Raw genomic sequence first — 68,770 nt, 5'->3', positions numbered from 1 at the left:
TGGACCGACTCTAGTCCTGGGCACAGCACAGGCTCGTGTGTTTCAGATCCACCCCGGGAGCCAGGGGACAGTACAGCGGGTAAGGCACTTGCCTGTCACACAGCAAACCCGGGTCTGATCCCAGCACCGCAGAGGGGCCCCCAAGCACCGCCCCCGGAGTGCTCCCTGGGTACAGAGCCTGGAGCGAGTCTTGAGCACGGCTGGGTGTGACCCCAAAGCCAACAAAAAAAATCCCTGCCAGGGAGTCCGATGGTGCCAGAGTTCAAGCCACAGGGCTACGGAGGCAGAGAGATCGTCCCATGCTGGGGGGACCATTGTGACCGGAATATAAGTGGGTTCCACTGGCTGGGGGGAGGGGTGATCCCCACACCGATTCCTACACATTAATCAAGCCCCCCCCCACACACACACATACTGTCCAGGAGGAGGTGGCTGGACACCAAAGGAGAAGTGACCAGTGGGTGAAGGAGGCTGGCACCGGGGCCGAGGAGAACAATCCCTCTCACTGGCCCCATCGCAGTGTGTCAAGCCAGCCCTCCTCACCATCCCGTGCCTCAGTTTCCCCGAGAGTAAAGCGAGGGCTGCTCCTGCTGGGATTGTCGCTGGCTCTGCTCCTGTTGGTTCCTGGAGGAGTCGAGCTGCCGTCCCGCCTGCCCCACCTCCCTCCACCACTCGGGTGCTCGCAGCAGCCCAAGGAAGGGGAGAGGCAACGGATCAGGCCTGCAGCAAGGCAGGCAAAGCCCCCGGCCCCCTTTCTGCTCTGCCCCCTGGAGGCTAGTGCTCATCCCAAACCAGAGGACTGGGACCCTGCCCCGATCCCTTCGTCTGGCTCCCCCACACCCCTGGCACACCCCTGTATTTCAGTTGAGCCAGTTCTGAGATTGTCAGAAAGGTCACACACACACACACACACACACACACCACACCACACCACACACACACACCGTACAGCACCTTTTGCCCAATGGTGAGACCTGCCTCATTGTGAGTAGCTGCGACTCGGTGATTCCCAGCTTCGTCCACCCTGCTGTGACCCGCACTGCGCCGCTTGCAGTGTGAGCCGCGGGAACAGCGCTGCGACGGGCTTTCGGGTGCCCATCTTTTGCGAGAGGGCAAGCATGCATTTCTTGTGCTGGAGACAGAGTATGGGAGCCAAGGCATTGCCTGGCGGGCTGCGGGCCCCTGTCTGATTCCCCAGACACCCCGCCTTTCAGCACTGCCAGGGGCCACTTCTGAGCACAGAGCGAGCACTAAACCCTGCGCACCCCCGTCTCTGCCCTGCTCGGGAAGTGCAGTGAATGCCTATCCATTTATTCCACTTTACTGGATCATCAGGTTTCACGATTTTCTCTAACATTTATGAACCATTGCAAACGCGCGGAGGAGGAGAAAGCGGAAATCAATGAACCGGGCGCGCCGCCACCTGGATTCCACCAGGGTTACCAAGAACCCTGGGCTCCGCGCGCTTAGGCCACACAGACCTCGGGGCTCCTCGCACCTCATTGGCTAGAATTGCTCCCAGCCCCAGGACTCCACCAATCACTGCCCAGGAGGGAGAATCACGTGGTTGACTTAGACCAATCAAGGCTCACCAGCAGAAGTTGCGGTGAGCGGGCAGCAGGGTCTGGCTGCATCCGCTCCCCGGCGTTCCCCCCTTGAGGTCTCGGGGCAGGGGTGAAGGGGGAGTGGGAAGTCGGAGGGCTGGGGTCATCTCAGAAGGGGGTGCCCGCACCCCCGATTCTGCACCGGGCCCGACATTGCCAGAACCCAGCACGTCCTCCACGGAATGGGTTTGGGCCGTGCTTCTCGGCGGGGGTCAGTAGGGCCATCGGGCCTCCCGCCCGCCTGCCTCAGTTTCCTCGTCTACAAGGAGGGAACAGTAAGGACAGAGAGGGAGAGAGGGGGCGTCGCCCCGGAGCGGCAAACTCGCCCCGCCCGCCGCCCTCGAGGACGCCAGGGCCAGCCAGACTGCGAGAAGCAGGTGTCCAGCAGCAGGTGTCCAGCAGCGCGGCCGCGGCTGGCCCCTGGGGCCCGGCTGCCTGTTGGCGTTGCCGGGGCCTTAAATTCTCTGACGTCCCGGGCGCTCCCCTGCAGAGGCCGGCCCAGGCTGGGCCGCCAGTGTTGGCGTGGTCGTCTGGGCTGAGAACTGTCCTGGGTGGTGCCCAGGGACCCCGCGGGGCGACGACGGGTGCAACCCGGGCCCAGCCCCTGGCGCCTTCTCCCACCGCAGGCATCGACTCCCAGGATCAGGCACATCGGGGGCCTGGCCCGTCGCCTGCAGACTTACACTGATGCACTGCCCACCGCGAAAGCGAGGCCTGACCGAGGTCCAGTGACTGAGGGCGGGCAATGTCCCACCGCGCCGAAGTCATGTGTTGGAGTCCCCCAGGGCGGAAGTGCTTATATAAGCAGTGGGCGGGGCCTTGGGTGGGGCTATATAGCAAGTGGGCGTGTTCATGCAAATGAGACAGGGAGGCAGTGCCGTTTTGATTGGTGGAAAGTTTGGGGGGGGGCATGATTGGTTGACTTTCAATCCGGTGCCTTGGGCTTGCAGGACTGGACATTTCTTCCTGGCCACGAGTGTGTCTGAGCATGCTCCGACGTGCTGGGTGGGGGTGCAGACCCTGGACTTGCCTGGAGCGCCCCTTTCAACAGCCTCCCCACTCTGGGTTTTATATAGACACAGAATGGGTCTATTTTTGTGTTTCCTTTGTATATTATTTACCAGCGTTCATCCATTTACTCATTCATTTGTGTTCTCAAACATTTGGTTTTTATGTGCTGGCTTCTTTCTGCAAGAACTGTTGTTTACTTAAACTGGGGCATGAGCACGGAAACAGATGACATTTAGACAGCCCCTGCACGTGGCCAGGCAGGCGTGGAAACCTCCAGAGCACAGGTCCTGGATCAGGGAAGGTTCTGGAATACGAGGAGGCTGCAGCGCGCCCTGCGAGTAGGAGCAGGAGTTAATAGAGCAGAAGGGAGAGGGTGCCCGTGATGGGTCAGTGTGGGGCTGAGTGGTCAGGCAGGGCTGTGGGGTGGGTGGAGGGGGGTCATGGTGAGAAACGTGGCCTGGATCTGCCCACCGAGGGCCTCCCCCCAGGCCGGGTCCCCTGAGCTAAACTTTTTTTTTTTTTTTTTTTTTGCTTTTTGGGTCACACCCGGCGATGCACAGGGGTCACTCCTGGCTCATGCACTCAGGAATCACCCCTGGCGGTGCTCAGGGGACCATATGGGATGCTGGGATTCGAACCCGGGTCGGCCGCGTGCAAGGCAAACGCCCTACCCGCTGTGCTATCACTCCAGCCCCTAAACTTTTATATATATATATATATATATGATTTTTTAAAATTGTATAAGGTACTTCACAATATTTTGTTACATTTAGTAGTCAAACACCAATCCCATCACCATTACACCTTCCCACCACCGTGTTTCGGGTGTTTGCACCCCAAACCCCAATCCCTGACCCAAGGCAGAACCAAAATAATATAGTTTGTATTGTTTGTCATGGAAACTCCCCTGAGCTGAACTTTGGAGAGTGCTTCCGGCGGGGGGACAGAAGGGACAACGTCTGCAGGGTTCCTCTGGCCGGCAGGTGACCACGGGGGTGTCTGAGGGCGGGGCCAGGGAGTCCAGAGCCCAGATCCTCTGGCGGGAGCAGTCCTGGGTAAGAGGCTCCATCAGGTGAGGGGCCAGCAGGGGGGAGGGGGGCCGGGAGGGGCTGGAGCTCTGGGCGCCCAGACCTGGCTGTGGCCGAGACTGGGGTTTCGCCTGCCCCCCTCCTCGGCTCTGCAGCCCAGATGGGGGCCAGCTGCAGTCCCACGTGACCATGATTAGCCTGATTGGGGGTCGGCTCCTGCGCTTCCAATAAAATCTAATGAGGCATTGTTTGGTTGCAGCGCTGGGGCTTAAAAATACTCAGCGCCAGGGCCAATTTTTGAAATTAGTGTCTCAGCGGGCCAGGATTCAGTAACTCCCCCTGGATGGAGACGAGTGGGGGGGGGGGAGTGTTATTCTTGGCTCGGGGATGGGCAGGGGTGAGGAAAAGGAACAGATGCCGTGGCCAGGTACCTAGTCCCGAGTGCCTCTCCTCGCTGGAGTAGCTCAGGACCCCTCAGGACCCCGCAAGTCAAGGCGAGCCAGCCTTCACCCTCCGTACGTCTGTGGCCAGGGAGCCCGTGCTTGCACCCCTGGGATGGGCTGGGGGCAGGGGGGGCTGGGGGGCCGCACTCTCTACCCAAACCACTTTCCCAGGTTGGATGTTTTGACACCGAGAATGTTTCCTCTGTTTCATTTCATTCCTTCAGTGGAACTGGGGTCTGTCCTGCTGAGCCCCCTTATCCTAGAGTTGATATATCTGAAGACATCAGTTTGTCTGGGGTCATAGAACATTCTGCCTTCTGCCTAGCCTCTCTCTCTCCCTCTCTCCTTTATCCACTTTTATTGTTTTGTTTGTTTGTTTGTTTTTTAATTTGCTTTTGCTTTGGGGGCTACCCCTGGTGGTGCTCAGGAATCACTCCTGGCAGCCTTTGGGGGACCATATGGGTGGCCTGGAATCGAACCCAGGTCAGCTTCGTGCAAGGCAAGTGCCTTCCCTGCTGTGCTATCTTCCAGCCCTCTTGGTCATTTATTTTTTTTACTAGCAAGTCGGGCTGGAGCGATAGCACAGCGGTAGGGCGTTCGCCTTTCATGTGTCTGACTGGTGTTTGATTCCTCCGCCCCTCTCAGAGAGCCCGGCAAGCTACCAAGAGTATCGCGCCCACACAGCAGAGCCTGGCAAGCTCCTCGTGGTATATTGGATATGCCAAAACCAGTGACAAATAAGTCTCCCAATGAGAGACGTTACTGGTGCCCACTCGAACAAATCGATGAGCAACGAGATGACAGTGACAGTGACTAGCAAGCCACTCATTGCTCAGAGCATCGTTTTTCCATCCGTCACATGGGACGGCCACCTGCCATCTACGGCTGTTCTCCACAGACACCTGAGCGTCTGCGGGGGGGGGGGGGACTTCACAGACCCTCTCTAGAGTCTTAGAAAGCTTAGGGATGGTCCCTTCCACGGGAGTAGTGAAGGTGTCCCCAGACTCAGAGCGGAACCTGCTCGATCAGACGGGACAGCAGAGGCTGCGGGGACCCATCAAACACTCCGGGTGCTGCCGAGCGGAGCTGGGGGGCGGGGAGGACAGGGGCACAGCTGGGCACAGCTGCAGCAGGAGCGGGGTCGCAAGCAGTGCCCAGAGCTATGCGGGTGGCAAACGTGGGAGTCAGGACTCCAGGTACCCAGACAAAGGGGGCATGGTCTACCTGGGGCCCAGGAGGACACGTGAGCAGAGAGAGGACAGTCATGCCAGGGACCCCCGGGAGCGAGGGGCCACCCAGCACGCTGGGCGCGGCCAGTCCCCGAAGGCTTCCCGGAGGAAACTTCAGCCTGACATCCAAAGTGATTTCCCACCTGGAGGCCAGGCCAGGCCGTGTGGGGTCCGGATCAAGCCTGCCCGGCTCCCTGTAAGCACCTTCTCCCCCCCTCCCCGCCCTCGTGCTTCATCAAACAAAGGTGACCCGCCCTGATTGTTTTTATTTAAATAATTGCAGACTTAATAAGTTGCAAAACTGGTGTAAAGAGTTTTTGTATACCCTTCACCCAGATCCCTCAAGTTTTGATGTTCGCTTTATCCTACACACACACACACACACACACACACACACACACACACTGTTCTCAACCATTTGCAAATTGATTGTTAGATGTCTGATCCCTGTGCACCTAATACTTGAGTGTTTCCTAAAAGCAAGGACATTTTCACGTTCTCTTACAGAACCACATGCTTTGATCAAAATCAGGAAATTAACCTTAATTCAATATTATTATTCTCTCATCTAGACAGCGTATTTGAATGCCATTATAGCAAGGAAACAAATGTTCTTTTCTGGCCCAGAATCTAATTCAGGATCACACCCTGCCTTGGCTGCCAGCGTCTCCCTGCCCCCGAGACTCCTCCATCTCTCTCTTTTATTCAGAGCGTACCTTACCTGCGAAAGGTACCTCCGGGGGGGATATGGGATTATCTTTATTTTCTTTCTTTTAGGGAGGGGGCACTCCTGGCACTGTACTCAAGGGGTCCCTCTTGGAGATGCTCAGGGGACCCCATGTAGCGATGGGGGGGAACCAAACCAGGACTGGCCATTTGCAAAATAAGCACCTTAATTCCTTACTCTGTTTCCTGCCCCATAGTTGTGTGTGTGAATGTGTGTGTATGTGTGTATATGTGTATGTGTGTGAGCGTGTGTGTATGTATGTGTGTATGTGTGTGAGCGTGTGTGTATGTGTGTATCTGTGTGAGTGTGTGAGTATATATGTGAGTGTGTATGTGTGTGAATATATGTATGTGTGTATGTATGTATGTGTGTGAGTGTGTGTGAGTGTATATGTGTGTATGTGTGTGAGTATATGTATGTGTGTATGTGTGTATGTATATGTGTGTATGTGTGTGAGCATGTGTGTGTGAGTGTGTGTATGTGTGGGTGGGTGTATGTATGTGTCTGTATGTGTGTATGTATGTATGTATGTGTGTGAGGTGTGTGTGAGTATATGTATGTATGTATGTGTGTGAGTGTGTGAGTATATGTATGTATGTGTGTGAGTATGTGTATGTGTGTGTGAGCATGTGTGTGTGTATGTGTGTGCGAGTGTATGTGTCTGTGTGTGAGTGTGTGTGAGTGTGTGTGTTGGTTTGGAGGCCACCCTGGCTCAGGGGCCTCTCCCTGCTCTGGGGGGCGTGGGTGCTGGCACTAACCCCAGGCCTCCCGCCGGCAAACCTGAGTCCAGCCCATTGACCCACCCCCAGGTCCTCCACTTGGTTTCTGTGTGTGTGGACGTGCCGCAGCCCCTTCTCCTGGGACAGTCCCGCCGCTCTCCTCGGACACACGCTTCAGCCGTAGCCCTGGTTTCCCGCACGTGAGTGTTGGGAGTGGAGACCCCCGGGGTGAGCCTGGTGCCCCACCCCGCATGGAGGCGACTGTGGCTCCGCCCCCCGCCCCCAACTCGGAGCTGTGTGGCCTTGAGGAAGTTGCTGTCCTTCCCTGAGCCTCAGGTAACTGCGCCCTAAGGGCTGGGCCAGGCACCCTGTCCTACGCGCAGGTTGGCGGTGGGTGGCTGCAGGGGCCTGGACAGGTGTCCCCAGGGGAGGGCCACTAGGGACAGCCACTGCATGGCACTGTCCACTGGGCTGGCTGGCCCTTTCCGGGGCCGTGCCCACGCCCAGCCTCCCCCTATCCTTGCAGGTGTCTCAGCACCCCCCCACACACCACACACACACCCACACACACACCCACACACACACACACACCCCACACACACATACACACACACACACCCCACACACACATACACACACACCCCCCCACACACACCCCCCACACACCCCCCCCACACACACACCACACACACACACCCACACACACACACACACACACATACACACACACACACACACACCCCCCCACACACACACACCCCACACACACATACACACACACCCCACACACACCCCCCACACACACCACACACACACACACACCCCACACACACCACACACACACACCCCCACACACACACACACATACACACACACCCCCCACACACACACATACACACACATACACACACACATACACACACCCCCCCCCACACACACACCCCACACACACACATACACACACACACACACACACACACACACACACCCTTCTGCTCCCGCCCCATCTCCCTGGCCTTCAGACTCTGCCCTGGTACCTGAGCTGGCCCAGGCCTCAAGGACACAGCAGCCACCGCTGACACCTCCAGGGGCCTCGAGTCCCGCAAGCGTTTCTCCCCCAGGCAGAACCGGCTGGTCCTTAGCCGGCTGCAGAGCAGAGCAGGCCGTGAGTGGCCACACACTTCCGTGTTGAGCTCACTTTCTTTTGGAGCAGGGGGTCACACCCGGCGAGGCACAGGGGTCACTCCTGGCCCTGCACTCAGGAATCTCTCCTGCCAGTGCTCGGGGGACCCTATAGGATGCTGGGAATTGAGCCCGGGCCGGCCGCATGCAAGGCCAACGCCCTCCCTGCTGTGCTATCCAGCCCCTGGACTCACTCTCTTACTTGCTTCTCTGCAGGAGACAGTGCTCAGTGTTGGCAGCAGCGGCTGTGGCCCTGGCCCCGGAGAGCTGGTGGTGGCGGGTGGCCCACAGGGGACCCTCCAGGCAGGCTGGGCGGCGTGAAGCCCTTGGGGGGGCTGTGCTGGGGATTAAGTGGAGCTGGGGTGAGCAGGGGCCCCCAAGGAAGACCTTCTCATCAGCCTGCCCACACCTGCAGCCATCCAGGGAAGGGGGTGCCTTGGGGCACGGTGGGGCTCCGACTCCAGAGAGGGGGTCCATTGGCACCTCGGGGGGGCTCGCCAGGCACCAGCAGGCAGCTCTGAACGGCCGGTCCCCAGGGGGCATCTTGTCCTCAGGCCTGTCAGAGGGACTGGCGAGGGAGGGGTGATGCCCGCCACCACCCTTCCCTGCAAATCAGGGCTGTGAGCGGGGATGGCTAGGGAAAGGCTAACGGGGGCGCGGGGGGGGCGGCGGGGGGGGTCCTGTTCCAACTCAGTCCCTGTGCCCAGCTGTCCAGCAGCGGAGCCGGGAAGCTGGAGCTGGCCGGGCAGATGCTGATGTGGACGAGGCACCCCCTGTTCCCTGCCTGAGACTTAAGGTGGGTCTTCAACATGGGTGCGACCGAGTGTCACTGTCCTCGGATAGTTAAAGGCCAAAGGCTCCTCTCAAGAAACCAAGTGTCTGTGAGCTCCGCGCTGGGAAAATGCAGGCAGAAGGCCAGAGAGCACGGCAGCTCGAGGGCTGTGGGACCAAGGCCGAGCCAGGAGCCCCGGGCCACCTTAACACGGGTGGAGTGGCCAGGAGCCCCCACTGGCAATCTTGGCCCGGGGTCCAGTGCTCAGCTGAGCCCAGGGTGCTGTCCAGGGGTCGTGGGTGCTGGATGGAGCCGGGTTGGGTGCATGCTGGGCGGAGGATCTAGCCAGGGAGAGTTGTCCCCAGCCGTCCCCCCCCCCCGCCGCCCCCTGCAGGGTGGGGGGTGACAGATATCTTTCCTGGGGGACATGGGCAGCACGTGTGTGCCCTGAGGTGGAGCAGGCTCCGGGCACTGTGGGCCAGTTGGTCTGGGGCCAAACCCAGCAGCGCTCAGGGCATATTCCTGCAGCAGTGCTCAGGGATCCCTCCCGGAGGGGCTCAGGGGACCATACTCCGATGGAACCCGGGTCAGGCGCCTGCAAGGCCATGCACTATCCACTGCACTATCTCTCCGCCCCCCCGTACACAGGGGGTGCAGAGCACTGCGGAGCTCAAATACCGTCTTGTGGTTTTCTCTTCTCTCGACCAGGGCTGGGGAGACCCCTCCCTGGCAGTGTACCCTCAGGGCCCCCCAAGAGCTTCCATCTGAAAGGAAACACAGCAGGACAGGGCGCAGCCCTGGGGGCCTGCCTGGAGAGGGTGATGGGGGGGTGTGAGTCTTCCTTTCCCGCTGCCGAGCCCAGAGGTGATCGCCTGATGCCCGGCCTCAGGGGAGGGGTCCCCCAAATGCCTCGGAGCCGAGCTTCTGTGTGGCACAGTCCCAGCTCGGTGTGGCCGCCCTGGCGACCGCCCGCTGATCAGCAGCTGTAGGCAGCAGCCGCCTCTGACTAGAAAGGGGGGCTTAGTCGTTAAGTGGCAGTTCACGGGACGAAGCCTTGCACACAGCCTGGGGGGGGGCGGCGACCCCAATCAGAGCCACACGGCTCCGGTGGGCTCCGGGTGCTGCTGTGCCAGGCTGCTCTCCCCCTCACTCTCGCTCCTGCAGAGACCCCCCCCCGCCAGTCCCTCTGCCCCCCGCCCCCCGCTGGGGGCTGGAGACCAAGCAGGGGGCGTCCAGCGTGACGGGGACGGGCATCCTAGGGGCAGCAGGTCGAGGGCAGCGGCAGCCAGCCGGTGGCTGGGAGAGAGAGAGAGCGCTGCCTTACTCCCGGCCGGCCCTTTCTTCTGAGTGTCCACGGCGGGGGCCACTCAGCACAGGAAGAGAGCCCCCCACGCAGCCACCGGCACAGTTACCTCTCCTACTCAGCGGGGACTGTGAAGAGGTCCAGGACCTTCCCTCCCTCCGCCCCCCTCCCTCCCTCCCTCCCCCTCTCCCTCTCTCCCTTCCTCTCCCTGTCTCTGTCTGTCTCTCTCTCATTTTTCACATTTGATTTTTTGTTTTGGTGTTTGGACTCCCTCAGGCAGTGCTCAGGGCTTACTCCCTGCTCTCCGGAGTCACTCCTGGCAGTGCTCGGGGGAACAGACGGGATGCCAAGGACGGAACCTGGGTCAGCTGCAAGGCCAACGCCCTTCCTGTTGTTCTCTCTCTCTCTCTCTCTCTCTCTCTCTCTCTCTCTCTCTCTCTCTCTCTTTCTCTCTCTCTCTCTTTCTCTCTCTCTCTCTCCCCGACCCCTGGGAAGAAAAGTTTCGCGTGTATCGTGATTGTTCAAAAGGTTCTTGCTCCCACACCCCAACGAACTGAAGGTCTGATATTGTACATATCATAGAACCTTTATTATTTTTCTCTAAATTCTTAGAAACTTACATAATTCCCGTGCTCTAGTTATGACACCATTTATAGACATTTAAAATGCATCTTCATTTATAAATATTTTACATTTGGTCCATAGAACAAGATAATTTTACTAAATAATACTGTAATTTTTTTTAAAACAGACTCTGCATATAGTTTGAATATGTATATATTACATATATTTTTTTAATATAGAGATAGATTTACTTGATGTTCTGAGAATAAATCCTTATTGAAAAAGAAAACCATAGAGGATAATACAATTATCTCCCCCTCCCCACCACCCAGGGAAAATACTAAAAAAAAAAAAAAAAAAAAGAAGTAACACACACCCACACCCCAAACAGTAATTGTACCACATGTAATATTGTGCTATATACGTAGGTCTGGGTGGAAATCGGTTCAGGGATTTCTTGCCCAACGTGTCACTTTAGATTTTGCTTACGAACAGGAAATACGCTGCAGCTGTCTCTGGGAGACTCAGGCTTCGTGTCACACTGAAGGACAAAGAGGAGACCTCCGGCCCTTACTCTAAGGGGGTCACAGGGGACGGGGCGGGAGGTGACACACGGTTCCTCCTACACGCTAGTTTCACAACACAGACGCGGGGGCAGCGTGGGGAGAGTCAGCACTGGGGGCTGAGGCTATGGTACACGGGACTCCCCCACGCGACGGGTCACGGGGACCAGGACGACCGAGCACGCGTGTGGCCGGACTGTACATGGGTGGGCGCAGACAGGAGCGAGGGGCTTCGGGCGCCACCCCGCTGTGCTTGCGGAGCCCCCTTTATTGCGAGGACGGGCGTGGAGGGGAGAGATACGGGGTTGAAGAAAGTCCAGAGTCACAGTTACTCACCAGTTATCAGGGTTAGTCGTCAAACACAGCTTTGTGCTAACTAGCTAAGGAGCTCACGGGCATGACGTACGGTTTGCTACATGGGGTCTGTCTTGCTGGCACACAGGAAACGCCCAGTTACTGGAACTGGCAAGAAGCTCTCTGCCCGGGGGTCGGCTGGGGACGCGCCATCAGGAGTGGTCTTGATCTCGGAAGCACTCGGGGGGCCGAGGGAGGAACCCTAGCTCCTCAGTTAGCGGGCTGGGGGGCGGGGGGGGAGTGGCAGAGAGGAGAGAGCACCCCCCGGGGATGAGGGTGGCAGGGAGCACTGGATCGAGTCTGACCCCAGGCTTCACCCCGGCTCTGCTGGCTCTACGGGGGTCCCAGAGTGGGGACTTCAGAGAAACATCAATTGTGCTTGTGGCAGTTTTCCAAGGAGCCTCCGGAAGGTGCTATGGGAGGGGCTGGGGGGAGGGCCCAGAGACGCCCCCGGTCCCCCTGGGGGGCCCAGCTCAGGCTCCAAGGCCCCCGCCCCCCTCCCCGCCACTCCCACGGCGGGGGCTGGGGAGGGACCCGAGGTCCTGGGCGTTTTCTTAAGCTGCCTCAGGAAGGAGAAGAGGGCAGAGTGGACAGAGAGCTCTGTGGGCTTCCCGCTCCTCGGGACCCAGTGTTCCCTGGAAATGGGATCACCCTGATGCCCTGGGCGTGGGGATGGAGCGGCGCCCGCCCGCGGCGGGCCCTGCAGAGTCCGGTAACAGTCGTGGGCTTCGGCAGTAAAGGAACAGTCATGGAACCCCAGGCCCGGGCCCCGGGGCCCTCGTGGCTGGCGGGGGGAGGACTCTAGGGGAGATCAGACCCAAGGGCCAGGGCTGGGAGAGGTCGCCCCCCCGGGGTGGGGCTGCTGCCACGGGCCCCTCTGCCCCCCGCGGGCGCCCCCCTCCCCTGGCTCTGGGCGCTGACGGTCTCCGGACTCGCCACTCGAGGTAGGTAGAGACAGAGACTGTCGTATCTGCTGACTTCAAGTGGTGGCCGGCGCCAGCCGGGGGGGCGAGCGCGGCCCCTACATGTAGGCCTCCTTGCTGGCCGAGCCGCTGGCCTGGGGCTGCTCGGGGCCGTTCTCGGGGCGCACGATGTCCTCGCTGGGCTGGATCATCACCTGGATGCGCTGGGGACGGCGGGAGAACCGGGGCCCGGTGCAGGGAGGCTGCGTCTCCGCCCTCCCCGCCCCCCCGCCCCCTCTGCGAATGGCCACCCCACCCCTGCCCGCGCCACAGTGCTCAGCACTAAAGCATCCCGTGTATCTTATTCCCAATGGGCTCCCGCCTCCGGCCATGCTGGCTGTGCCTCAGTGTCCCCCGGTATGTGGCACGCAGCACGCGTCCCACACACCCCCACTCCCGCAGCTAAGCCATCTTGTTTGCGCGTCTGTCGCCCTGCCCTGTCTGTGCCCACGGCTGCTGGCCCCGGGGGAGACCCCAGGGTCTCTCTGAACTCAGCAGAGGGTCGTGGGAAACAAAAGGGCTGGCCAGGGCGGGACACTGACTCTGCTGACCTAGTACACAGGCAGTGTGGGTTGCCCAGCCTGGCCTCAGTTTCCCCAGCTGTGAACGGAGGCTAGCCTGGGGCTCCCCCAACCATCCCTCTTCCCCTCCCCGCCCTCACTGCGCTGCCCTGACGGGCCTGGGAGGAAGCCAGGCTGGCACCACGAGACGCAGCCCCCCAGCATGCTGTCTCTCACCCCTGCAAGGCCCCCTCCCCCGGCCCCGCCCGCCACCGTGCCCCACTCCTGGCTGGTCCCCACAGCTAGTTTCACCCAAGGGTGCTCCTATCAGGTGCTGGAAGGTCTCTGCAGGGCCAGTTCTTGTAGCTCTTTCTTGGCTACAGCCAGACTTCGAGACTCCCAGTCCCACCCTCCAGAAAACTCTGGCCTGGCCTTAAACCCCCACACTCATCTCTCTGCCCTCCACCCTACCCTCTAGCCACAAGGATCAGGTTATATACCCCAGGACCTTTGCACATGCTTCCCAGCCTCCTAGGCCTCTCTCTACCTTCCCCCCTTTCAGGGAGCCACCCTCCTTTACCTTTCCAGAGCCAGACAGGGCTAACCACCACGGCCCAGCTGTCCCCCTCACCTGAGCCCCAATGCTCTATTGCCCTTGGATATGGTTTGTCTGCCACCGCGTCTAGACTGGGAGCTTGGAGCAGTCAGGAGCGGGGCAAAGGGTCGAGAAGCACTTACCTGCTTCAGGGAGCCCTTCAAGGTGAGGAACATGTAGGCCATGTAGCCGGGGATGAGGACCATGGAAGACAGCGCCATGAGCCAGCCCACGCCCTGACCCCACTTGGGGAACACGTAGCTCCCCATGGTGAGCGGGGTCATCTGCACAGCACTGAAGATGAACACACCCTGGGGGCGCAGGAGAGGGCATGGGGCGGTCAGTCAGGTGGACAGCCGGGGCCCCTCCCACACCCCGGGCCAAGACATCCACAGTCCTCCACTTCTGCCGGAAGCTGGACCTCTGCAGACTGCCAGTACAACAGGGCACTCTGGAGCATAATAAAACAAGCACCCTCTCTGCGAGGACCAATAGAAAAGGGGCCCTCTCTGCGAGGACCAATAGAAAAAGGATCCTCTCTGCGAGGACCAATAGAAAAGGGGCCCTCTCTGCGAGGACCAATAGAAAAAAGGCCCTCTCTGGGAGGACCAATAGAAAAAAGGCCCTCTCTGGGAGGACCAATAGAAAAGGGGCCCTCTCTGCGAGGACCAATAGAAAAGGGGCCCTCACTGGGAGGACCAATAGAAAAGGGGCCCTCACTGGGAGGACCAATAGAAAAGGGGCCCTCACTGGGAGGACCAATAGGAAAGGGGCTCTCTCTGCGAGGACCAATAGGAAAGGGGCCCTCTCTGCGAGGACCAATAGGAAAGGGGCCCTCTCTGAGAGGACCAATAGGAAAGGGGCCCTCTCTGCGAGGACCAATAGGAAAGGGGCTCTCTCTGCGAGGACCAATAGGAAAGGGGCTCTCTCTGAGAGGACCAATAGAAAAAGGGCACTTGCTCTGGGTGAACCAATAGGAAAGATAACCTGCCGCTGGAAGGACCAATAGAGAAGAGTGCTCCCCTTGGGAGGACCCATGGAAAAGTGTGCCCTTGCTGAGCGGACCGGCAGGAATAAAGTCCCCTTGCTCCAAGTTAGCTTCAGGCTGGCTGCGCAAGAGTTTCATGTCTTCCCAGTCCCCATCATGCCTCCATGGGTGCTCCCGTGCAGGAGTATGTGAAAAGGTCCGCCCCGCGCTCCCAGCCTGGAGCAGTCCCGCCTCAGTTGCCTCTTGCAGGAGGAAAAGGAAAGGGCGGGTACGAAGCCTGTTGCTGTTGTCGAGGTGTCAAGTATCCCCGTTTGAAAGCAGTAACGACCACTGTGCAGCACCGGTCAGGTGCCCCAGGGGATCGCCCAGTGGGGACACAGGAGCACCTATTGTGCAAGGTTTCTGGGGACAGTGTTACCACTGTGGGACACTCGGCCAGGGGCAGACGCGTCATGCTAGAGAACAGGGCCAGGGCCCGGTCCAGCGCGCCCCGCAGAGGTGGCCAGCCCTGTACTCACCGCCACGATGATGGGGGTGAAGAAGGACCAGCAGAGCTTCCACCAGATGCAGGGCCTGGAGCCCACCATCTCCTGGATGTTGTCGTAGAAGCGGTTGACACCTGTGGCATGAGACAGCAGAAGGAGCGGGGAGCTGGGGGGGGGCTGCAGGCAAGTGACCTAAGCTCCCCCACCCCCGGTCCCCATCTGTCACTCCTGCTGGGGGTTCCCGTGAGCTCCATCTGGAGTCCCCAAGCCCTCGCAGTACGGGGGCTGGGGAAAGCCCGGGCTGGGAAAGGAACGGCTCTGCCGCCCAAAGACAGACCGACAGACAGACCCTGGCCCTCCCCCTGCTCCCCCCCAGAGCCCGCTGAGCGGGGGCCTCGCCCCTGGTGTGGTAACAAAGAACCCCAAGTCCTGTCTGGAATCAACACCCACAGGCTGGTATTGGGCACTGGCCCAAAGATAAGCCAAACCACCAAGCAACAGGGTGTGAGCACCACAGCCAGAGGGAGAGAGGGGACAGGGACAGAGGTGGGGTGATCAAGAAGAGGCTGTGAGGGGAAGGGGGGAGGAGAATGTGTCCTTTGTCATCACAGGGCGAGGCCTTTGCGCCCCCGTGACCTTGGGTCTGGACATGGAAGCCCCAAGTCAGCTAATGAAGATGCCCGTGACCTCCACATTTCCTTCCGGGTCAGCAGTCACTGTCCAGGACTGACTGGTCAAGGCAGAGCTTTAAAATTGTTTTGTTTTGTAGTTCTGGTTCCAGTTTTTGGATGGCAGCTCCAGCAAGCCCCTCCCGGGGGACACCCAGGTCCCCTCTGAAAGATGGGGGCCCTGGCTGAGTCGTTTCCCATTTTCAGCAAGTTCATTTCATTCTTCTCCGGGGGTCTTCTAACCAGGGGACCCCGGGGCGAATCTCATAGACTCAGGTCAGGATGACGCAGGTGACCGTGAGGCAGGGCCCGGGCACACGCTGTCCCCATTATGTGGTGACCGATGATAGGAAGTGACCGCGTGAATGAATGACACTCACCGTAAAACCAGGAGATGGAGACGCACTCAAAGAAGACGAGGAAGAGGAGGCTCATGCCGCTGGCGGAGTAGTAGTCGAAGAGCTTGAAGACATAAATGCCCCCCTGCAAGGGGCCGGGGGTGAGGACAGGCCCTGCCCCCAGGCTCTTGGGGAGGGCGGGGCTCAGAGTCTCGAGGGCCAGGGCCAGGGATTGGAGAACTCTACCCCGGATAAACTTCCAGCTCAGCACCCCACAGGCCAGTTCTTTGGAGTTCGTCTACACTGCACAGCGGGGCGCGGATGCAGAAGGCTCTGAGGGGCGGGAGAGGCCACTCTGGGGACTGGGAAGGAGACATCCCTGGAGGGGCCCACCGGGCACACCTGGGTGATGTTGGAGAGGCCGATCAGGTAGGACACGACGCAGACGGCGGCGATGAAGAGCTCCCTGCGCTTCCGGAGGAGTCTGGGGTACTCGTCCACCAGCGCAGTGATGAAGCCCTCCACGGTGCAGAACTTTGGGGGGCAACAGAGGTCAGCCAGCGTCCACCCAGCCCCCACCCCGCGGGACCCAGGCCTGGTTTCGCCTCTGCCTCTCCCCTCGCAGTGTCAGGGACCCTCTGGAGAACAGGGACCCTCTGGAGAACAGGGACCCTCTGGAGAACAGGGGCCTGGGCTGCGCCGTGCCCTGAGGGCTCATGCCAGCTCATGCGGGGGGGGGGGGTCTCCTCTTCCCGCATCTCCTGGCCCCGCGTGGAGTGGGGGTGGTGCCCGCTGGGGTCCCACCTGGCTGTCTATGCCCAGCATCAGCAGCATGGAGAAGAAGAGGATGGCCCAGAGCGGAGAGATGGGCAGCTGGGTCACAGCTTCCGGGTACGCCAGGAACGCCAGCCCGGGGCCTGGGCAGGAGAGAGAGACCCGGAGTGAGGCAGCCAATCCCAGGCCGCGCTGCCCCTCCTCCTGGGAGGGGCCATCCTGCATGGCCTCTCTGGGCCGGGGCCCTCCTTGTGGCACCCCCCGGAGGAGGAGCAGCGATGGGGTGTCAGGGCATTCCCACAACCCTGTGGCTGTCACCGTGTGACAGAGGCGCAGCCCCTGATGACGGATGAGAACAGAGCACTGGCTGGGGGGAGGGGTTGCAATTCGGTGGCAAGCACATCCAAGCTGTAAGTTTTTCCAGAACGGTGTTCTCCAACCCCGGGCCTCGCCAGCCGGCAAGACCCCTCCTGGGCAGAACTGCCCGTCCATGCCACAGGCAGGCAAGGCGCCCGGTGGCTGAAGACCACTGTTCAGAGGGCAAGTGCCGGGTGAATCTAGCTCCAAGCGTCAGAATAGACAGATGCCCCCCCCGCCCGCTAGATCTGCGCTCAGCGTCAAGGCCCCCATCTTCAGAGGAGGCTCAGGAGCCCCAGTGTCCACATCGATCAATGGGGCTATTAAGAGCATCCCTCCGGGGTGCTGGGAGCTCGGAGGACCAGCCCTGGCAGCATCATGCACAGTCCTTCCCAGCACACAGATGCCCACAGCAAGCCAGGCAGGGTGGCGGTGCCCAGTGGCCAGGACCACAGACGTCAGCGGCCAGCGCCCCTCGGCCTCCCCGCGCGGCTGACCTGAGGCCGCCACATCAGCAATGGACCTCTTGGTGACGTGGGCCATGAAGCCCACGATGGAGAAGATGACGAAGCCCGCGAACATGCTGGTGCAAGAGTTGATGCAGCAGACGATGATGGAGTCCCTACAGAGAGGGAGGGGCGGGGTCAGGGGGACTGGCGAGGAGGCCAGCAGGTGGGCGCCCAGGACAGGGCAGTGGCCCCATCCCAGGGAAAGGGGCAGGGCCATATCCGGAAAGGGCGGGGCTTGGAGAGGGGCTGCGTGATGGTGCAGACCTGGGTGGAGGGGCGTGGCCACACGGGGGCATGGTCTAAGAGGGTTGCAGATTAGGGCATAGCATGGAGGGGCGTGGCCCACAGGGGGCGTGGCCTCAGGAGTGGGGTTTGGGCATGGCCATGTAGAGGCGTAACCCGCAGAGGGGCGTGGCCATGTAGAGGCGTAACCCGCAGAGGGGCGTGGCCATGTAGAGGCGGAACACGCAGAGGGGTGTGGCCTCAGAGGCATTGTGCAGGAGGGGCGTGGATTGGGGCGTGGCGCAGGAGGCGAGGCTTGGCTGGGGCGTGGCCTCAGAGGGGCGTGGATTGGGGCGTGGCGCAGGAGGCGAGGCTTGGCTGGGGCGTGGCCTCGGAGGGGAGTGGATTGGGGCGTGGCGCAGGAGGCGAGGCTTGGCTGGGGCGTGGCCTCAGAGGGGCGTGGATTGGGGCGTGGCGCAGGAGGCGAGGCTTGGCTGGGGTGTGGCCTCGGAGGGGAGTGGATTGGGGCGTGGCGCAGGAGGCGAGGCTTGGCTGGGGCGTGGCCTCGGAGGGGCGTGGCCTCGAGGAGGCGTGGCTTCATGGGGCGTGGCGCAGAGCCAGGACTCCCTGGCTGCGCGCTCACCTGTAGACGTTGTTGTGGAAAGAGTTGTAGCTCCCGAGAGCGATCAGCGACCCCAGGCCCAGCCCGTAGGAGAAGAAGATCTGGGTGGCCGCGTCCAACCACACCTTCAGGCAGAATGATGAAGAGTCAGACCACCACGGCGGCCAGAGGCCCGGCTCCGGCCGGCCACACCCTTGTCCGCACAGGCGCGGAGGGCCGGCGGCTGAGCGGACGCCGGGCAGGTGGCCCCGCACCCGGGCTCTCACCTCCGAGTCCGACAGCTTGCGGAAGTTGGGCGTGATGTAGAAGAGGATGCCCTCCCGCGCCCCGGGCAGCGTCACTCCGCGGAAGAACAGGATGATGAGCATGATGTAGGGGTACGTGGCTGAGAAGTAGACCACCTGCGGGGGAGGGGGCGCCGCTCGCAGCCATCCGCGTGCCCGCCGGCCCCTGCCCCGCTTCACCTGGCACACACCTGCATTGGCTCGGGCGTTGGTGCCCGTTCCTGCAGGAAGCCTTCCGGGAATTCTAACCTATTCTGCTTGGCCCCTGCTGGATTCTGAACCAGTGAGTATTGCCTGGCTTTCCCCTTCACCTTCACTTTCCTTCCCTTTTTTGTTTTTAGCTTCCTGTCTAAATTATTCAGTGTTCAGTGGCAGAAAAAAATGTTACAGATATGAACACATGCAAAAGTGCTCCTCGGTTCCTAAGAATGCATGCTACATGGGACACAGCTTGTCTTGTTCATGGCTGTTTCCGCCGTACCTGGAAGCGCCTGTCAACTACAGTAGACAAGAAATGTCAATTCTTCCTAGAGTGGTGACATTTTGCTGCTGCCGGTTAGAGATTTCGTGCTTGCAAGGCCACTGGCTACTGCAAAAGGCCTTCCAAAAACCACCGCTTCCTTTGGTTCTCACAGAAAACAAAACAGTGGATACGCCCCGTTTCACAGAGGTGGAAGCTGAGTCCCAGAGAGGGCCAGTGACTCGGAGAGAGTGGCACAGCCGGGTCCAGGGCTGGGCTGGGACAGGGCTCAGGTCGGGCAGGTGTGCGGGGACAGTGCTCAGTGAGCAGTCCCTGCCCTCCTGTTTGTGACAGTGTCAGACTTGGGGTGTCAGGGGAGCACTGTGTGCCCCGAGAACCTGTCGCCCTGCCGTGGCCTGGCCTACACTTTGCTTTCCACCCCACATTGTCCAGAGGTGGGCCACGTGATGACCTGCGTCTTTCAGGAAAGGAAACAGAGGCAGAAGCGGTGAAGGGACTCACTTGACTCAAGGCTGGACGGGGCTGTGTGGCAGGCGGGCGGGCGCCCTGCGAGCCAGGAGACGCCCCTGAAGACGCAGCGCCCCCCCCGCCCCCACCGTGCGGCCCCCTTACCTTTCCAGTCCAGCCGACACCCTTCCAGATACAGAAATACACCAGGACCCAGGCGATGGCCAGGGTGATGGCCAGGGGCCAGCGGATCTGACCCGGCTTATCCAGCCCATCTGTCATCTGATGCATGTTGCGCCTGGCGGAGGGGAGGGGGCGGGGGCTGCAGAGCCATCCTGCGGGGGGGGGCGACCCCTCTCTCCTTGCCCCCTCCCCCCGGGAAGGACAAGCCCCTGCTCCGGCAGGCCGGCCGCTGACCTTGCAAGGTCTTGGCAGCATCTGTCTGTGCGTGCTGGGCCCTCCCGGCAGCCCCTCGAACCCGGCAGCCCGAGACGCTCTTCCCGCCCCGCCCCTGCTTGCTTGCACCTGCCCCCGAGCCCCAGGCAGGCTCTACCGTCTGTGACTCCGTCCTCCCGGGCCTCCCGGGCCTCGGCGGCCACTGACCCCTGCTCAGGCCTCCCACCAGACGGACGCGAGTCCAGGCGGGGCGTCTCTGCAGTCAGGCTGTGCGACCCAAGGTCACGGCCCGTGACTCGGGCGCCCGCGGCCCTTCCCAACCCTCCAGTGCCTGTCTGTCTGTCTGTCTGTCTGTCCCCCCGCCTGAGGCTGTCCGTGCGCACTCACTCCCAGAACTCCACCACGGCGCTGGTCATGTTGGTGCTGTTGATGACGCTGTAGTTGGAGAAGCAGCGCTCCGTGTTCCAGGGGTTGTCGCACTGCTTCCAGGGCAGCGTCTGTCGGGGCACAGCCGTGAGCGCCCCGCGCCCGTGCCCCGGCCTCCCCCAGCTCCAGGGCGGACTAGAGAGGCGCCCTCTGAGGCTGAGGCTCTCCACCCCCGAGCTGCTCGTCCCCAGCCACCTCCGGGCACGTGGTCGGGTGTGTGTGTGTGTGGGGGGGGGTATCCCTGCCCCAGGGACCCTGTGCTCGCTCACTCAGGCCAGAGCTGACACTCCCCGGCCTCGCTCAGACGCTGTCGACCCCTGGTAACTCCTCCAACCTCACAGACACGCTGCGGTGCGTTTCACCACAAGGCTCAGAGAGGTTCAGTCTCTTTCCCAAAGTTGCACAGCGGGTATGTAGCAGGGTTGGGGTTTAACGTTTTAAAGACATGGCTAGAGGGCTAGAGAGCTCGAGCAGGAGGGAGGGTTTCCAAGTTGAACCCCTGGCACCTCATAGAGCACTTTCAGGAGTGCCTACTAAACACAGGGGCGGTTGCAAGCCCTGAGCACCCCCGGGTGTGGCGCCCAAACCAGGGAACGAGTAAGCTGACGAATATCGGGCATCGGGCGGTGCAGGGCCAGGCCCAGACCCCAGGCGGGCAGGCGCCTCCCGGCTGAGCGCGCCCAGCCCCACCTAGACGTCTCCTGCCTCCCCGGGCGCGGCTCACCGTGGTGAAGGAGTGGTACAGGTAGTAGAGGGCCCAGGAGATGATGACGATGTAGTAGATGTTCAGCCAGAAGGAGAGCACGGCGGCCGCCAGGCCCACTCCTGGGACACGGGGACACGCCGGGTCAGGGCGCCCCGCCAGCCGCCTCCGCGCCAGCTCCCCGCCCGCCTCGGACAGACGGGCGAGAGCCTCTCTCTCTCTCTCACACACACATACACACTCACACTTACACTCACACACCACACATACCCATCACACATACCCACTGACACACACACTACACACACAAACCACACACACACCACACATATCCACCACACACAGAGACACACACACCGAACATACACACCACACGCAGACACACATACACACCACACACTGGCACACACACCCACCACACACACAAACACACACCACACACATAGATACACACCATACCCACACCACACTGACACACACACACCACACTCACACACACACATACCACACACACACCACCCAGACACACACACCACCCACCATACACACACACCCACCATATACACCCATCACGCCACACACAGACACATACCACACAGACATACACCACACACACAGACATACACCACTCACACACACCACACGCATCCACCACCACACACACACCATACACACACGCCGCACACCCACCACACACATACATGCTGACCATACATACACACATATCCCCCACACACATACCACAGACACACACACACACACACACCACGCACACGGGCACAGCCCTGGACACACACAGGAGGCAGCACAGGTGACCCAGCTCTGGTGCCCCTGGGCCACACCCCGCACTCCCCAGCCCCATTGCCCGTTCGGCAGAGTCGCCCCCTCTGGCCAGCTCGGCAGGTGGGGAAGGCAGGACACTCACTCACCCTTGAACATGGGGGCCAGCTTCCACACGCCCAGGCCCCCGATGGACGTGTACTGGCCCAGGGAGCACTCGAGCAGGAAGAGCGGCACCCCCGCGAAGATGAGCGTCAGGAAGTAGGGGATGAGGAAGGCCCCTGCAGGGGGGAGGAGGGAGAGGCTCAGGGGGAGGGGAAGGCCCCTGCAGGGGTGTGGGGAGAGGCTCAAGGGGGAGGAGAAGGCCCCTGCAGGGGTGTGGGGAGAGGCTCAGGGGGAGGGGAAGGCCCCTGCAGGGGTGTGGGGAGAGGCTCAAGGGGGATGGGAAGGCCCCTGCAGGGGTGTGGGGAGAGGCTCAGGGGGAGGGAAAGGTCCCTGCAGGGGGGAGGAGGGAGAGACTCAAGGGGGAGGGGAAGGCCCCTGCAGGGGTGTGGGGAGAGGCTCAGGGGCAGGGGAAGGCCCCTGCAGGGGTGTGGGGAGAGGCTCAGGGGCAGGGGAAGGCCCCTGCAGGGGTGTGGGGAGAGGCTCAGGGGGAGGGGAAGGCCCTGCAGGGGGGAGGAGAGACCCCAGGAGACCTGCAGGGGTCGGAGCCCTGTGGCCTTGGGAGGGGCAGCGCGGCCGGGGGGACCCAGGGGCCCTCTGCCCCGCCCCTGACACCCACCGCCGCCGTTCTTGCCGCAGAGGTAGGGGAAGCGCCAGACGTTGCCCAGCCCGATGGCGTAGCCCACGCAGGACATGAGGAAGTCGAAGCGGCCCTTCCACGTGTCCCGGTCGGGCAGGTCCGTCTTCTGCACCTTCACCACCAGCGTCTTGGGCTTGTCGTTGGCCACCGGCGCCTCGCTGACCTCCGTGGAGATCTGCCCGTCGGCCACCTTGCTGCCGTCGGTCGCCATGGCGCGGTGCTTGGTCCTGGCGGGCGCGCGGGCGAGGTCGGCTCCGGTCCACGTGGACAGCAGCTTTGCAGCGGGCACCTGGGGGCGGGGCCGGTGAGGGGCACGCGGGGCGGCGCCCAGGGGCCCCGCGCGGGCAGGGCCTGGGTGTGGGTGCCCGGCCCTCGGCTCTGCCACCAGACCCGGGACAGACGCTCCGGGCCTGCCTGCGGGCGATGAGCACTGCTGCCTGAGCCTGGGGGCTGCGGTCAGTGAGGGGGGCTGGGGGACACAAGGTCCCCACACCCTGCGGCGCTGAGGCCTGCTGCCTCCCTCCCCTTCCTCCTCCTCCCTCCCTCCCCGTCCTCCCTCTCTCCTTCCCTCTCTCCCTCTCCTCTCCCTTTCTTCCTTCCTCTCCCTGCTCCCCCTCCCCCTCCCTCCCTCTCCTTCTCCCTCCCTCCCTCCCCTTCCCCCTCCTTCCCTCTCTCCTTCCTTCTCTCTCTCCCTCTCCTCTCCCTTCCTTCCTCTCCCACTGCTCCCCCTCCCCCTCCCTCTCTCCCTCCCTCTCTCCCTCTTACATCCTTTGATACCCAAGGGCTCTCCCAGCTCTGCTGGGGGCCCTCTGGGGGTGCTCGGGGGCCATATGGTGCCAGGGATTGAATCCAGGCCTCCCACGGGCAAAGTTAGTGCTCAGGCCATTGAGCAATCGCTCTAGGGTTGCCGAAGTTTCTCAATCTCTGTAGCCGCATCAGCCCCCTCGGCTCCCCCTCTCCCGCCCCCACAGCGATGAGGACACACTCTCTCTCACACACACACACACACACACACACACACGCGCGCACACACACACACACACACACGCGCGCGCACACACACACACACACACACACGCGCGCGCACACACACACACACACACACACACACTCTCCTTCCACCAGTGCCTCCAGCCCAGAGGCCTGTCCAGGCCTTGACTAGCAGCTCCCACCCCAGACCCTCAGCCCCCCGGGGCCTGCCTGGCTCTGCCCGACTGACCATCCCTGCAGGAGAAGTGGAGAGGCGAGAGGTGGCTTGTGCAGGAGCCCCCCCTACCCCCGCGGGTGCACACGGGCTGAGGGTCGAGTCCCCAAGCCCACAAACGGTCCCCCGAGCACCGCTAGGACCCCTCCTGAGCACTGAGGCAGGAACAGCCCCCGAATACCTCAGGGTGTGGCCCCGAAGCTCAGACCCCGAAGGCCTCGGGCGGGCTGACCTCTCTGGTGCTGGTCACCCCCGGGTCCTCCTTCCTCTCACGCAGCGGCCAGTGTCCACATCACCGCGTGTCCCGGCCAGTCCTGGGTCAACCCTGCAGCCCCCCTTTGGCCAGCTGAGAGTCCCCTACTCTGAAGTGCTCTGGCCTCGGCTGCCCCCCACCCCCCACGAAGAGGGCCGGAATCCTGTCTGGGCCCCAGACCCGAGGCCGAACGGCCTTGCTGGACGCTGGAATCATCCCCCTGGCTGGGCGGGCCGGGGGTCTCCGCACAGGGGGGCTGCTCGGCGCCCGGAAGTACCTGATGACCTTCTGTGGGGGTCCGGTCCGGAGAGGCTCCCTCAGACACGGTGGGCGCGAGGCTGCGGGCAGAGAAGGGCAGGGGCCATGAGCGTGGGGGCGTGAGGGGGCGCTGGGGGCATGAGGGGCTGGGAGGAAGCAGGGCGCGGAGCCCCAGGACCACGGGGAGGAGGCGCAGCCTCCCGAACCCGAGCCCAAAGCCAGTTCCCGAGTTCCCTCCTGCTTCCCAGTCAGGACCCGTTTTAAAGCCGCCGGCAGGGGAGTGGGGGCGAGGGGAGTCCACGGGGATCTCCAGGGAGGGGCGGGCCAGAGCCAAGCAGGGGAGAGGGGGAGGAGGGGAGGGTTTGCTCCCCCCCACAGCCGCCCCCACCCTCAAGGCCCCCCTCCCCCACCCCGTTTTCTGAGCCTCTGCCGTCAGGCCGGGAACCATGTCCCGGGGCCTCCCTCCAGCTCAGGAGAACCACGCCAGGTTCAGGGCCGTGAGGCCAGACCCCTGCTTGACCCCTGCAGGGTCACCACGGGTGGGTCCTGACTGCCCCCTGAGCCGGGCACCCTCCGAAGCCCCCGGACTCGGGCAGGGCACCGGGCTCTCAGAGCTGGGCCCAGAGGGGCTGGGCCCCATGCCTGCCGGGGAGTCGGCAACGTGCAGGGGACAGAGGGGACCCAGGACACGGGGGGCTGGGGGGGTGATCACTCATTAGGGGCTCGCCATTAGTACCACACCCACGGGGCCCTGAGCTGGTCTCCAGTGGGTCGGGTGCCAGGCTGGCTCCTAATGCCCCGACGGCCACCAGGCCAGTCACACGAGGCCCCTCCTGGGCATGGGCCGGGGGCCGGGAGCGAGGCCCTCTACCCCCAAAGCTGAGAGGCAGCTGGCTGGCTGAGGAGGAAGAAACCAGAGACGAAACGAGCGGACGGCAAGTCTCGGGGCTCCCGGGGCACCCCCGAGCTGCTGCTGACATCTCGAGCGACGGGGCAGCGGAGAGGGAGGGCGCCGGTCCCCCGAGCACTGCCGGGAGAGTTCCGGAGCCAGAGTCAGGGGTCACGGCACCGAGTGCCGCCAGCCAGCATGTACGTCCTATTTCGCAAACACTGGCCCAGGGGCCACCGTCATTCCGTCCTCTCTGCTCCCCCCCCCCCAGGGCTTGGCCCAGCTCCCTGGAAGCTGGAGGGGGAGAGAGATAAGACTCCTGTCCCCCCCCCAGGGACTAGCTGATCATCACGGAGTGGCACAAGGGCGCCCGACAGCATGGGGGGGCGGGAAGTGGCAGGACGGGCGCAGCCTTAAGCACCCCACCGGGCATTCTAGTCCCCCCGTCACGGGCTCCCTGGACCTCCTCACGCACGCCACACACGGGTGGGGACAGTGTCGGCCATGCGGGACTCCCCCCCACCCAGGGAGGGCAGCGCCGGCCGTTTCCGGGACAAAGCAAAGCGAATTCCTCTCTAGCGAGAACCCACTTCCCGGCCACGGCTCGTCCTGGGCAGGAGCCCGACCTCAGGGTCTCCCCTACAAGGTGGGGGGCCTCCCTGGGCTCCTCTCTCTGGCCGGCGGCCACTCACAGGGGTCCCGCGGGGGGGAGCAGGCCGGGCTCCAGGAGGTGGGGAGGATGGCCACGGTCACCGAGTGTCCTGCCCGTGTGCTGGCGGCCGTGAGCCCTCCTGCCTCTGCCCAGTGGTGCGGGAGGGTTGCTAGGCAGGCCTCCGGCACCTTCCAGCACTTTCCAAAGCCCAGTGGAGAAGAATCATCACCACAAACGCCAGGTCTCTGCTTTCAGCTCCCTTTGTCCCCGCTCTGAAAGGCCCCGCAAGCTGGGAACAGCCCGCGCTGTGTGTGTGTGTGTGTGTGTGTGTGTGTGTGTGTGTGTGTGTTAATCTTAACACCCAAGAATTGCTCTGTGATGAGGGGAAAAAAAAAATCGCCAGCCTCTCTGGGTGGGCTGCAGACCGTGAGAAGCCCGGGACCCGCGCCCGGCCGCCCACGGGGCCCCTCTGTGCTTTTGCTGCTGGCAGGACACCGGGCTCGGGCCGCCGGACACCTGCGGGGTCACCCTCACTCCCTCGCTGTGGCCTCTGCGGTCACTCCGGGGCTGTGGCATGGGGGACGGGCAGCGCGGGGTGAGAGGGGGGCGTCCTGTCCCCCGCGGCAGCTCTGCCCTGGCGGAGGAAGCCCCCCACCGGCCCGCCTGCGGACTTGAGGCACTTTTCCAAGACGGTCCTCCCCGCTGTCCCTCGGGGGGGCTCTGCAGAGCAGGGATCTGGCCGCAGTTCCACAGCTGCCGCCTCCTCTCAGTCCCCACCAAAGAAGGGGGGGTGCTCAGGGGAGCCGAGCGGGGGCGCGCACTCACCCTCCCTCCTGCTCCCTTCACCCAGCCAGGGTTAACGGGAGCAAGAGCACTGTGCTGGGAGCGACGCCCTACTCGCCATGCTGGAGTCCGGGCACGGAGCAACAGAAAGACTGAACTGCACGAGTGGGACAAGGTCCCTGACCAGGGCACGACCCGGAGGAATCTCAGCACGGGGGCGTCCTCCACGGGAAGGGCCATTTGAGTGGGGTTTTGACGGCCGAATAGGTGCTCGACGGGAAATGCACCTCTCCGTTAGAGGGCAGTGCAAAGTCAAGGAGGGGAGTTTGAAGCTGGGCTTCTGCCCGCCAAGGACTCGGGGGTCAGGCCGAGGGGCTTCAGGACCCGATCCACAGGGGTGGGGCCGGAGACCCCGTGATTAGATCCATGTGCACGACGAAGGTTTCCGAGGGCTCTGAGGCCAGAGGGTGGGGAGCGGGTCTGGTTGGCCCCAGCTGCTCAGCGACCTCGTCTGAGAGGCACAGGGACAAACGGGGACAGAGCAAGCAGGAAGAGCAGGCAGGCCAAGCCCTGCGCGAGGGCAGGCGAGAGGGGCTGGAGACTGTCAGCGCCCAAGTGGCAAAATGGGTCACACTCGGCCCTGGGGCTGCTTTGGTTTGGCCCAAACAAAAGTGATTTTCAGTTTGAATTAGGAGCCCAAACGGTGACTCGCCGGGCGCTGGGGTTCACACTGAGGGGACAGCACGTTCAAAGGCCCTGAGGCAGGCAGGCAGGAGTGGGGCCCGTCAGAGCATCCACACGCGCTCAGCAGGACAGGGCCTGAGTGTTCTGGGCCCCAGAGTCCGGCCCGGGAGCTCGGCTTGTATTCGCAGGGGATGGCAAGGTGAAGGGATGGACCCCATCTCCCCCCCTCCATGCTGGTGGGCCCAGAGAGGCCGCAGGAAGTCCGGGGCGGGGAGGGGTGTGGAGAGAGGGACAAAGAGAGGTGTGCATCCAGGTGGGGGGGGGGGTCAGCGGAACGAGGCGGGGTCCCTGCCTGGGCCCAGAGCACGTGCCACTGCGCGGGCCGGCCGGGCGCGGGAGCCCCTCTCAGCCGGGGCCGGGGGCAGGCGGGAGGGGTGCCGGGAGCGGGCCGGCAGCCCGCATCTTCCCATGATGCCATGCACACACCGGCTTTGTCACGCTCCGGTTCTGCAATTAGGGAAATTATAGAGCCCGGCTGCAGACGAGGCGCTTCACCTCGCTTCTCTCTCTTTGTGGAACTCGGCGCCTCAAGGAAGAAAAAAATTTTTCTTTTTTCATATCGGGGTTGGCTTCCTTCCAGGGGAAACGGCGTGCTCCTCGGCGGGCCGCGTGGGGGAGGCGAGGGTTCAGCCACGGGACACAGCGCTCTCTCGGGCGCCTGCCCAGGATCCTCCCGGCCGTGCCGTCAGCTACTCTCGGGACTGTCCGGCGGGGTCCTGCCCGAGCCTCGCCCACCAGCAGCCTGAGACGGCCAAGACAGGGTCTAGAGGGAAGGGGGGGGCTCAGATCCTCAGTGACTCGGGGTCCTGGCCAAAGCGCAGCTTCCCAGGAGCGGGTCACCCGAGAGCTTGTTAGAAATGCAGAAAGGGCCGATGAGATGGTTCAATGGTTAGAACGCACTTGGTCTGCCCATGGCGGAGCCGGGTTCCATCTCCCCAGAGCTCTGCCAGGGGCAAGCTCTGAGCACGCCAGGCGTGACCCCTAAACCCAAAAGAAATGACATGAAGGATTGCAGACCTTGCTGGGGACCACCTCCCCCTACAAAGCGACACTTAACCAGACCCCCAATCATAGGGGGCTTCCTGAGAAGCCCGTTAGGACCCAGGCTGGTCTCAGTGCTTGCGAGCTCTTGGTCCTTCCACCCACAAACCCCGGGGCGTCCCCTTCCTGGGGGGCTGTGAAGGGGAAGAGAAGCCCCCCGGCGCGTACGGCTGGCACACAGGAAGTGCTCAGCAGAGAGGCCGGCCAGGGACGTGCCCTGAAGCTGCGGACTGCGGGGAAGGTGAGAGGCGCCAAGGCCCGGCTGAGCTGGAGGCCCCGCAGGTGACGGAGGGGGCGTGGTCCGGGCGGACGGCGGGGGCTCCGGGGCCCGGGTGAAGGCAGAGGGGCAGCTGCAGAGGGTCTCGGAGCTGCGGCTGCAAAGGCCTGGCCCGGTCGGTGCCAGGAGCACGGCGCAGGCATAGTGGTCAGTGCGGGGTCTGTGCGAATGCGGCCGGGCGCTGCGGGCCCTGGGCCAGCGAGGGTTTAGGCCTGGACGAGGCTAACCGGCCTCCTTCCGGACCCGCGCTGGCCTCCGGCCACACTGGAGGACCTGGCTTATGCCGGCAGCCTACAGAGGGGGAAAATGGCCCAGAGAGGGCCGGTGGCTGCCTCACGTCACACAGCACGTGAGCGCTCTGTTTGGCTCTATGGGCCCGGCATCCCGACTCCCACCTGGAGGGGTTCGGGAAGCATCTGCCAAGTTGCCCCCAGCCCGTTGCTGCACTCGGGGGGGGGCGGCACGGGGACTCTTGCTTCTCTGGGAACCACAGAGAAGCGTCAGTGCTGGGGGCTCTCCCTGGCGCTGTACTCTGAGGTGCTCCCGCCGTGCTCCCCGCAGTGCTCCCCGCCGTGCTCAGGGAACCACACCGAGCCTCCCCAGGCCCACACTCTGCTCCCCAGGCTCTCCGCCCGTCAGAGGGGGCCACAAACCTGCAGCCGGAGCGGACTCAGCAGGCCTGTCCAGGGGGCCACCGCGCCCCTCTGCAGACGGCGGGGCTGAGGCTCTGGGGACCTGCCTGAGCTCTCTGGGCCAGCGCCGGCCAGCGGGCGACCATCCAGGGCCCAGGCCGGGTGAGAGTTCGGAACCGGGAGACGGGCCCTGACCGCCTGCTGTGCGGGGCAGCACCCAGGGGTGGGTGTCAGCACCCCCCCCCCCGCCTCCACACCCTCCCCATCAGTAGCCCCTGGACCCGGGGGTCCGTTTTGGGGGGGACCCTCCAAGAGGAGGATTCGGGAAGAAGCCGGGGACACCCCAGCAACCAGAGGGCTGACTCCGCTCCCGCCCCGAGTCAGGAGGTGCCGCTTCCTGGCTGCCTGCACACGTGAGACGGAGATTCAACTTGTCACCAAGGAAAGGGAGAGAAAGGAGGGCGTGAGGGTGGGACGGGGCAGGGGGGAGGGGCAGGGGGGAGGGGCAGGGGGGAGGGGCAGCGGGCACACACTGGGATGCAGGAGGGGCTGCTCCAGATGCCCAGTGCATGTCAATTTGCTATTTCATCCCCATCTTACTGAAGGGTAAACTGAGGCACGTGACAGTGACGTGCCCGGGGCAGTCTCCCCGAGAGGCTGCATCCGTGTGCCAGAACTGAGGTCGCTGGACACCCACACACTTGTTCCGGTCACTCTATCCTGCTCTCTGGACAGTGCTCAGCGGGATGTAGCAGGGGACCCCCAGGACCAAGCCTGCAGCTCCTTCTAGGGCCACACGGAGGGTCCCCGGGGCACGGGCCAGTGGGTGGGATCCTGGGGGCCAACAGGAGGCCCCCGGGTCTGGACTGAGCCACTCGCCAGCCCCCCAGTCCAGGGCATCAGGCAGCGTCCCTGCGGGGGGCCCGGGCACCCCAGGCCTCCTCCAGGGCCCACGTGGCCTGGGCCGGTGGCACCAGGGACCTCGGTGTCGCAGGCACGGAGATTTCGGGGGCTGTCAGGAGTGAGCCTGGACTCCGAGTCCCACAACTGGATGTGTGTTCTCACCGTGCACGTCCCACCCCGTGCCTCAGTTTCCCCCCCCAGCACATTTGGGTCACACCATCCCTTCCTGTGCTTCAGTTTCCCCCCCTGCACGTTTGGGCCACTCCATCCCTTCCTGTGCCTCAGTTTCCCCCCCTGCATGTTTGGGTCACTCCATCCCTTCCTGTGCCTCAGTTTCCTCCCCATGCCACCGCTTCCACCTGCATGGCGCGGGCCTGGGCTGTGACTGGCAGCCCGAGCCTCCTGCCCACCCACGCCAGCCGGGCTCGCTGTCGTCTACCTTGGCCCCTCGTTACCTGTTCTCTTCCCTGACGGGCCGCCCAGACCCCCAGCCCTGGCTCTGCTGACCCCCAGCACTGCCAAGCCCGAGAGGCTGTGTCTGGGGGGTGAGCACTGAGCCCCCTGGCCGGGGTGGCTGAGGGGCCCGGGAGGCCCCTGACCCCTGCGCCCTGCCGGGTCTCCCCCCCAGATGCGCGTCTGGAGGGCCGAGCTCCAGGGCAGCTGGGCCAGACGCCCCCTCCAGCCCCCGGGCCCCCACTACGCTGACACGCCCACAGGGGCGCAGGGGGTGAAGCGGGCGGCACCTCACGGCCCTGCCCCACGCGGCCCAGGGGCCCTGGGGGCACCAGCAGGGCACGGAGGGGGCGGCCGGCTGGGGTGAGACAGGCAGAGGGCAGGGGGGGGTAAGGCCACCAGGGTGAGAGGCTTCAGGTGCTGACAGATCTCCTGCAGGACAGGGAGGGGGGAGGGGGGAGGGAGGGAAGGAGGGAGGGAGGGAGGGAAGGAGGAAGGGAGGGAAGGGAGAAGGAAGGAAGAAGGAGGAAGAGTGAAGGGGAGGATGTAGGGAGGGAGGTGGGGGAGGGAGGGAGGGAGGGAGGGTCGAGGGGGAGGATGGCAGGGGGGCAGGGACGGGGGGAGGGGAGAGGAGCGTGGGGAGGGTGCCAGGGGGACGGAGGGGGAGGGGCCATGCTGCTCTGTCCTGTGTGCTCCGGGGCTCTATTGGGGTCCACGGAACCTTCCAGAGCAGCCTGCCAGCCTCCTGTCCCTCACTCCTCGTGGGCTCGGCCCGTGGGCCCGGCCGTCCTGAGGGTCCCCTCAAGTGCCGGGACTCGGGGCCACCACGGAGCAGGTGGAGTCTGGGAGGCCACGGGGGGCTTCCCACCTCCGAGCGGGCCGGCAGGAGTCTCTGGGGCGGGAGGGAAGACTGTGAGGACAGGGGGGCAGGAGCCGGGGCTGGGAGCCGCTCAGCACCGGCCTGGGGGACACGGAGCCTCGGCGGACAGGAGGCCGGGGGGGGGGGGCTTGGACCCGCAGACGTGTTCGCAGGGGTGAGGAGTGACGACCCCAGGGCCTGGAAACACCCTGTGGTGGACGCGTGTCCCCTGCGCGGGCCCTCAGAGCGGTCTCCTGCCCCCGCCCTCCGCTCGCTGGCCAGAGCCTCTCACCAGGGCGGGGGGCAGTGACCGCACGCCAGGGCCAGGCCCCGCCCCCGCCACCCACGGTACACGGCGGCACTCGGTGACGGGCCCCGGGCAGAGCGAGGCCCGCAAGGCGGCTCCTGGGGGCGGGCGAGGGGCCCCGAGCTGCCCCGGCCCCTCCCAGGCCCGGGTTCCCCACCACAAGGGGAAGGTCGAGGGGCTTCGGGCTTCCGTCCCCACGGCTGGGAAACAGCAAATCGCGCCGCTCTCGGCCGGCGTTTGGGTTCTTCCGGCTGGGAGCAGGGGAGGGCAGGATTCTCGGAGTGGACGAAGGGTCAGCGTCCAGGGTCCCCGGTCCTCCCCGTCAGAGAGCCGGTTTTGCTGCTGAGACTCTCAGGAACGCTCACCCCGTTAACGATCGGTCCCTCCTGCTTCCCGCTGGACCCCCTAGACTCCTCACACAGGGAGAGAAAGTGCTCGTCAGTTTCACCCACTAAAGCAGCTTTCTTTTTTTTTTTGCTTTTTGTTGGGGTCACACCTGGCGATGCTCAGGGCTCACTCCTGGCTCTGCACTCAGGAACTGCTCCTGGCAGTGCTCAGGGGACCCTATGGAATGCTGGGAATCGAACCCGGGTCATTGGCATGCAAGGCCAACGCCCTCCCCGCTGTGCTGTCGCTCCAGCCCCTGCAGCTTTTCTCACCCCTACGAGCAAGGGACACGGGAAGGACGGCCCTCTCGCTCGCGGGATGCCATGCTCGAGCCACGTGTGGCAGGCAGGAGGGGGCGGGCGCTGAAGATGCGGGCGCAGTCCAGTGTGGCTTCCCGTCGGCTGCTGTGTGACCTTGGGCTGGTCCCCTAACCTCTCTGACACACTGGAGCATGCTCCTCTCTCTTCCTGGGGCTGCCGTGAGAACTGAGGGGGAGACGGTGGGATGAGGTGGGACACCCCAGACTCTTGGCCCCTGGCGGGGACCAGCAGGAGTCACCTGCGCTTGTGCCGTAGTTTGTTCTTTTGGCCGTGAGGGCCAGAGAACACGCCGGATAAAACGCCGGAGAGACCTTGATCCAGTGGCGACCAGGGGACCCCGAGACACCCCCCCCCGTCCTGCCATCACCTCCGAGCCCCCCGCAGGCCACTGTCCCCGTGTCCCCACTGCAGGGCCCCCCCAGACACCCTGTTGCCCAGCGCCCTGGTCAGCGGCACACCAGCCCTGAGCCCACACGCCCCCTCGCTCCGGGGACGAGTCTGCCCGGACAGGCTTGCAGGACCACAAAATGGTCGCTGCGGCCCGAGCCCGCTGCCCTGGCTCCTGAACCGGCGGGCCCGGGGCCAGGGCCCCGTTTCTGCTTCCAGAAAGGACCAGGGTCTGCCGCCAGCATGCAAATGAGGCATTTTGGGGTTTCTCGGGGTGTTAACCCCGCGCTCTCCGACCCCGGGGAGGCCAGCCCCTCGCCCGCACCAGTGCGTGGAGATGGTGGGGGGTGGGGGGGAGAGACTCGCTCCCCAGAACCTTCTGGCCGTGCGGGCCTGTGTGTTCCCCGGGCTGGGAGTTCGCTGGCCCCCCGGTCCAGCCACAGATGCACACCAGCGATGCGGATTCTGGGTGAAGGGGCCATTCATTCGTTCCACTGCGGCTCACTCGCCTGGAACTAAAAGCCTCTTAGTCCTCGTTCCTGTTCTCTCCGGAGCCAGTCCCACCCCCCACCCACCGAAATGCCGCACCGGCTGGGCCAGGCCGGGGAAGGACCGTCTCCTCGGACACTCCTCTTTGACTGGTGATGGCTGTGGCGGGGCTGCCTCTGCCCCGCAGCCCTCCCGGGAGGCAGGTCTGCTAAGGAACACACTGACGGAGGCCCAGAGAGGTGCAGTCACCGGCCCAGCGTCACACAGCCCCGTGGGGGACGGCAGGTGGTGCCCGCAGGCTGATGTCTGTGGCACCCGTGCCAAGCGGCGGCCGTGGTGGGGTGGGGGCGTGGGGGGCTCGCTCCTCCCAGAGGGGCGATGCAGGTGCAAGATCTCCGACACGACACGTAGGCCTGGCTGTGGATCTCGGAGGGGAACGTGGAAACTTCTCCCCCCACCCCCCGACTCCACTGCCCCGGGAGGTGCAGGGCAGAGACGCCCCCGCCCCGCCCCGCCCCCCTCAGCCCCCTTCCCGGGAACACAGGCCCAGACACAGGCCCAGCGCACCCGCTCCCGAATCAGCATTCAGCACGCATCTCCCTGCCTGTGCAACGCCATTATCTCCCGAGGACACGGGCTCTGTTGTCACGGCAACCGGAGTCCTTCCACCAACTCTGGTGAATAATCTCTGGGCTGGCGTGGGGCAACGGAGTAAGCTCGGGCGTAGGGCAGCAGCGCTGGGTCCTAGCACCCTCGGGGCCCAGGCACCCGCCCCGCGGTGCCTCGGTTTACCCACCTGAAGCCCAGCCCAGTCTGAAACGGGTGGGCTTGGTGACCTTCTCTGGCTTCGAGCCCACTCACCCCCACTTCAGCCCCACCGACAGGGGGCTCCTCAGACAGACGGGGGATGGTGTGGTAATCTGGATCCGCAAGATCCAGAAGCTTCCGTGGGGGGCTTCCTACTCCTGCTGAATTGCCCCGGACCCAAGTTCAGAGTGTGGGTGAGTTAGGAGACTCGGCCCTATTCCCGCCTGCCGGCTCCCGACCGTCCCTGTGCCAACAGATTCAGAGAGGGCGACGCAGGTACCCAAGGTCACACAGCACGGGGCCGTCCGGCCGTCCCTGAGGCTGGTGAGTGTGCCCCGCCTGTCCCCTGGCTGGCCTGGCGGATGGTGACCACCCCTCCCTCTTGCCCTGCCCCTCCCCGGGACCTGTCACTGCCAGGACCGCTGAGAGAAGAGGCACAGGGCTGCCGGAGACGCCCCCCAGCCTGAGCCCTGCTCTGGGGGATTAAAGTGGAGACGCTGCCCCCCCAGTCCAGGCCCCAGCTGGGGCACGCGGGGGGCCGCGAGTCTCACTTTCTGAGCCACATCTGGCCCGGGCGGGGCTCGCCCAGGCCCCCGCTGCCCCCGGGGCGGTCCTCACTGCAGAGCCGCTGTCCCGCTGGGCAGGGGCCGGAGACGGGAGCTGGGTCCCGCCTGGCCCCGGGACGGGGCTGTGTGCGGTGGCGGCAGCCGGCCCGCCGCAGTCCTGGGGGGCCAACAGCTCACCCCAGACGCGCGGGGCAATTGCTCGCCACATCTGCTCGTCGTTAGAGGGACTCTGCACCCGCACAGAGCGGCCCTGCTGTCCCCGGTGTGCAGGGGCCCGAGGGGAGGCGGGCACGGCTCCCGCCCCCCTGCCAGGACAGCGGCGGGGGGTCCCGTCCCACTGGGCCCGCATCTCTGTCTGCATCCGGGTCGGGACAGCACGTGGCCCCGGCTCTTCCCGGGTCCGCTGGGTCTGCACCGCCGTCCCCACCCGGCCACCCTGGCAGCCGGGTGCAGCTCCGGGCCCCTGGGCCCCTGCGCGGGGCTTGGCCGCCGGCCGGGCACTGCCAGGCTGAGGCACCTGTCAAGGACACGCACTCGCACGTGCGCACACGCATGCACACACACATACAAACACGCACATACACACTCCCTTGTGTACACACATGTGCACACATCATACACGCATACACACATGTGCACACACATAAACACACACGCACACATGTACACACACATACACACGCACATACACATACACATGCTCCAGGCTGAGCCCCCAGCCCCCTTCTTCCCTTTCTAGACGCAGGCAGCGGGGCCAGGCTCCCAGGGTCCACTCAGAAAGGGGGTCCCCGGGGTCGCGGGGGCTCCTGTGCCTGGTATCGCTTACACGCTCAGGGGCTGGGTTCAAGCCCCGCTGTGCACGCCAGGGAGTGCGTCCCGCCGGGGTTCTGCACGGGAGCGGCACAGGGCTTACCCTTAGGACAGCCCTGCGTGGTGGGCTCAGGACAGTGCGGCCCGCGGGGGTCTCTGTCCCCTCAGCACCCCACAGGGACCTGGTGGTGCTTACAGACCCTCCAGCCTGGGCAGCGGCCGGGGCGGGAGGGATGGGGGTGCCGGGCGGACGGCCCCCCCATCCTTCTCCCGGGCTGCCCAGTGGAGAGCATCGGGCCACAGACCCTCCCCGGCCATCCCAGGAGGCTCCTCAGGCCCATCCTCACCCGAGCCCGCCGGGCCTGACCCCGGGGTACTGGCGAGAATGGGGAGGTGAAAGGTCAGAGTGGCCGGGAGAGACGTTGGCTCCCCGCCCAGACCTGCTCCTGGACCGTCCCTGCTCCAGCTCGGGGGCTGCGCCTGCCGCGCCCAGCCCGGCCCGAGGGTCCCAGGGCGAACTGGGACCCGTGAGATACATCCAGGGGCCAGCACGGAGGGTGTGTGGGGCTGGAGCGACGGGAATAACGCCGGGTTCATGTGGGACTCCAGGGCCGTGACAGCCTTTAGGGGACAAAACCCTCGGTGAAACTACACACATCCATGTGTCCACACGTGTGTGCGCGTGTGTGTACGTGTGTGCACACATGTGTGCTTGCATATGTACATACAAGTATCTATGCACACACGTGTGCTTGTGTGTGCACATGTGTGCTTATGCATGTATGTGTGTCCACACGTGTGTGCATGTATGCGTGATGCACGTGAACATGTATGTGTGTGTGCATATATGTGCACGTGTCTGTGAATGCACACAAGTTCTTATCAGATTCCCCACCACCCTGCTTGGGTCTTTATTTTTTTTTTTTGACACAATGAGTTTGAAAGGGGGGAAAATCCTCTTTTGCTGCAAACAGCCCTTTGCCGGCCCCTGGGCTCCTCACACGGGGTGCAGAGGGTGGCAGCCGCCCCCCAACACTGCCTCCCCCGCCCCCCTGCCGGCTCCTGTGCGTGCCCCAGACCGGCAAGCGCTGTCTGGGTGCCCGGGAGGGGCGAGACTCCGCACTCGGGAGAGGAGCGTCAGGCTCAGGCGCCCGCTCCTCCTGCAGGCAGCGAGGCCAGGCGGCCACCTGCCGGCCGCTCTGACCTTGAAGGGCCCTCGCCCCGAGCGCTGCCCGCACAGGCGGCTGGCAGGTGGGCACCTCGGCCTCCGCCGGCCGCCCCTATGCCTCCGCCCCACCCGGGCGGGCAGCAGCGGGGGCCCCTCTCCCGGCCCGGGGCCCCCTCACGTGGCCTGTTCCACCCAGCGCTCGAACCCCCCCCCGCCCCCGCTCAGACCACCTCAGCCTATCGCCCGGCAAGACCTAGCCGCCTTGTAATTTCCAATTTGTGAGGAATGTAAAAATAGAAGGCCATCCGCCGCGGGGGACGCACATCGAATCGGGTGCCACTTCTGGTCATGTCAGATCGCGGTAAACGGAACTGACGGCTCCGCCGGCCACGGCCCGTGGCTCCCAGAGCACTGGCAGCGTGAGGACACCTGGGCCGGGCGGGGGCGGGGGCGTCACTTCTGAGAATCAGGGACACGCAGCTGGAAGCACAACTCAGAGCCGGGTGCGGGTCTGGGGGGCCGGGAGACGCCACGGCGCGGGGAGGGCGCTGGTCTTGCACGCGGCCGAGCCGGGTTCCATCCCCGGCATCCCATCTGGTCCCCCGGGCCCACCAGGTGTGTTCCCTGAGCACAGAGCCAGGAGTCAGCCCTGAGCACCGACAGGTGTGACACAAAAACAAAGCAAAACTAAGGAGAGGGGGCGTGTGGGCAGGCCCCGTGACGGGCGCTAATCTCACATCTGAGGGACTGTGCGCACAAAGGCAGCTCTCTGCCTCAGTTTCCCTCCTATCAAACGGCCACGCTCCTGCCACCACGGGCCTGGAGGAGTTCACGGCCAGCCGCCAAGCTGAGGCCGGACAGGACGGAACTTCTGAGGGTGCATCTCCTGTGACAAAGACCAAGGCCAGCGTGACGTGCTGCGTGACTCCAGGGGCCCCTGCTCCCTCCTCCTCCCCCTCCTCCTCCCCCTCCTCACCTGTCCAGGCGCTGGTGACAGGCTCCTCAGGGTTAGGGGCCCAGGCACCAACGGCAGGTAAGTAAAGCGCTGGCCGGGCCCTGGCGGGCGGCCAATGACTGCCTGTCGGCGCTGTGGGTTGGAGCGTCCCCGGGCCAACCCTGCGCGTCCCTCCTCCTCCTCCCTCTGTCTAAGACTGAGTCTGCCGAAACATCACAGCTTGCGCTCACACCTCCCCTCTGCGCCAGGCACGTCTGGTCTGTGCCACCACCGCCCACTCACCCTCCCCGCCCGTCCAGAGGTCTCGGGGTGCGCTTGGAGGGAGGGTGCGGAGAGATAGCCCCCCCGGGGGGCCCAGCACGGCGGCAGGCCCCCCCTCCCCGAGCAGATCACCACAGGTCACCACCCCCAGGTGTGACCCAAAAACCAAAAACCTCAAAAGCAGGTGCTGGGTGAAGACCGAGCGCGTGCTTCTGGGGGGCCCTGGTTTGGGGGGCTCCGAACCTCTTCCCGCTTACGGACTCAGGTGCGTCCACCTCCCGATGACCTTCAGAGAAGGGACACAAAGGCCCACTGGGCTCCGTGGGGGAGTGTGTGCAGGGGCGCTGCCAGGGGTCTCCCGCTGCCTCTGTGACCGGACGCCGCTCAAGGTCACCGTCCTCTGCCCACGGCACTCGGGGCCCAGGCGGCCCTGGCCAGCCCCAAGGGACAAACGATCCTGAAGCTCTCGAACCCTCCCCGTCGGGGAGAGAGAGACCCAGGGCAACGCTGCCTTTCGAGTCGGGGCTGCGTCCAAGGGGAAGGCAGAGACGCGCAGGGACCGCGGGCAGGGTGCCCGCTCGCAAGGACAGACCCGGGCGTGGGGTGCAGGTGGCGGGGCCCGTGTCCACTGCGCCTGGCACGTGGCCTGCACCCCACCAGCGTCGGGGGGGCTGTGAAAGCCCGTCTGACTTCCGAGTGACGTGGGAAACGTCACGGCCCCTGCCCAGCCCAGGACGGCGTCCAACGGGGCGGCTGGAGCCCCCCAGGTCTGCAGCAAATGCCACGCCATCCCCAGCACACACGGGGAGGGCGGAGGGCGGCCAGGGCCCGGGCACCCGCCGGCCCCCCAGCCCCTCGCTCTCTGGGAGGCGTGTCCGCCTGGACATCACGAGGGCAGGCGTGCCGCGGCGCTGGCCCTGCTGCCTCCTCGACCTTGGGCAAGGACCCGTCCCCTCCGCCCCGCCGTCCACAGCCCCGAACCAGGACCCGAATGTCACCCGTGGTCCAGGGGGATGGTCGAGGGGATCGGGCAGCGCACACAGGAAGTCGCTGGTGCTCCCTTCCCTCCTCCCACAGGGGCGAGGACTTGCCCAAGGTCACCTGGCCTTGAAAGTGGCAGTGGGCAGCCAGGAGCCGATGCCTGGGGCTCACTCGGAGCGTTTTCACCTGGGTCTGCGGCAGGGCAAGCATGCCCGCCCCTCGCAGATGGACAGGCCAGCGCCGGCCGGGGCCCCAAGCAGGAGAGTCGGGGCCGGACGGAAACAGATTCTGAACGTTCGTGGCTCTGGGTGCGGGGCACGTGGACTCAGGGACAGACAGCGCCAGCTTCCCTGGCCATCGCGTCCAGTTTCCTTGTCCCTGGCCGCCGCTAGAGGAACATTCCAGCCCCATCCTGAGCTCCGGGAGGCCCCCCGGGCTCACCCAGCGTCCCGCCCTGGGCGCCAGCGGTCCCACGAAGGGGAGTGACCGTCCCTCTTCCCCACTCGCTTGCTCTCGCCCCCACGGAGGCGGCCTCTCCCCCGATCGCCCCGCTGCCCAGATGCCCCGGCCGGCCGGACAAGCCTGGCTGTGTCCACTCTGCCCCGGGCAGGCTGCTCGCCCGCGAGGCCAGCCCCGGAGCCAGCGCTCGGCTGCGGGGAGAGAAGGCGTCCTTTGTTCAGTGCCTGACGATTTATTTCTGAGGCTCAGCCATTTTGCCGGGTCTGCTCGGAAGGGGTGGGGGGGGACGGTCCCTGGGGCTGAGGGCAGGGAGAGGCCCCCCTCTCTGCGAGGGGGGGGGAGGGAACCGGGGTTCAGAGGGGGAGCGGGGCAGGAAGGCTGCACCCAGAGGGAGGGAGAGCGCAGGCAAAATGCCTGGAGCTCCCGCTGGCCTCCTTTGTTCTGGAATTTGGTGGGGGGGGCCCTTCCCCAGCCCCGGTCCCGTGAATCACTGTCCCCAAGTTCCCAGAGGAGTCCCCAGCCTCCCCTCCCACAGGTACCCACAGCGCCTGTCACAGAGAAGGGAAGGACGGGCGACCCCAAGTGCAGTGTCGGGCTGAAACAGTCTCAGGGACCAGGAAGGGGGGGGCGGGGGGCACCAAAGCCAGCTCCCCTGGGTGCTCGGCCCCTCCCCCGGCCCCCGGCCCACCCGCTGCCCACAGTCCTGCACGCAGCCTCGGGCACCTTCGCGCTGTTGTTTCTTGTTCTGTTTTTTTTTTTTAATTGGATTTTCTTTTGGGGGGTTCACGTCTATCTTGAGGTTAGCTCCGGGTCTCACTGGTGGGGGGGCAGGTCGGAGACCTGGGCAGGGGTCTGTGGGTGCGAGCCCTGAGAACACACGGAGAGGGTCATTTCGGGGGGGGGGCGTCCCCCTGAACAGGATGGCCCCTTCCCCGCTCCCCAGACCAGGAGACAGGAGCCCCCTTTTTTTGGGGGGACCCCAGATTCCTTGGGGGAAGTAGGGAGGGGGAGAGGGCAGACACCTTGTGCGCTTACTGCGAGCTTCGTCCGGGCCAGCGTTCCCACAAGCAGGGTCGGTGGGAGGGGGAGTCCCACCCCCCAGCAGCCCTGGGAGAAGGACCCGCGCACCGAGGGCGCCGCCGACCCGTGCAGCGAGGCGCGCACCGCCGCACACGCAGGTCGCCCCCTGTCCCGGGGGTCCCCGCCGCCCGCACACGCCGGTCGCCCCCTGTCCCGGGGGGTCCCCGCCGCCCGCCCCGGGGCGCGGACGCGGCTCCTGGACGGCTCCGCCGAGTCCGCGAGCCCCCACGCGGGGGGCACGCGCCCAGGGCTCGCGCGTCCCGGGGTCCCCGCGCGCCCCGGGGGGACGGCCAGGGCGCACGTCGACGGCGGCCCCGGCGCGGCGGCGGGCGCGGGGCGCGGGGCCGGAGCGTCGGGGGGTCGCCCCCGCCCCGCCCCCGCCCGGCCGGGGGCGCTCGGGCCGCGCGCCCACCCCCGCCCCGCGCCCCGACGCCGGGCGCCGACCCTACCTGCGGCTCCGGGCGCTCGGGCCGGCCGCTCCGCCGCGCCGCTCCCGCAGCCTCCGCTCGCTCGGGCTTCCGAGGGCGGCGCGCGAGCGGGCAGGGGCCGCGGGCAGCGCGGGAGGCGGCGCGGCGGGGCGGGCCGAGCGGGGCCGCCCTCGGGGAGGGGCTTCGTGCGCCCCGCCTCGCCCGGCCCCCGCCGCGCTCCCCCGGCCGGCCCGCGCCGCCGCCCGCCGCCCGCGCGCCTGGCGCCCACCTCCCCGCTCCCCTCTCCCCTCTCCCCTACCTGGATCCCCTTTCCCTCCATCCCCTCTCCCGCCCCAGATCCCCTCTCCCACCCCCCACCTGGCTCCCCTCTCCCCCCATCCCCTCTCCTCTACCTGGATCCTCTCTCCCCTCCCCATCCCCTCTCCCCTCCCGGTGTCCCCTCTCCCCTGCCTGACCTCCTCTCCCCTATCCGGATCCTTCCCCAGCTCCCCTCTCCCCTACCGGCCTTCCTCGCCACTCCTGGGATCCCCTCTCACCTCCCCTTTCGGCTCCTCTCTCCTCTCCTCTGCTCCCTGCCCTGGCCGGTGCAGGCCCTTTCCGACACAGGCTCTCCTCTCTGGCAGCGGATCTTTCCGATCTCTTGATCTCTCTGTGCCCCGCTTCTTTCCTCCCTGGAAGTCCTTCTGGGAGACCCCCAGAGCGAGGGCTTGGGCCGCAGGGGGCTGCCCTAGCTGGGGAGAAGCCGGGCCTGTGCCCAAGGAGGGCGCTAGCCCCTGTGGGTGGTGTGGATGGACAGCAGGACAGCGTCCCAACTGAGGCTTGAGGGGCTGCCCAGACCCTAGCCCCCCCTCCGCCCCCTCCCTTCCCCTCCCTCTCCCCCCACCTCTCTCTGAAGGCCTGGTCAAGCCCCAGGACTCACCAAATCCAGACACCCCAGTGCTTGCTCCTCTCTGTTTCCTGGGGGAGAGGAGAGGAGAGCCCCCCCAGCCCAGGGCACCTCCCCCCCCCCGTCCTCCCCAGATCCCTGGGCCGAGTGTCATGCCCACCCCCTCACCCATGAGTCTGGGGTCGGGATCTCCCGGCCTCTCGGCTCTCTGCTGTCTGCCCAGCGCAGGGTGGACAGTGGCCACTCCCTGGCCAGCTGCATCCTTGACTCCGGAGACACACTGGTGGATGCAGGCAGGCCCGGGGCCGGTCCAGAGGGGAGACGGATTCTCATCAAGCAGGACGCGTCTTGGGGGCACCTGCCACTGGGCAGGGCTGGCACAATGTCCCCCCCTGGGTAAGCACCATCCAGGCTGGCCACCAACGGATGGACGGAGGGATGGACGAGCAGACAGATGGACGGGCGGACAGACAGATGAGTGGGAGCTGCTGGGCTTGGGGCAAGAGCAGGAGGGCAGCGCCTTGGGGAGTGAGTCTCCCGGGCCGGGCCTGCGTTTTCTTCCACCTCGAGGTCTGGGGGAGCCCAACTCCCCCGCTTCCCATGGTGGGGTGGGGGTCCCCCGTTCCAGGGCTGGCCTGGGCATGCAGCGCCCTGAGCTGACGGGGGGGGGGAGACATGTGACAGTGACAGGTCCCCCCATGGGGCTTAGGGCTAAACTCACCTGGAGCACATCCCACCACGCAGGGCCCGGCCACACGCGGTCCCCCCACGCCTCGTCCCAAAGCGTGTCTGAGCCGCAGACCCCCAGCCTGTTCTTGACCCCGTGAACAAGGGCCCCGCTGACTTCCGTGGGTGTCGCTGAAGTCCCAGGAGTTCCCAGAGTGGGGGTTGGGCTGAGGCCGCAGGGATACGTGCGGGGCTAGGGGCCCCCATGCCCCGACAGTGCCCCGAGGGTGTCACCAGCCCTGCCTGGGGGGCAGCGCCCTGAGCCCCCCCTGTGCCCTCGCCCTCGAAGCCCTGACCCTGCGCCCTGTGCTTCATGTGGGCGCTTTGTTCAAACACCAAAACTAAAAGTCACTTTTTGGGGCCAGAGCAACAGCACAGCGGGGAGGGGGCTTGTCTTCCATGCGGCCGACCCGGGTTCGATTCCCAGTGCCCCAGAGGGTCCCCTGAGCCCAGCTAGAGTCAGCCCTGAGCACAGAGCCAGGAGTCAGCCCTGAGCACAGAGCCAGGAGTCAACCCTGAGTATGGCCTGGAAGGTCCCCTACACTAAAAAAAAAAAAAAAAGGAAAAAAAATTACTGTAAACCCCTAAAATAAGAAAATTAAAAAGAAAGAAAGAAAATAAATAAAAATCCAGTGTAACCCTGAGGTGACAAAGACGGCAGATCCTCAGGCCCTTTCTGCGTCTGGAACAGTCAGGGGCGGGGTGGGGTGAGGAAGACCTGAGGCCTAGAACCTTCCTGAAGGCCTTCTTCATCTTCCCTATCACAAGCCCTTCGCACCCGAGAAATGTTTCTGTAGCCCTGGCGAGACAGGCTTATGGACTAGGCAAATATTTACTGACAACCAAAATAAAAAAATTTTTTTTTATGGGCTATGCCCAGCAGTGCTCAGGGCTGACTCCTGGCTCTGTGCTCAGGGCTGACTCCTGGCTCTGTGCTCAGAGATCACTCCTGCCCAGGCTGTGGTACCTGGGATTGAACCCGGGTTGGCTGCATGCAGGACAAGCACCCACCCTGCTGTGCTAGCTCTCTGGCCCCAAGAAACTTTTTTTATTTAAATTCTTTATTGAATCACCATGTGAAAAGTTACAAAGCTATCAGGCTTAAGTCTCAGTCATACAGTGATCAAACCCCCATCCCTTCACCAGTGCACATGTCCCACCACCGAGAACCCCAGGATACCCCCCCCCGTCCCACCCCACCCCCCGCCTGTGTGGCTGATGATTTTCACTCTACTTTCTCTTTACTTTGATTACATTCAATATTTCAACAGAAAACTCGCTATTATTATTTGGAATTTCCCCCCAACAATCAGACCTGCCGAAAAGGCATCATTTGATAATTTGTTTTCCACTGCTGAGAATGGAGAGCACATGAGGCTTTGGATTTCTGGTATTTTAGTAATTAAGTCCAGAGAGATTTCTGCCAGAGGTCGCATCACTGCAAGCTCGTACCTCTGTTTAGTGGGCCTTGTAAGATGGTGGTTGCCACGCGCCTCTGGGGAAAGGAAAGGCCGAGAGAGCAAAACCCTTCCCCTCCCGGGGCGGCATGGGGCCGTAGCTTGGTTCACAGTCTAGAGGCATTTCTGCAAGAAGCCACTGAAGAAACTTATTTTTAAAACTAACGTGGTGATAACTGAGACTAAAATGTGATAGCTTTGTAACTTTCCACATGGTGATTCAATAAAAGAATAAATTAATAAAAAATAAATAAAATAGGGCCGGAGCGATAGCACAGCGGGTAGGGCGTTTACCTTGCATGCGGCTGACCCGGGTTCGATCCCCGGCATCCCATATGGTTTCCCCAAGCACCGCCAGGAGTAATTCCTGAGTGCAAAGCCAGGAGTAACCCCTGAGCATCGCTGGGTGTGACCCAAAAAGCAAAAAATAATAATAATAAAAATAAAAATAAAAAAATAAAATAAAATAAAACTAACTTGGTGAGAGTGATGTGACCCCATGTGGGGGTTGCGACCCATGGTTTAGGCAGCTCAGGTCTCTGTCGGAAGTCACCAAACATCCTTCAAAAAGAGCAGGTAAGGGGCTGGCTGGAGCGATAGCACAGCAGGGAGGGCATTTGCCTTGCATGCAGCCGACCCAGGTTCAATCCCCAGCACCCCGTGTGGTCCCCCAAGCACCGCCAGGAGTAATTCCCGAGTGCAGAGCCAGGTTAAGCCCTGAGCATCACTGGGTGAGACCCAAAAAGAAAAAAAAAAGAGCAGATAATAACTGCCCCAAAATTTTGCAGGGTCTGTGGTTTCTGTCATGTAAAAGGGGTGGCATGGGCCCATCAGCCTAACCATGTGCTAATAAAACTTTATTCGCAGAAACCTCAGTGCACCCAGGAACCCCACTGTGTGTTGGACCAGGGAAGAATGTTCCCTCGGGTCAAATGTCAACCGCTGTGTGCCAGGAGGGGGCTCTTGAGGGGCCTGGACATGGCATGAAGCCCCCAGGCCCATGACAGGAGGGAGGAGGCCAGCTCCTGCAGTCCCCGATGGGGTGCTCGCACCCGGGTGCTCACAGCAGGGGGGCCCTGGTGATGGGAGTTTTCCGCTTCCGAGGAAGCGCCTCTCAGCCTCTCCGCATCCTGGACTGGGCTCTGGCTTCTTCTTCTTCTTCTTCTTCTTCTTCGAGTGCTCTCGCTGCTGGCACCCTTTCCCGCCGGCCCTGTCTCAGTCGGGGGCACTGGGTTGGCATTAGTGGTGGCGGGGGCAAGGGCGGCTTCACGCATATCTGAATTCCTCCAGTGGGGCATGACTGTCGACACAGGAGAGAGCACTGTGGCGAGGGGGCACGTGGCCGCTGGGATGTAAGCATCTTGGGGGTGGGGTGCTGGCCGTGCCTCTGGGCCGGGCTGTCCTGGCGCCCCCAGCCCGCAGCCCCCGGCCTCGGGGGGCCCTGCCTCTGTGCGGTGAGCAGTGAGGCCCGGCTCAGACCCCCGCTCAGGTTCACGCGAGCCATCCCGTGGTCACAGCTCAGCGTCCAGCCGGGCTTCCACCCGCCACACTGTGTGTGCAGTGGACACGCTAGCGACCCTCCCGCCCCCGCCCCCACCCCGGGGCTCCCGGGCACCGTCCTGCCCCTTCGCTTCCCTCTGGAGGGAGGCCTCCCCCGAGGTTCTTCGGGCTGCAGGAGAAGGAGGGTGTTGTCAGCTGGCAGGTGGGGGCCAGCTTCGCGGCCCGGAGGTGGGGCTGGGGGCACCCCCGCCCCCGTTCGTGCTGCGGCCCTGTGGCCACCTTGCTCTGCTCTCCCCAGGAAGCTTCAGGGTTCCCGAGAAAACCGCACTTTGGTCCTCTCCCTCGGGCCGGCGCATCAGTGCCCGCCCCGAGGCCTTCCCCCGTCCTTGGCTGGTCCCCGGTGGCAGGCTTCATCCCCCTGGGAGCCTGGCAGCGCCAGGAATAAGGCCTGGGCACTGCCGGCGGGAGTGGGGGGGCCACATCCAAACACAAGAGAACAAAACCAAACCAAAAAAAAGCAGGAGCTTATCCAGGGAAGCCCAGGGCTCCTCGAGGTGGAACTGACTGAGAAGGGCCCTCTGGAAGGGGAGCACTGTGGAGAGAGGCTTTCGCTCCCGCCTGTCTGGCTCTCGGGGGCACCAGAGCCCTGGGTGTGGAGCCCCTTCCAGAGATCTCCCTGAGAGAGAGACCTCTGTGGGCAGGACTGTGCAGGGGAGATCAGGCAGAAAAATCAGCTATTCCCCCCCCACACACACACACACACTCACACATACTCACGCACACACACACTCACACTCACACTCTCATATATACTCCTATAAATTCACACATGCATACATACATGCACACACACATACTCACATGCACACACATACACATACACACACACTCACACATACTCACGCGCACACACACACTCACACTCTCATATATACTCCTATAAATTCACACATGCATACATACATGCACACACACATACTCATATGCACACACATATACATACATCACACACATACCGGCACACTTACACATACTCATAACACACTATTTCACATACTCATCCACACTCACATACAAACACACACTCATACACATGCATATACACACATTCATATACACACATACATGCACATACACACGTACTTACACTATCTCACATACTCATACACACACACACACTCACACACTCGCAAGCATGCACACATACACACATATACAACATGCCTGGACAGGGCAGCTGCCAGGTGGTCAGCTGGTGCTTAAGTCTGGTGGAGAAAGCCCTCGGGCCCAAGGTTGGCGGAGCCCTCGGGAAGGTTAGGCTCAGGGCCACGGTGCCCACCATGTCTCCCTGCCGGGGAAGCAGTGTGCCCGGCGGGCAGTGCTCTGTCCAGCCCCTTCCCTGATGCCCAGTGGGCAGTGCTCTGTCCAGGCCCCTTCCCTGGTGCCCGGTGGGCAGTGCTCTGTCCAGCCCCTTCCCTGGTGCCCGGTGGACAGTGCTCTGTCCAGACCCTTCCCTGGAGGTCGGTGGGCAGTGCTCTGTCCAGCCCCTTCCCTGGAGCCCGGTGGGCAGTGCTCTGTCCAGCCCCTTCCCTGGTGCCCGGTGGGCAGTGCTCTGTCCAGCCCCTTCCCTGGTGCCCGGTGGGCAGTGCTCTGTCCAGCCCCTTCCCTGCTGCCCGGTGGGCAGTGCTCTGTCCAGCCCCTTCCCTGGTGCCCGGTGGACAGTGCTCTGTCCAGCCCCTTCCCTGGAGGTCGGTGGGCAGTGCTCTGTCCAGCCCCTTCCCTGCTGCCCGGTGGGCAGTGCTCTGGCTGGGCCCCTTCTTTGTTTCTGGCACTTCTGCTCCTGGAGCACTTCTGCACTGAGGGAGAGGCTGGCCGTTTGGTTTCCCACTTGTTCCAGTTTCTTCCTCTGACACACGGGGACATCCATGCAACCAGGCCGGGCGGCAGAAGTCCGTGGCACGAGCCCAGCCCGCATCTCTCTCTCTCTCTCTTCCTCTCTCTCTCTCCCTCTCTCTCCCTCCCTCTCTCTCTCTCCCTCTCTCTCCCTCCCTCTCTCTCCCTCCCTCTCTCTCTCTCTCTCTCTCTCTCTCTCTCTCTCTCGCTCTCGCTCTCGCTCTCTCTGCCCGAGCAGCGCCTGCTCCACTTCCATGATCTGCCACAGGGCAGCTGATCGCACCATCATTACCGATGGGAATAATGGATTCAGCACTTCTATTCCAAACGGAAGCGATTGATACTCCCAGAATAGCCCCACGAGAGGGGAAGCCCATTGCAAAACGCTCCTTCGGAGACAATCTGCAATCAGGGGAGCAGGCGCGGGGCCAGCGAGCCGGTCTGTGCCAGTTCTCTGGGAAGGGGAGGGCCCGCGGGCGGCCAGTGGCACAGAGGCTGACCTCTCCCGGACGGGGGGACCCCGCCAAGCCCCGGGATCGAGCAGCGCCCGACGTTGGCAGGATCGCCAGGACCGTGGCATGGCGGAGACACCGTCCCCCGCCCCGCACCCACACGCCTCCCTTCCTTCCCGTGACCCCCTTTCCTCTCCTTCACTCTCCCCTTCTTTCCTTTGTTCTGTCTACCTTCATTTCTCCTCTCTGAGAGTCAGCCTGGCCCGGGTGGGAGAGGGATGGGGTCTCTCGCGAGGCACGTGTCCGATCTGGGTTACATGCCCAGCAACACGTGGACGGGAGCACCTCCACGCACGGCCCGTGTCTGAGCTGCACCGTGACCTCCGTCCCGCACTGTTGGCCACGGATCACCAGTGGGACCCCCAGGTCTCTGGAACACCCCAGGGAAGTCGTCCCCCCAATTATTATGAATCCTGTGAGACTCTGATATTTGCTTTGTGCAAACTAGGACGGCACTTAATGCTGGTTCTGTTCCATCTTGCCACAAAACTACAGATGCCTCCTCCCTGTCCGGGGCCACTGCCACCTGGACTTCCAGATTTTTCCTGGCACTTGACGCACGTTCATGGACCCAGGAAACACTTAGCAGCCATGTCTTTGTGAGTGTCTGTGTGTGTCTGTGTGTGTCTGTGTGTGTGTTTATCTTTACGTGTCTGTGTGTCTGTGCCTGTGTATCTGAGTGTGTGTCTGTGTGTTTGTGTGTATCTCTGTGTGTCTGTGTATCTGTGTCCTGTGTGTCTGAGTGTGTGTATCTGTGTGTGTGTCTGTGTGTGTCTGTGTCTGTGCCTGTGTGTCCGTTGTGTGTGTGTCTGTGTGTGTCTGTGTCTGTGCCTGTGTGTCCGTTGTGTGTGTTTGTGTGTATGTTCACTTCCTCCAAACAGTATCCTTGTTTTAATTGTTTGCTTCGGAGCCTCACCCGGTGGTACTCGGGCTCCTTCCTGGCTCTGAGCTCCAGGACCACTCCTGGTGGGTTTGGGGCATCATATGGGATGCCAGGAATTGAACCCGAGTTAGCTACAAGCAAGGAACACACCCTCCCCGCTGTACTATTGCTCCAGCCCCTCATTCTGACCTTTAAGGATCTTTTTTTTTTATTTTTTATTATTATTATTATTTTTTGCTTTTTGGGTCACACCTGGTGATGCACAGGGGTTAATCCTGGCTCTGCACTAAGGAATTACCCCTGGCGGTGCTCAGGGGACCATATGGGATGCGGGAATCGAACCCGGGTCGGCCGCGTGCAAGGCAAATGCCCTACCTGCTGTGCTATCACTCCAGCCCCCTGAAACTTCTCTTTTAAAAGGTCCTTAAAGGGGCTGGAGCGATAGCACAGTGGGTAGGGCATTTGCCTTGCACGCGGCCGACCCGGGTTCCATTCCCAGCATCCCATATGGTCCCCTGAGCACCGCCAGGGGTAATTTCTGAGTGCAGAGCCAGGAGTAACCCCTGTGTATCGCCAGGTGTGACCCAAAAAGAAAAAAAAATAAAAGAGAAGTTTCAGGTTAGAGTCAGAGGGAAGGTACCTGTTTCCATCTGTCCCCCCGTGTATCCCACCACTGCACACCCCCACTGTCCATCCGCCCAGTGCAGACAGACACCCAGATCCAGGGGCTCACCAGACCCAGCTACTGTCCACGGTCCACAGGCAGGGCCATCAGTGCAAGCCATCCCACGGGCGTGGACTATGCAGGCTGCCACGGCCCCGCCGTAGGGGCATACAGTGACATACAGTGACATACAGTGACATACAGCAGCATACAGCGGCATACAGCGACATACAGCGACATACAGCGACATACAGCGACATACAGCGGCATACAGTGACATACAGTGACATACAGTGGCATACAGCGGCATACAGCGACATACAGTGGCATACAGCGGCATACAGCGGCATACAGCGGCATACAGTGACATACAGCGCCATACAGCGGCATACAGTGGCATACAGCGGCATACAGTGGCATACAGTGACATACAGCGCCATACAGCGGCATACAGTGGCATACAGCGGCATACAGTGGCATAGAGTGGCATACAGTGACATACAGCGGCATACAGTGGCATAGAGTGGCATACAGTGACATACAGCGGCATACGGTGACATACAGCGGCATACAGTGGCATAGAGCGGCATACAGTGACATACAGTGACATACAGTGACATACAGAGGCATACAGTGACATACAGGTGCCGTGGTGCCGCCAAGCTCTCGATGCTTTGCTCGATGCTCCGCCTGCTCATCCCAGGGCCTCTCCCCACCCCAGAACTCCAGAGATTTTCACTGTCTCTATAGTCTCGCCTTTTCCAGAGCATCATCAGGTCAAAATCCCCCTGCATGGTCTCCTCCCTTTTTCTTTTTTTTTGCTTTTTGGGTCACACCCGGCAGTACTCAGGGGTTCCTCCTGGCTCTGCACTCAGGAATCACTCCTGGCAGTGCTCAGGGGACCCTATGGGATGCTGGGAATGGAACCCGGGTCGGCCGCGTGTAGGGCAAACGCTCTCCCCGCTGTGCTCTCGCTCCAGCCCCTGCGTGGTCCCTTTAGAGCTTGACACCTCCCTCTCCACTTTCCACCCCGAGGGGGCCTTTGCACACTCCACAGCCCACGTCCTCACCCACGGCACCGCTCCACGGTCCGGAGGGACCCGTTTATTCAACACAACACCGCGGGTGCGTTCCGTGTTGCGTGAGAACAGTCTCACCAGACCCTATGTCAGCTTCCTCTCAGTCTGCGCTTCATTTTGCATTAAATTGGGCGGTGGGTGGCTGGTCTGTGTCCCCGTCTGGGGCCGGGCGCCTGAGTCTGGCTCTGCTCTGCTGGTTCGGAAACTTGTCTTTTTTTTTTTTTTTATCACCATGTGGAAAGTTACAGAGTTCTCAGGTTTATGTCTCAGTTATACTGTATTCAAACACCATCCCTTCACCAGTGCTCATATTCCACCACCAAAATCCCCGGTATACCCCCCGCCCCCCACCCCAACTGTATAACTGATGAATTTCACTTAATTTTCTCTTCACCTTGATTACGTTCCATATTTCAACACAAAACTCACTATTGTTGTGGGAGTTATACCCCCAAACAAGATAACCCTATTAAGGAAGCATTTGATAATTAGTTTTCCATTAAAAGATTGTATGTTTTCAGGTTTTAGAAAAGGTTGCGCGGCCGCTAATGCAGCCGCGCGGCTCGGATGTGTCCCAGTCCCGAATCCCGGAGCCGTGTTAGTTGCTGCTCAGTGTCACCAGGGCTCCATCTGGAGAAGGTGTGCTGGTTGCACCTCCTCCTTCCGGCTCCCCGGTGTTGTTGGCCCCAATTCAGGTCTGGAGCATTTTCCGGGCTGCGTTGCTCACCAGAATGCCTGCCGCTTCTCTGTTCCGAACCTTGTCTTCTCACCACTGGTTTCCTTCGCTTCTCTGCCAAAGTTTGGCCAACAGCAAACATCCGTACACCTGTACAGGGGACCCCCGGCTGTGTGCGGGGCCACGGGAGTCCCACCCGCAAGTGCAGGCTGGATGGTTTCGACATCTCAGCCCTCTCTCCCTCGCTGCTTGGGCCCACAGGGGGAGGCCCCTGGGGAGCATTCAGCAGCGGGCACGAAACTCGGGGCCTCACCTGCCAGGCAGATGGTCCCGCTGCGGTTAGCAGGGGGTTGACTATTTCCGGGCTCCCTGCTGGACCCCACCAGTCTCTCTGTCCATTGTTTTTTTTTTTTTTAAGCGGAAACATTAGGAGCAGAAGTGGAAAACTCAAAGCAGGACCTCCGTGTGACCCACCCAGCAGTCATAAGTCACAGAGTCACAACAAGAACAGAACCCCAGGGCCGGGCCCACGGGGCTGCTTGGTTGGGGGCAGGACGGGGTCAAAGAGACAATTAGGGAAGATGGAGAGATAGCACAGCGGGTAGGGCGTTTGCCTTGCACGCGGCCGACCCGGGTTCAAATCCCAGCATCCCATATGGTCCCCTGAGCATGGCCAGTGGTAATTCCTGAGTGCAGAGCCAGGAGTAACCCCTGTGCATTGCCGGGTGTGACCCAAAAAGCAAAAAAAAAAAAAAAAAAAAGAGACAATTAGGACCTGTCTCGAGGGAACAGGAAGCAAAGTCCCATAACCACAGTCTTCGTGGGCAACCCTTGTGTGTGTCAGATGGAGAATGTTCCCAGGGCCAGAGAGATCGTACAGCGGGTAGAGCATCGTCACGGCAGACCCGGGTTCAACGCCCATCATCCCACAGGGTCCCTCAGCACCGCCTAGAGTCATTCCCGAGTGCAGAGCCAGCAGAGACCCCCGAGCAGCGCCGAGTGTGGCCCCCAAACAAACAGAAACCCGAGAATGTTTCCACAGAGGGGCTGGCCCGCGGCGAGGGCAGCTGCTCTGCGTGCAGCTGTCGGGCGTCCGATCCTCGGCGCCCCGTTACGGCCCCCCGAGCACCTCCAGGAGTGGTTCCCGACCAGGGTTAGATCCATGGCACCCCGTATGGTCCCTCGGGCGGCCCCGAGTGAGCCCTGAGCACTGATGCAGGAGGAAGCCACGAGGGCTCGGAGACCTCTTGGCGGTGGCAGAGAACTGGGCTCTGGACGGGGCACGGATGGGGACTCCCGCGGGGCGGCCGCTGCTGTGGCCTGCAGGGGAGGGCCTGGTCTCACCCACCTGGGCCAGGTGGCTCGGACACGTGACCCGGCCTGGCCAATCAGCGCGGACGCTGGGACTCCGGCTGCGAGGGGCGAGCTGGCTCCGGGAGGCGGGAAGTCAAAGCCGGCAGGGCAGCGCCTTGGTGTGGGCCGGGTCCTGGTGACCCCGAGGGCCGGGGGCGGTCGCCCACCGCCCGTGTAGCTGCAGGTGCAGCCCCGCCTGTTTCTCGCACCTCCACCTTTGCCGTGGCCCGTGTTCAAGGCTCTGGGACGGGGAGGTGCTGGGCCAAGGGTCCCTCTCGCCCGTGGCCAGGCTGAGGCTGCTGCTGACTCCTGCACGGTCCCGGCCCCTGTCCCCCTGCACGGCTGGACGTGGGCCTGCCCCGACCCCCACCCTGTCCTCTCCGAGGCTCAGACCCAGTTCTTCCCGCAGGTCCATTTCCCTTACGGAGGCCCAGCCGGGGATACTGGACTCCAAAATAGTAGCCCAGGTCCAGCCAGCCCGCGGCTCCCCCAGAGGTGCTCAGGGGGGCGGAGGCTGACTTGGAGGGTCCCTGGGGGGCCCCCGGCCAAACCCCACAGATGCAGCCAGGCCCAGAGAAAGACCCCGAGGAAAACGGTTTCTCTGCACTGCCAGTGAGGCCAGGTGGGTTTGGGGACCCGCCTCCTGTCTTAAAGGGGCCGTGGGGACTTAGGTACCCAGACAAAGATAGGGGCTGGCCACCCAGGGAGGGGGGTGGGCCTCCGAGAAGGTTCTCTGGAGACAGTGACCTGAAACAATGTCAACACAGAAATGTTCCAGAAACCCTTCGCTACCTCTCTGCTACCCAGCCCTGTTGGGATATGGGCCAGAGTTCACACACCAACATGCTGCAGCCCCTCTGACCTCAGGGCCTTGGCACATGCTGTGTTCTCAGCCAGGAGACCCGCCCCGCACAACTCTGCCAGTTGCTTTCCTCTCATCTGTCACTCCCAGCATCTTTGTCACCGCCTCCAAGAAGCCTCCCCTGACCACCACTCCTAAAGGGGCTGCTCAGTCTTTGTTGTTCCCCTTCCACCCTCCTTCTCTTTCTGGCATTACTGTCCATCTCTGAGGGACACCCTGGGCGGGGGAGGGCCATGCTCATCTGGGGCGAGTGACTGGGGTCTCAGCTGTTGGAAGGAGGCAGCTCTTGTTGGACATAGGTGGGGGGACAGCGAGTCCATTGAGGGGGTCACAAACCCTGTGGGGTGAGAGGCAGCATAGGGCTGGGTGGGGCCGTGGTGACATGGCTGGGGGGGGCAGAGCAGCAAGGAAGGTGAGAGGAGGAGGCTGAGGGCTTGTGGGCTCAGAGCCGGGAGGAGGGGGAAGGAGAGGGGAGGGGGAGGAGAAGAAGGGGGGGAGGAGAGGGAGCACGGACCACAGACTCCTGCAGGAGAGGAGGTGCTGGGTGACCGGCCGGGCAGTTGGCCGTCTGGGCCCCCCTGGGGGACACGGGGACAGTGGGCAGGGGCGCAGGAAGCCGGCCCAGGGCCTGGAGGCTGCATGGGGGACTCTCCTCTGCTCGCTGGCACCTCACGGTCCCGAGTGTGGCCCCACGCGCTGATGGGGGACGGCAGAGGAAGGCAGCATCAGGGAGGAGGGGTGCGCGGGGCGGGGCAGTGTTCCCCTTCGGAAGGTGGGGAGCTGGACTCTCTGTCCCACTGTGTCGCCGAGCTTCACATCTAGGGCCGCTGTCCCGCCAGAGTCCTGGGCTTGCCCCGCTGGGCTGTAAGCCAGGACAGCTGCCTGGAGGAGGTGATCTGAAGCACCTCGGCTCCATGGAAAGGTTCAACAGGAAGAGCTGCACGCAGGACCCAGTTTTACCACAAGGGGGAGCCATGGGCTCGGGTACCTCTCTGTGCCTCAGTTTCTTCTCCTGTCAAACAGGGAGCCGGGCAGCCCCTCTCAGCACGGGGAGAGTCCAGTGCTCAGCATCGAGCCTGACGCAGGCCCCGGAGGCCCCTGGATGACGAGGGTCTGGGCACTTGGCGGGGGCCCGGGGCAGAGGGGACAGTCGCTGTGGTGTGAAACATCCGGTCCTTGAGGTCGGCGCCGGTGGGCTGGGGACCCCATCTCCGGAGCCCGTCTCTGAGGACAGACCCTGCCGCCCGCCCCAGCGAAGGGCCCCCACCCACCAGAACCCGAGCACCTCGCCTCCGGGTGCACAGAGCACAGGGCGGTGCTGCTGACATGCCTCAGGCCCGCACACGCATACACACATGTGTGGACACATGCATGCTCAAATGCCCGTACATGCTCTCCCATGTATGGGTGCATACATGCACCCAACTCACACAATACTCAAAGTGCTCACACACATACCCAAACACGTGCCCACACATGCTCACACAGACTCTCACCCACACTCATGCGCACTCACACGTGCTCACACACACACACACACTGCTACACATGCTCACACAGGTCACATACTCACATTCACAAACATGCTCACACAAACACACATGCACATATGATTTCACATGCTTCGGTACAGACATGATTGCACACACTTGCACGCGTGCTCGCACCACATCACATGTGATCACAGTGCACACATGCTCACACACGGGTGTGCACACAATGGCACATGTGATCACAGCACACAGACACACACATGCACATGCTCACGCCTGCACGCAGGGGCTGGTCCCAGGCGGAGGCGGCTCCTGTCTCCTCTTCTCGCTGTCTCCTCCCCCTGCGCTGTCTCGTCACCCCCATGCTCCCGGCTTGTAACTGACAGGAGAGAGCAGGAGAGGGGGGGGGCATGCTGACCTCTGGGGGTGGCCAGCAAGTGGCCCCCGATGGGCTCCCGGACGGCCACACTGCAGGGGCGGGGGCGGGGGGTGGGACCCAGAGGCTGGCAGGGCGAGAGCGCGGGTGGGGCGAGGGGCTCTTGAACGCCGCGCAGGGAACACACTTGTCTCGGGCTCCTTCCCCGCGGGGGCGCCTGTCACGCCTGTGATCACACCGGCTCCCCGAGGTGGCGCCGGCAGCGGGAGCACCGGCGCGGGCGCAGCTGCAGCCGGGAAGCAGCCACACCGGCAGCAGCGGCCGAGCTGGGCGCTGCCCACAGCTGTGCCCCTGCCCTCCACAGAGGTGCTCAGAGCAGGCCCTCACCCCTGCAAACCCCACCCACTCACCCCTCACCCCTGCATCTTCCACCTACTCACCCCTCACCCCTGCATCCTCCATCCCCTCACCTCCTTACTCCTGCATTCTTCATCCACTCACCCTCTCACTCCTCACCCCTACATCCTCCACCCATTCACCCCTGCATCCTCCACCCACTTGCCCCTCACCCCTGCATCTTCCACCCACTCACCCCTCACCCCTGCATCCTCCACCCACTCACCCCTCACCCCTGCATCCTCCATCCCCTCACCTCCTTACTCCTGCATTCTTCATCCACTCACCCTCTCACTCCTCACCCCTGCATCCTCCACCCATTCACCCCTGCATCCTCCACCCACTTGCCCCTCACCCCTGCATCTTCCACCCACTCACCCTCACCCCTGCATCCTCCATCCCCTCACCTCCTTACCCCTGCATTCTCCATCCACTCACCCTCTCACTCCTCACCCCTGCATCCTCCACCCATTCACCCCTACATCCTCCACCCACTCACCCCTGCATCCTTCAAACCACTTGCCCCTCACCCCTGCATCTTCCACTCACTCACCCCTCACCCCTGCATCCTCCATCCACTCACCCCTCAACCCTGCATCCTCTATCCACTCACCTCTGCATCCTCCACCCACTCACCCCTCACCCCTGCATCCTCCATCCCCTCACCCCCTCACCCCTGCATTCTCCACCCACCCATCCTTCTCTCACTTCTCACCCCTACATCCTCCACTCACTCACCCCTCACTCCTGCATTCTCCATCCACCCATCCTTCTTGCATTTGTGCATTTATTCTCACCTTCACTCATTTTTTTCTGCCACCCACTCACTATTTTACTCATTCATTCCCTCCCTCCATATTTTTTTTCTCACATACATCTACTCTCTCCTCAGTCTTGCACCCAGGGGGATCCCGTCCAGGTGAATGAGAGGCTCCTCCCCAGGGGGACCCCCGGGCCTCTGCTCAGCCTCCTGGATGCTCCTGGCCCCCGTGGCTGCCCCCTGCCCCCCCCTGCAGGCCGACATTCAGCGCCATGGACGAGGCCCTAGAGGCAGCAGCCAGCCCTCTGCCCCCTCGGGAAGGGCGCCCGGCTCCCCTCTGGGCTGGGGAACGGCCCCCCATCGTCAAGGGGGGCCCGCCACAAAGTGAGTAGTTGGTGGATCTCTCCTCCCCACCCCTGCAGCCCCCCGGCAGCCGCATCCCTGTCTCGAGGGTGTCTGAGACACGTGGGTCTGGGGTGTGGTGGCCTGACGGAGGCCCAGCCAGGCCCCACCGGGCAGGGAGTGTTGGTCACACCTGCTGCCGCGTGGCCCCGTGCCAGCTCTGAGCCGCAGCCAGAGCCACACACACGTGTCACAGGCCCCGGGAGGGACACTGAGGCCTCTGCCCTCATGTCTCTCTGCCTCTGCCTCTCCCTCCCTCTCTGTCTCTCTGTCTCTGTGTCTCTCTGTCTCTGTCTCTCCACTCACTCCAGGGAGGGGATGTTCTTTAGAGTCAGAGAACCTTAAGGACAAGCCACGTCTCCTGGAACTGAAGGCCCTACTGAGCAAGGACCACGAGTCTTGGCCCCACCCAGTGTGCCTGGGTGGGGTCAGGAGGGCCCAGAGGAGCCTGGAGACGCTGCGGGGGGGGGAGGGGAGGCAGCGCTGAGGAGGGGAGCCGGCCACAGTCCCCTGTGTTTTGGTCTCCTGTGTCCTGGGCCCCTTGTATCCTGGGCCCCCTATTTCCTGGGCCCCTTGTGTCCTGGGCCCCTGGTCTCCTGGGCCCCTTGTGTCCTGGGCCCCTTGTGTCCTGGGCCCCCTATTTCCTGGGCCCCCTGCATCCTGGGCCCCCTATTTCCTGGGCCCCCTGCATCCTGAGCCCCTGGTCTCCTGGGCCCCTTGTGTCCTGTGTCCCATTTCCTAGGCCCCCTGTTTCCTAGGCCCCGTTTCTTGGGTTCATCCTCTAACTCAACCATATTCACTTGACTCCTGGCACAAGATCAATTCGGGGGAACCTCAAACTCTAGGTTTTTCCTTTTGGTTTATTGGGGGCACACCCACTGGCTTTCAGTGTCCACTCCTGACTCAGTGCTCCAAGTCCCCCTCCCTCGGTTTTATACTCAGACCTTTGTCCCACAGAACCTCCTCGAGAAGAGGTAGGTCGGACCCCAGGGCCTTTGCGCTGCCCTTCACCTGCACACCGGCTTCCCTCGGGGGCTCTGGATGTGACCCCCGACTGTGACTCCAGGAGGTATCTGAGGACAGACAGGAGCTGCCACTAGGCTGTCTTCCTGTAACCCCCCCGTACCACACCGCAGCACACTGGGAGGGAGGAAGAGCAGCTCAAATACTCTGTGCCTCAGTTTCTCCTTTTTTAATAACGTGCAGATGACAGTGGAGAGAAGGCAATTGCCTTGTACGTGGCCAACCCGGGTTTGACCCCCGTCACCACATACGGTCCCCTGAGCCCCGACAGGAATGAGCCCTGAGTGCAGAGCCAGGAGTCGGCCCTGAGCAGCAGGTGTGGCCCCCAAACAAAAATCAAATATAGTGGGATCGAGTGTGGCTCGCCCCTCTGAGCGGGTGGGGACGGGAAATAGCATCTGCCCGCACATCTGGTGGCAGGGCACCCCTGGGGCCCCCGTCTGCCGTGACTCAGGGGCTGCCCTGGAGGGAAAGTGTGAGGCTGTGTTCCCAGCCCCCCGCCCACCCCGGCACACACTCCGGACCCCGGGAGGAGCCGGGCTCTGGTCTCTGAGGGACACGGGGCAGCTCCTGGCGCTGGCTGGGCAGCTGCAACCAGGTCTCTCGAGAGAAACATTTAATTTTTTTTTTTTTGCCTGCCACGAATTCCACTGGCCTTCCCTGCAGCTGCTCAGTAAATACACATCCAAGGAGGGGCTGGAAGGCGGCCAAGACGAGCAATCTCACTGCCTCGCTCGCGAACGCCTTTTACATAAACTCACATTTCCTGGCACTGTCCCCACTCCGCCTTCAGAGCTGCTCCCAGCCCCCCCCCCACCCCGCTCCTGGCAGGGGGTCGGTCCTGGTGGGGGGGGCCTGACAGCACCTGAATGCACTCCCCCCGCCCACGGGGGGGGTTGGGAATACAGCCCCCAGGCGCCCTGATTATGCTAACTATCTAGCTTTTATTTTTTTTAAAGACAATTATTACCTTGAGTTTGACAGTTCTGAGCCCTACGAGCCGTCACAGCTGCCTGTCACCGCGCTGATGAGTTGCTACCTGGAACCGCAGGAGAAGGGCAATCACCACGAGGGCGTGCCGGCTCCGAGAGCTGGGTGGGGGGGGAAGAGGAGGACCGAGTGGGGTGCGACCCCCCCCCAACCGGGCGGGCGAGCCTGAGTGGCTTAGCCAAGCGTCCCCAGTGGGGCCCCAACGTTGGCGCGGGGCCCGTCCCTCCCTCGGCCTCTCTCCATGGTGCTGAAGCCCAGTGCCACGGCTGGGCTCCTGGTTCCGGCCAGAGACTCGGCCCCAGAGACCCCTCTCAGAGATCTCTCACTTTTATGGCCTCCTCTCTCTTTTTACGGCTTGATAAGCATTTTTTCTTTTTTGCATTTTAAAAATAGTCCCCGAGTACCAAGGCACGTGCCTCGTTAATAATTCAGGGCAGTGATTGTGCATACCTTTGGCAGCTTCAAACGCTCCTGACAGCTACGCGCTTTATTTTCGTCTCCGATAGGCTGGGGGGTAGGGGGGCTGCTCGCCTGACCTCAGCTGCCCCCCCAGGTCCTGCCCCAGCGTGGGGAGCAGCGGCGTGCTCTCGGGGGGAAGGCCCCCCCTTAGAGAGGGGCCAGGGGCAGGGCGGCGGCTGAGCAGTGCCCCTCACCCACAGCGTCCTTAGAGAACCACCTGCACCCCCGCCCCCGGGGGCCCGGGGCACTGACACTTGGCCCCGTTTGACAGAGGGCATGGAGCGTCGGCGTCGGCCCCTTCCCCGACCGAGGGCTGCGGCTGGGAGCGAGGCTGGATAACGGGGGGCGGCGGGGAGATCTGGGACCACGGGGCGCTCTTCCTGCTGCGCCTCTGGCCCAAGCCCCTCCGATGCCCCAGCCTCTGCCTCTCCTCGCACAGGGCACCCTCAGGCCCAGGGGGCAGCAGGCGGGAGCCTGTGGGCACCGTCAGACGGTCCTGGCCCCCGCGCCTCAGCCCTGCGCCTCCGCCCCAGCCCTTCGCTGCCTCGGGAAGCGCTGGCCGGATCTGGGCACCAGCTTGTCCCCGCTGCAGAGTGGCCCCCCCAGGAGGGTCCTGCCCCTGGCTCCGTGCAGCCCGGCTCCTGTCCCTGGGCCGAGCCCAGCCCACTGAAACACGCCCGTCCAGCTGCAAGGGTCGAGCCCAGGGTTCCTCCTGGCTCATGCACTCAGGAATCACTCCTGGCGGTGCTCAGGGGACCCTATGGGATGCCGGGGATTGAACCCGGGTCGGCCGCATGCAAGGCAATCGCCCTCCCCCCTGTGCTATCGCTCCAGCCCCAGGGTCGCACCCAGTTTACAGCTGAGAAAACAGAGGCTCAGTGAGATCACAGGGCGAGGTCGGTGACAAGCATGGCCCCGAGGGTCTGACGCCGCTCCCAGGACACCCTGGCTCAGGTCACATCCCGCTGTGGACTCTGGGGTGGTGCATGTTCTGAGCACTGGGTGACCTCGAGGTTGGGGTGACTCTTGAACCGCCTGCGGCTGCTGCCTGAGTCTCCATGGAGCCCCTCCCCCCTATGCCGGGTCAAGAAACAGCACCCGGGGGCGTGGCCACCGCTGCTGACCGCCAGGTCCCGGACAGCACTGCCAGCAGGACACTCCCCGCGGGGACGCTGGCCGAGCCGCACGTGCCATTGCTCCTGAGATGCCCCCGGACACGGCATCTCACTGTCTGGGCAGCCGGATGGAGCTGGCCGGGGCGGGGAGGTAGCCTGGCACGAGGGGCCAGTCTTGGGGGTCATCACTCCTCCGAGCACTGGCCCAGAGGGCCGGGCCAAGCCCCCCAGCCCCACTTGGTGCAGGAGTCTGACCACCCCAGCCTGGCAGGACCCAGGGCACTTGTGCCTGCTGGAATCCAGCGGCCCAGGAAGCGCCCCGAGAATGCCACGCGTGTTCCACAGACCCAAGCCTAGTGGCGCCAAGGGCTGAGAACTGGCCCGGCCCAGCTCTTCCCAGACAGGCCGTGTGTCACCTGCAAGACTGGGACGCGAGTGTCTCCCTGTCACAGACCAGAAACAGAGACCAGAGAGGTTAAGACACCTGTCAGAGACCACACAGCTCCTGGGCACACAGCGAGCTTCTCCCAGACGGGACTGACCCCAGGCCCGGCCCCGAGCCTGCAGCTCCCGGGGTGGCCGTGCATCAGTCCCCACGCCCCGTGACGCGGGGAGGGGAAGGTTGGCGCCGTGTTCATGCCAAGGCAGCAGCACAGCGGGAGACCCCGAGCTGGCTCCCGTCAGAGCATCATGCCCGCGTGTCCGGGTGGCTCCTCCGTGTGCGGGTGATCGGGGCTGTGGGTGGCCGGGGTACACAGCAGCCGCGCCTGCCCGCTCAGGGCCCGTGTGCCGTGTGGACTATGGGGCTGTCTGTATGGGGGCGGGGGGTGGGGGGGTGTGGGCATGTGCTGTGTGAGGTGCGTGCGGCTGTGCGGGTGTGGGGGGTGTGGTGAGTGGTGTGGGGGGGACTGTGGTTGTATGAGTGTGGTGTGTAGGGTTTATGTGGTTGTGAGTGTGGTGTGTGTTTGGGGTGTGTCAGTGTCACGCATGTGTGATGTGTATGGTGTGTGTGTGAGGTGTGAGTGGTTGTGTGAGTGTGGTTTGCTGTGGGATGTGTGTGTGGCAGGGTGTGTGTGGTGTGTGAGTGGTGTGTGTGTGTGGTATGTGTGGTGTGTATGTTGTATGTATTGTGTGTGGTATATGCGTGGTGTGTGAGTATGGTGTGTGCGGCATGTGTGTGGTGTGTGTGTGGTATGAGTATGGTTTGTGTGTATGGTGTGTGTGTGGTGTGTGTATGGTGTGTGTGTGTGGTGTGTGTGTGGTGTGTGAGTGTGGTGTGTGTGTGGTGTGTGTGGTGTATGTGGTGTGAGTGTGGTGTATGTGGTGTGAGTGTGGTGTGTGTGGTATGTGTGGTATGTGTGTGGTGTGTGTGCTGTGGGTGTGTGAGTGTGACACGCGTGTGGTGTGGTTTCCCCAGGGCCTGCTCTGTACTCTGGTGCAGGCATGTGTTACCCCTGATCCGTGACCCGGGGCCTGTGGGGGACCCTCTCCCAGAAGGCCCCTGTCTAGAGCCCTCCCCGGAGATTTCTGCCTAGCAACGGGGTGGGGTCTGCACGCCAGTGACAGGGCTGAGGCCTCACCTTCTGGGCTGATTTTATCATATTCACATGGAGCCATCTGTCCCAGGGCCACGGACACGCCATGGACACGCCACAAAGATGCCACGGACACACCATGGAGACGCCACAGAGATGCCACGGACACGCCATGGAGACACCATGATATGCCACGGAGATGCCCGGAGACGCCATGGACATGCCATGGAGACACCACGGAGATGTCATGGAGACGTCACAGGATGCCACTGAAACTCCACGGAGATGCCACGGAGACGCCACGGGGAAGCCTCGAGCTGGGTGTGCAGGCGCCCCAGGGAGGCGCTGGCTCAGGTCCGGTCCTGCACTCTGCCCAGCTGCTGCTAAGCCACCACCCGAGCGCCCGAACCCGACGATGCTGTGAGTCGGGCGGGGTCAGCTCCCCGCTGTCACAGTGGGAAACTGGCCGCCCACCGAACTCCTGCCCCTCGGAGCCTAAGGACACCTGGGGGCTCCCTCCTGCCCCCGTCTCACACAGCAGCCCCCCACGCCAGGAGGGAGGGGGACAGGCTCCTGCCCACCCAGCGCGGCCTGCGGGGACCAGGGGACGCACAGGCACCAGGAGGACCGGGCTGGTTTTGCCGAGATGCGCCACATGCTTCCCAGCTGGACTCAGAGGCAAGTGCTCTGCCTCTTTGAGCTGAGTGCGGGGTCTCACCTGCGGGGGGCCACCTGTGCACCACCGAGCGTGACATGGGGGAGGGGCTCTCCGTTCCCGGGAGGTCTGGCCGCCTGCAGAGCTTCGGCAGGAGCCATCTCCAAGGTCCGTGTTCTAGTCCTTGTTGTATGTACACGTGTGTGCACACATACGCATGCACGTATGTGTACGTGCAATGGTGGGGCCCTCCCGAACCCCTCTCTGCAGCCCCTTTGCCTTTGTGCTGCGGCCAGTGGAGGAAAAGGGGGAGGGGAAGGGCAGGGACGGGACCCCCGCCCCCAGGTGGGGGAGCAGGACTCGGAGGGTCCCGGCCGGCCGGTGCGGAAGCCTGGCGGGGGCTGGGCGGGCACACGCCATAATCACGGCGCAATCAGCGCTCATCAGCGCTTCCTTGAAATAGAGCCGGGCGGGGAGCGAGCGCGGGTTTGTATAGCGGCAATCAGAGAGGAGTAATTTCAGCTCCGCCAGAACAACTGCTCTTTGTCCGAGCCAGGGACGCGCGGGCGCTGCTCGGCACCCCTCGGGGGGCTGCAGCTGCCCCGACCTGGGAGGAGGTGCCAGGCGGCGTGCCCAGCTGGCTCCAGGGTGCAGCACGAGCTCCCGAGGTCTTGGCTCCTAGGTGTGGGCACACGCAGCTGCACCTGGTGAAATGCAGGGGGTGGGGGTGGGGGGCTCTGCCCTGGGCACTGGGCAGCGGCGGGGCTGGGCCAACCCCCGTCTGACACCCCTGCACGTGCCTTTATCGGTGGCGGTGTGGGGGTCCATCAGGAGACACCGTGGACCCCCGGAGCTTGCAGGAAGCTCCAGGCCTGGCCGATTAGGGGGTCCTGCCTGCAGGGCAGCATTTGCTCCTGGGGCGCCCAGATGTGTGGGTGGGGCCAGCGCCCAGCCCCCGTCGGGAGATGCCCGAGGCCCAGATTCGGTCCCTAAGCTCGGAGCTTCTTCCAGGGGGGCCCCCGTCCTGGCAGGGAGTGCGACAGGGACCCTGTTCTCAGAGCTGAGTCAGAAGGGGCAGACACTTCCCTACGGCCACACAGCAGCTGAGAACTGCGTGCAGGCACAGGGCTGGGGTGGGAGTGAGAAGGGGGAGTCATGCGGTATTTCCCATTTCTGGGTGCCCAGAGAGGGGTATCAGGGAGCCCCGGTCTCACCTTTCTGCCCGCTCTCCGCTCAGGAGCTGCTGGGCATTGAGCTGCAGCGCCACCTGCTGGCTGCAGCGCCATAGGGAGGCCGCGGGGTGACTCGCTGTCTACCCTGCAGGCACATCCAGCCCGGGACCCCCGCCCGGGACCCCGTGCCCCTGTGCAGCTGTACAGAAGGGGGGGTCAGCAAGTGCTTGGTGACCCCCGTGACCTGTGTGCACTGGCGACTTCCTCCTCCAGCCACATTCCTGGCCGCCGCCACATGCGTGAAGTGGGGGTGACTCCAAGGGTGAGTCTAGAAGCTTCCGGAGCCTCCCAGCGCTCGGCTGGGTGTGGGCGGATGCCGGGGAAAGGACACCAGAGGTCACTGGGACAGGGCCTGACTTCGCGGCTCCTCTGAGTGCACCTATGCTGATGGCTACCTGGGCCGAGAGTGGGGGCGGCTCCTCCGCCCTCAGACAGCCTTTTCTGGCGGTACGGGAGCACTGTGGAGGGCACCTCCCCAGCCTCTGTGCCCTCCCCCGCAGCTGCCCCCGTCCTTGGGGGGCTTCTGTCTCCAGCACCCCAGAGAGGTCAGAGCCCAGCGCCCTTCTCCCAACCCCCATCTGCCCAGGGGTCCCCAGCACCCCACAGCTGCCCTCCAGGACACCCGCGTCCCTCTGACGCCTCAGTTCCTCTCTCTAGTCTCCAGCTACCCTTGTCCCCGCTCGGGAACGGGCACAGACACCATAGAGGCACCTGCATCTGCCAGTGCCCCGAACAGCCCTGGTCACACGGGCAAGTGCCACCGCTCAGCCAGGCCATGCTGTGTGGCCCTGGCCGGCCCCACAAGTCTCTGACCCGATTTCCTCCTCCGTGGCAGGTGAGCGGGGGTCCGGAGGGCAGGGTCCTGGCGACTGGCTGCCCCCTTCCCTGCCGCCCCCTCCCCGCTCCGAGTCAAGAGCGTTTTACCCGGAGCACCTGGGAGGTGAGACTGTCACTGCAGCGAGGGAAGGTGACACGGGCCTGGTGGAGGCCGCGGGCTGGTCCCTCGTCCCAGTGTCCTTCCCGGCCCTCGGGCGTGGCGGCTGGGTCTGCGTGGGCAGTGAGGGCTGCCCCAGGGCTCCGAGCAGGTGGGCAGAGGCTGGCCATGGCCTGGGCACGTTCCGCCCCGTGGTACCTCGTGGGAGCGGGCGAGACCCCAGCAGGCCCTGGGGGCTCTGACAGCAGTGGGGGCGTCAGGTGCCAGTGTGGGCCCGCGGGGGAGGGCAGGACTGATGTGAAGACACGCGGCTCCCTGAGGGGGCACAAGGTGCCAGGCAAGGGCCCCTTTGCCTTTGGTCAGTAACAGACGGGGTGTGCGTCTGCGCAGGAGGACGGGAGCGGAGGGGCGGGGGCCTTGAGCAGCCGCATCCCCTCTTTAAAGCTGCAGCCCGTTTCCTGTTTCCTCCGTCCTTCCATAGCTGCGTGGGGGCCCCGCCTCCCTCCCGTCCTTCCCCCAAGCGCCCTCTGCCCCCCACCCCCACTCAAGTCTCCTGCAGCATCAACTCGGCCAGCAGGGGGCAGCTGCGGGCACGTCGCGACTCAGGCCCCCAGAGGCTGGGATCAGGCGCTGGCCCCGCGGGACGTACAGACCCAGGGAAGTGCCAGGGTCACTCCTGAGTGCAAGAGCCAGGGGTAGCCCTGAGGGCCGCTGGCGGGGACACCACTTCCCCGCACCTCAAAAAGAGTGCAGATGAGGTGACGGGTGGAAAGCGGACTTTTGGTGGTTGGTGACCTCTGCGGACCGGTTCTGGGTGTAGAATGGCAACAGGAGCACCTGGAACATTGTTACCCTGCAGATGGCAACAATGTTACAGGAATCCAAACTAAAAAAAAAAAAAAAGAAAGAAAACAACAGGGAAAAGCCAGGCTGTGCAGGGGAGGCAACTCGGTTCCTTCTGCTTCTGTTTTTCACCTGCTCTGTGACTGGGGGCTACTGACTTGACTTCTCTGGTCGTGGATGCCCCTCCCCCCACCCCTGCATCTGTTGCAGCAGCGGAAGTGATCAGTGAAATAAGGCGGGGGGAAGGGCAAGGGGACTGTTGCCACTTTGTCACCCCCTCCTGCGGCTGCAGCCTCCAAACACGGGCCTAGAGGTTCGCGGCACCAGCAGTTCCTTCCCGCCTCCAATTTTTCCAAAACGGAGAAGCCGACTCCGTGTGCCCTCAGACACCCACCAAAAACGCGCATCAGGCAGGACCAGAGCAGCCTTTTCCATTTTTTAATAATACTGTATATCTCCGGAGGATGTCTCGTTTCTAAGGAATATCAAAAAAGTCGCCGCAATGTCCCTCTGTCCCCACACTTCCCTCCCCACCCCCAAGTTACCCCAAGACTAGTAGGAAATTACAAAACGCCAGGCCCCCGGCCCCTCCCTGCCCTACCTGTGAGTCGTGTTAGGAGCCAAGATTAAGTGCGTGCACCAGTCACTGCGCCTTCGGGGGGCTGAGGGGAGCCTGTAGCAGCAGAGGGTCCCCGGGGTCTGGCTGCACCCACGGGGGACAGACAAGTTTCTTTTTTGGTGGGGGAGGGGCTGTTTCCCGCGGAGCCACGAGGACGGGCAGGTGTGGGCTATGTATACAAAAGAGGGTCTCTGTCCTGCCCCGGGGGTGCGGGCGCCCTCCGGAGAATGCAGGTTCCCAGGGGGAGGGGCAGGGCAGAGAGGCGGGGGCGGGGCGAATCCATCCAGGACAATAAACCTGCGTTTCCGGCCACTAGCCAGGACGGGCAGGGAAGTCCCCTGAATCCTAGCAGGACGGGAGGGTGGTCTGGGGTACGAGCCCCGTCCCCTCCGGCGTCAGGGCTGAGAGAGGGGCCGTCAGGAGCCTTCTGGAAGGTGCTGCTGGTGACTGGGGGGGCGGGGCGGGTCAGGCCCACACACCGGGGGCCGGGGCCTTGAATCCCCCCGCAGAGCCGGACAGGGGGAGCCCAGGGTCGGCGCCACGGGTGCTCTGCTGACCTTGAGGTGCAGGAAGGGGGGGCCCGGTCAGCTGGAGGTGCAGCCAGAAGGACCCGGGGCGAGATGGGGCCCCGCGCGCCCGTGAGGGGTTCCGATAGGGAGGCCCGGGTCACGGGCGGGGCCCACACCCCGGAGCTTCTCTCCCGGGCGGTGCTGAGAGCGGGTGGGAGGGAAGCCGGAGCCGCAGCCCCATGAGGACATGCAGGAGCGGTCGTGGTGAAGGTCAGGGGTCATGGTGAAGGTCAGGGGTCATGGTGAAGGTCAGGGGTTGTGGTGAAGGTCAAGGGTAACAGTGGAGGTCAGGGATCAAGATAAAGGCCAGAGGCCGTGGCGAGGTCAGAGGTTGTGGTGGAGGTCAGGGGTCATGGTGAAGGTGGGGGGCCAGGGAGGAGGTCTCGTGTGGACGGGGTGGACGGTCCCGCCGAGACCAGGTGTCCGGGGCCCGGAGGCACAGGTTCAGCCTGGCTCTGCCGTTCTCCCGCCGCCGGAAGCGCCGGGACTCGGTGAGCACTGACTGGTGACGCCGTGGTTAGCTGGTTAATGCCCCTGCGGGGCGCGGGGCTACGGTTAGGGGCACGGGGCGCGGGCCCGGGCCCGGGGTGGGCTCAGAAGCGCGTCTCCTTCTCTGTGATGGCCGCGATCGCCCCGTCGCCCTTGAGTTTGGCTTCACAGTCGTTCACCGTCACCGTCCGCGGCCCGGCCCCGGGTCTGCCGCGCATCTTCAGGTCGGCGCTGGGGACCGTCAGCTTCCGGAATTTCTAGGCGGTTCGGGGAGAGGGGAAGCCTTGCATCAGCCCCCTCCCTCCTCAGCCCTCCCTCCCGTGCACCTCCCCCCGCTCTGTGAGGCGGGATGCCGGGCTTCGGGGGCCGAGGTGGTCCCGGGCAGGGGCGTGGCCACAGGGCGACCTGGTTCATGCCGAGGCAGTGAGGAGCCGGGGCCTGTGTGGAGCCGCGGACACTTGGCCAGCAGCCCCGCCCCCCGTCCTGGCCCTGCACGGCGGTGGGGGCCTAGTCCAGGGAGAAGGACCCGAGCCCCCTGCCCTCTGGGTCCCAGTGTCTCTAGGACGGCTGCAGAGACCCTGGGGGTGCCGGTGACCCTGGTTCTGCCCAAGAGGCTGTGCGGGCCTGGTGCTGACGGGGCCTGGTGGCTCGTGGCCCGACCCCGGCTGCTCTGCTTCCGGGGGGCACTGCGCCCCGTCTCCGGCCGTGCTCCCCGCCTTGGGGCCCCCAGAGGCTCGGCTCGGTTGTGACCCGCCGTCACGCAGCCTCGCCGCCCTTCTCTGAGCCACTTTCCCTTCCGGTCCCGCCTGCCGCTGGCGGATCCTTCCTGATGTGGCCGAGTGGCCTCTCCCCGCACGGGGCAGCAGACGGGCCCAGCCGCTCCGGTGGCCTCTGAGCCAGGGCGCGGGGCAGGGGGTGGGACACTCGCCCTGCATGTCCGCGTCCCTCCCACTCGGACCTGGTCCTGGGGTCGCTGACCAGGAGCCACCGGGAGGCGTGCACGTCCGGCAGGCCCAGAAGGGGGACAGCCTGCAGTGGCCGCCATCAGGCCTCAGGCCAGCTCTGGGCTGGGGTGCTTGGTCCCAGGTCAGAGAGCAGCGACAGTGCTCGCGCCTCCTGCAGGGGCCGAGCTGGAGAAGGGACCCCCTCTGGATTCTCAGGCGGAGCGGGCTATGGCCGGCCTCGGGGGCTGCTCTGA

At 63.5% G+C, this 68,770-nt stretch overlaps 2 protein-coding genes across 3 annotated transcripts in view; both read right to left on the bottom strand.

Annotated features, from left to right (window-relative positions):
• Nucleotides 1-10,585: 10,585 nt before the first annotated feature.
• Nucleotides 10,586-41,332, bottom strand: SLC6A1 (solute carrier family 6 member 1). 2 transcript variants are annotated; one of them, XM_055135294.1, is made up of 16 exons: nucleotides 41,213-41,332; nucleotides 24,573-24,633; nucleotides 22,818-23,127; nucleotides 22,186-22,317; nucleotides 21,278-21,378; nucleotides 20,515-20,624; nucleotides 19,897-20,029; nucleotides 18,786-18,920; nucleotides 18,541-18,644; nucleotides 17,664-17,788; nucleotides 16,840-16,952; nucleotides 16,438-16,569; nucleotides 16,078-16,180; nucleotides 15,063-15,163; nucleotides 13,700-13,867; nucleotides 10,586-12,625 (listed from the first exon to the last, which is right to left on the bottom strand). In XM_055135294.1, the coding sequence occupies exons 3-16, from the start codon at nucleotides 23,047-23,049 to the stop codon at nucleotides 12,521-12,523; spliced, it is 1,794 nt and encodes a 597-aa protein (XP_054991269.1). In that variant the 5' UTR covers nucleotides 23,050-23,127; nucleotides 24,573-24,633; nucleotides 41,213-41,332; the 3' UTR covers nucleotides 10,586-12,520. The 2 variants fall into 2 exon arrangements, with proteins under 2 accessions (XP_054991269.1, XP_054991270.1); XM_055135295.1 differs by lacking the exon at nucleotides 41,213-41,332 and adding an exon at nucleotides 38,004-38,027.
• Nucleotides 41,333-66,552: 25,220 nt separating this feature from the next.
• Nucleotides 66,553-68,770, bottom strand: part of SLC6A11 (solute carrier family 6 member 11) — an 82,934-nt gene continuing 80,716 nt past the window's right edge. Inside the window, exon 14 of the mRNA XM_055134985.1 lies at nucleotides 66,553-67,829. Coding sequence (XP_054990960.1) covers nucleotides 67,677-67,829 — 153 coding nt within the window. The 3' untranslated portion in view covers nucleotides 66,553-67,676. The remainder of the gene's footprint in view (nucleotides 67,830-68,770) is intronic.

Source organism: Sorex araneus, chromosome 4 (assembly GCF_027595985.1).
Source record: "Sorex araneus isolate mSorAra2 chromosome 4, mSorAra2.pri, whole genome shotgun sequence".
NCBI lineage: Eukaryota > Metazoa > Chordata > Mammalia > Eulipotyphla > Soricidae > Sorex > Sorex araneus.
This window is presented reverse-complemented; position numbering and strand designations above follow the sequence as displayed.

Excerpts from the sequence above, each read along its gene's own strand:
- SLC6A1 (XM_055135294.1), bottom strand. The coding sequence starts at position 23,049 with ATGGCGACCGACGGCAGCAAGGTGGCCGACGGGCAGATCTCCACGGAG. Across the intron at positions 20,625-21,277 it reads TGTACCACTCCTTCACCACG|ACGCTGCCCTGGAAGCAGTG; the intron begins GTGAGCCGCGCC and ends GTGCCCCGACAG. Across the intron at positions 16,181-16,437 it reads GCCTCTCCAACATCACCCAG|GGGGGCATTTATGTCTTCAA; the intron begins GTGTGCCCGGTG and ends GGCCCCTTGCAG.